The sequence below is a fragment of the Hypomesus nipponensis genome, chromosome 26 (genome assembly GCF_054491055.1).
Source record: "Hypomesus nipponensis isolate SF chromosome 26, ASM5449105v1, whole genome shotgun sequence".
Taxonomy (NCBI): Eukaryota; Metazoa; Chordata; class Actinopteri; order Osmeriformes; family Osmeridae; genus Hypomesus; species Hypomesus nipponensis.
Genome location: NC_140386.1, coordinates 11,405,743 through 11,472,500, shown reverse-complemented (window position 1 = coordinate 11,472,500; position 66,758 = coordinate 11,405,743). Strand labels below are relative to the sequence as shown.

The following is a 66,758-nucleotide window of genomic DNA, read 5'->3' as shown; positions in this document are numbered from 1 at the left end:
CGATGACGGTCCTATTAGAATGAGAGTTTGGGGGTAACCAAAGATGGGCGTTAGGATTTTCAAAATAAAAGTGCCAATGAAGTGAAAGTATGGTAGGATGATGACCACCGGGGGTGGGGGAAGGCCATGGGTGAGGATGACCAGTGGCAGATGAGCGTAAAGCCTTTCCAAATGAAGGTCCTTTAGAATTGCAGGCACAGGAGGAGGTGGACAGAGATGAGGGTTAGCCAAAATAAGTCACATTGGAGTGGAGGAGGTGCTGTAGGTAGCAAGAAGGTCAGAACCGGATCCTTTAGGATACGCCCTGTATTAGGGTTAGAGTCAGAGGGTCGGGTTCTGGTTACAACAGGGTCTAGTACAGGTCCGAAATTCCAACAAGGTTACATTTAGGTGTTGGTCCTGAGTTTAGGTTAAGGGTATAGGTCGAGGCTCAAGGATGTATAGACAGGAGAGATGACAAGGAGGAGTCAAGAAGTGAAAGGGAGAGAAATAACTACAGAGCAGACACCCACAGGGCAAAGGACGCTGTTGCCCACAGGGCTAAGTAAGTCTACCTCCCATCCCAAAGGGTGGTCCAAAAGGATGGGATGGGAGGGTATTTATTGTTTTAGGTTGAGAATCACAAGCTTCCTCCCAGAGGATTGATGGGTGGCTGTGGTGTTATCATGGCAAGGTGAAATTGGGGAACTGGACCGTACCCATTTCAATAAGGAGAGCCCTGGGATGATTAAAGTGATGCTTATTACAGAATTATAAATGTACTACAGTGTTGAGCTTAGACCCCATGGGGAATTAGTGATCAAAGGGTGCCTGCCCAACATCCAAAGAAGAATCCCCCACGGAATCCAGACACTGGTGGCGGTGGCTGCAGCCGACAACCCAGCCAAGGAGTTAAAGAACAGAGACAAGGGTTAAGGTGGGGAGGTGGAGGGTCGCGCACTTAATAGCATGGACAAACTAAACCGGGAGAGAATCGTGATCAAAGGCATGGGATCATTGTGATAGGCTGACTTGACAGCTTTGATAGACGGGAGCGCTGATCAAACTGAAACCAAGATGACAGCCCGACATAGGAAGAGGAAAAGTAGACCATTCTTAGTGGGGGGAGTAAGTCATGAAACATTAGAGTATGCCCAAAAGCAGGGGTCGGTCTTGCCTATCCGAACATGCGCCAAGCTTCATTTCCCGGAAGGACGCAGCTGCCATCAAGGGTCCCCAAGGCGAGGATAGGGTTTTTTTTTGGTAAAGGAAGACAGCAGAAGGAGGAAATTGTGAGACGGACAATCTTCAGTTCTTCTTTCTGATAAGAGAATCAAGGCAAATCTAAGGTTGGAATTAGAAGGAGCTGTAGGGGTGAGTAGACACCAAAGCCCAGGCAGGTTAGGTGTGGTAGCATCAATGAGGCAACACCCTGCGGGACCACGGTTAAGGTGAGACCCCACAAAAGCACTTTTAAATCTCTCAGCCCGTCTTCAACAATAAGTATAGAGAACTGGTAATCAGTCTAACAGTATCATAACCACCAGGGTTGATATTATCGGCGTCTGGAATCTCCGAGACTGAGGTTATATAAAAGGTTTTGGCCAGAATCGATCCAATTGAGCGATTAAAGGTCTAAGACCATTGGTCTTCATCTATAATAGATGTCAGTCTGAGTATCACCACCCTCCAGGGGTTGAGCGATAACTGGTGTCCAGAGACTAAGACTGAGAGGTCAGGGAGACTTGCTTGAAATTATAAAGTCCAAACTAGCGACCGAGGGTTAAAGGTTCCACGTCCCCTACTTGAAGATCTCAAGCCAACAACAAACACCATCCAGGTTGTAACAGCTGGTGTCCGGAGACTTTAAACCTGAGTCAATGGTCCATTGGGGGTCTCAGAATAACAAACCCCAGGGTAGGTATATTGTAGTCTGGAGATGTTTAGAGGAACAACCGCTTGCGTAGTAGTATACAATATCCCTCTGTCAATATATAGTTAAGTTTGAAGCAACACTACTAGGAGGAAAGTACACTGGTCCCTGGGTATCAATCAGTATTAACACCACCTGGGTTGAAATATTGTTGTCTGGAGACTTGAAGCTTACTAACTGCCAGGTCATAGTCATAAAGATACATGTTGGTCAGGTTGAAGTCCAGTCCAAGTAAAGGAGAATATCAAACATGTACTTAAAGGGTCCTGAATTGTGGAAACGCATCAGTAGTAAACCCAGGGTCATTGGGTGTTTTCAGCCTTATTGTAATTCACTAGACACCCCTCTCCTTAGGCAGGGCCACCAGGGTTGAATCAAGTCCCAGTGACGGTGTCAAGGGGACACGTTGCGAAAATGGGATACTGGGAAATGCGGAACTCAAGATACGGTCCAAAACTTCTTGATTGGGGGGTCAAAATGCAGGTGGTTTGCACAGGGAGGGGTAATGCCCATTCTGTGACCATGGGTATGCAAGTGGGTCATATGAAGGTCCCCCTAGGGTTAGGGTTAGACGGCAAATCTCCCAATTTGATGTGTTTATCCCCCAGGGGTCCAGCAATCGGGGAGGACAACCTTGATTGGTTGGGTGTACAAGATGACAGTTTCATGACCGCCTCCACAGATAAAGATAATGGGCGGGGTTGTTTGGTGAGATCCCAGGTGGTAGGGGGGATAGGGGCTGTTGGAGTAAAGGATGGGGTTTTCAAAATAAGTCCTGAAAAGGGTGAGAAGGCTGATGAGCGAGTAGGAGGGCCCGCCATGGGTTTTATTGAATGGGAGTACAAGGTCAAAGGTACTCGATGGCGGAAAGCCGAAATAAGTCCCTTTAGGAAGAGGACAATCAGGGTAAGGAAAGATCTTACAAGGGCCTTATTGTAGGAAGACCATGAATGACAGTGGAGGGTGAAAGGAAAGTCCTTCAAAATAAGAGTCCTTTCAAATTGTGCCCGAGAGGGAAAGTCATGATGGTAGCAGAGAGGTCCAATGAGGGTCCTATTAGAATGTGAGTGTGTGGGTAACCAGAGATAAATGGTATGATTTTCAAAATAAAAGTGCCAATGAAGTGAAATTATGGTAGGATGATGACCACTGGGGGTGGGAGGGCCCTACAAGGGTTCAACAAATGAAAGGCCATGGGTGAGGGTGGAGGGTGTTTCCCCTGGAACAGATTTCATGTTCCAACCAAGGGGGGCTGTCGCTGTCTTGGTGTGTTGGGCTGCATCAAATACCCTCTTAGCTTTGTTAAATTGCTGCACTAGTCCACACTTGACCGGTGGGGATCTCATTCTATTACGACTGAAACTGTTAGCTGCTCCTGGCATTATCTAATCCCTGTTCTCCTCTCTGTCCCCCCCACACATCCCCTGTGGTGTGGGGGGTCTGAGCTGTCAGGACCTGCCTGGTCGTCGGTCTACCAACAATGGACCAGGTCGTCAACCGGAAACCAGCCTCCATGACTCGCCAACAGCGAGTTTCCAGGTCCCATCCAACGTCTATAAAGCCGAACAATGAATTTTTGGTGTTTCAAAACCCATTGACACTGTATGACTATGTTTAGCTTGTGTTCTGCTCCTCTCTCTTGCCAACCGTCTCTGGAGGAGGGGATCCCTCTCTGAATTGCTCCTCCCAAGGTTTCTTCCATTTTTTCTCCCGTTGGGAGTTTTTCTGGGAGTTTTTCCTTGTCTTCCTTGAGGGTTTAGGTTGGTTGAGGGGCAGTTCTATGGGCGTATGTGAAGCCCTCTGTGACATGCTTGCGTGTAAAAAGGGCTATACAAATAAATTTGATTTGATTTGGAGCTGTAATTGTCGAATTTTTTAAAAAAAAAAAAAAAAAAAAAAAGTTTTGCGATCAGTGCTAAGCTTATAAGCTAACAAGGAAAATTGAGAAATTCTTACCTTTTGAGAGTCCAAGGTAAATGTAGAATTGTTTTGGAATGTAAAATTTAAAATCTTTTTTTTTCTCCCAATTTTTTTTTTAACAATCTGTGCTAAGCTAATAAGCTAAATTGTGCAATTCTTACCTTGGATCCTGCCCACTGCTCTCACCACACGGAAAATGTTGGGGTAGAATGGATACCCAGTAAGAGGCACAAACTGTGCAAGAGAAAATGTCCAAGAGAAGAAATTTCTCATGAGGAAGCCGACAAGCGCCAGGAACCAGGGAGGCAAAAGCGTATCCTGGGGTATGGGTTTGATCACACCCCTCAGGCTAAAGGGTGATGATCAGGATCAGTCAAAGGTGCAGTGGTGCATGAGTGGGGCTACCCCCCGTAGAAGACTGGGCTACGATCAAGGTCCTGAGCCCTGGACCACCACATCCTGCGTGCTGTCCCAAATGGGACCCAGGAGGGCCGCATACTTACCGCCCACCCAAACAGACTGCTTGTTAACACCGCAAGGTTACCACAGCCTGCCCGGAGAGGGCCTGAAGAACCACTTGCTCAGACAGACTGCTTGTGATCACAGCCTGCCCAAAGTGGATCAAAGTCTCCCACCCACCCAGACAAGCCGCCCCTGTCACAGCTTGTCCAGTGGGGGCTAAGGAGAGTTCTGGCGGAAGGGAGGTAAGGCTCCTATCGAGCCTTGGAACTCCCTACAAGCTTCTACCAGTGGCTAGGGCCTAGGTTTGTCGGCGGGTGAGTCCGGGGAATATGTCCCATTGTGCTAAACCACTGGACCCACCAATCTTCTACCGACGATAACTATACCTCATGAAAACATACTCACCAAAGCCATGGAAACCCCTACGTCAGGAGTCTGGGATCCGGATGAGGCCTTGACATGTTTCAGGGAGACCCCATCAACTGAGGTAGCAAACCTTTCAACGGTCAGAGCGGCAAGCGGCGGCGGGTATCAAAAACCCCATTGAGCCTCTGGATAAGAGCGTCTGCTAAATGACTAAATGTAAATGTCAATGTGAGCTTAATCAAACTGGAAAATTCTGGAAAATGTTCCAAGTCCATCAAACAGTCAGCCCCAAAGGATCATGGGAACTCAAAATGATTGAGAAACCAAAGGCAGGAATGGTAGCTCCGAAGAAGGGTATCGGCCTGAGTATTAGTGAAGATTCAATCAATCTGCTTGTCTGATAGACACAGCGATTGGTTGACTGGCACCAAAGTGTCAGGGCAGCTCCCCAGAAATGGGGAGGGGCCCCTGTTAAATAAAATGGGTCCCCCAACCTGTCAGTACAAGGGATGTGGCAGTGTAAGGAGGACCCAGGCACCTGAGGGTGTCAGGGCCACCCCCCCAGAAATGGGGAGGGGCCCCTGTGAAATAAAACAGTCCAGGGGACATGGCAGTGTAGGGCCGGACCAGGCACCTGAGGGTTAGTGTTAGAGACTGAAAGGGAAAGAGACTTTTTGACTTTACCATAGAGAAGAAAGGGGGGTTTAGAATTTACCATGGACAAGAGAGAAAGAGACTTATATCATTTTGAAGAAATGGTGGTTTGGACACCCGCTTGACTACCGCTTAATTGAGACAAACCAAAGGTAGGAATGGTAGCCACGAAGAGGGGCACCGACATGATTTTAAGTGAAGATCAAACCAATTTGTTTGTCTGATTACAACAGTAATTGGTTGACTGGCACCAAAGGTGTCAGGGCCACTCCCCAGAAATGAGGAGAGGTCCAGGCCCCCCCCCCCCCCCCCAGAGAGATGGGGAGGGGCCCCTGTGAAACTAAATGGGTCCACCGACCAGTCAGTCCAGGGGACTTGGCAGTGTAGGGCAGGACCAGGCAGCTGAGGGTTAGGGGATCTGTTATCTTGAGTTCTATGAAGACAGATGTACAGTTTACAGCAAGCAAAAAAAAGACAGAACACCCTGTTCTGTTCCTAAAAACTAACCCTGGCACAGTGAGGAAGAGCGATTAACATTTACTGTGCTCGCAAATCTATACAATCGGTGATTGCAACAGTGATGCAACACCCAACTAACATGTCCAGGAGGGGGGGACTTCACTGTAAGAAGGGCAACAGCACACTGGAGAGGAGAGGAGAGGAGAGAAGGGGAGGGCAACAGCATACTGGAGAGGAGAGGAGAGGAGAGAAGGGGAGGGCAACAGCACACTGGAGAGGAGAGGAGAGGAGAGAAGGGGAGGGCAACAGCATACTGGAGAGGAGAGGAGAGGAGAGAAGGGGAGGGCAACAGCACACTGGAGAGGAGAGGAGAGGAGAGAAGGGGAGGGCAACAGCATACTGGAGAGGAGAGGAGAGGAGAGAAGGGGAGGGCAACAGCATACTGGAGAGGAGAGGAGAGGAGAGAAGGGGAGGGCAACAGCATACTGGAGAGGAGAGGAGAGGAGAGAAGGGGAGGGCAACAGCATACTGGAGAGGAGAGGAGAGGAGAGGAGAGAAGGGGAGGGCAACAGCATACTGGAGAGGAGAGGAGAGGAGAGAAGGGGAGGGCAACAGCACACTGGAGAGGAGAGGAGAGGAGAGAAGGGGAGGGCAACAGCATACTGGAGAGGAGAGGAGAGGAGAGAAGGGGAGGGCAACAGCATACTGGAGAGGAGAGGAGAGGAGAGAAGGGGAGGGCAACAGCACACTGGAGAGGAGAGGAGAGGAGAGAAGGGGAGGGCAACAGCATACTGGAGAGGAGAGGAGAGGAGAGGAGAGAAGGGGAGGGCAACAGCATACTGGAGAGGAGAGGAGAGGAGAGAAGGGGAGGGCAACAGCATACTGGAGAGGAGAGGAGAGGAGAGAAGGGGAGGGCAACAGCATACTGGAGAGGAGAGGAGAGGAGAGGAGAGAAGGGGAGGGCAACAGCATACTGGAGAGGAGAGGAGAGGAGAGGAGAGAAGGGGAGGGCAACAGCATACTGGAGAGGAGAGGAGAGGAGAGAAGGGGAGGGCAACAGCATACTGGAGAGGAGAGGAGAGGAGAGAAGGGGAGGGCAACAGCATACTGGAGAGGAGAGGAGAGGAGAGGAGAGAAGGGGAGGGCAACAGCATACTGGAGAGGAGAGGAGAGGAGAGAAGGGGAGGGCAACAGCATACTGGAGAGGAGAGGAGAGGAGAGAAGGGGAGGGCAACAGCATACTGGAGAGGAGAGGAGAGGAGAGGAGAGAAGGGGAGGGCAACAGCATACTGGAGAGGAGAGGAGAGAAGGGGAGGGCAACAGCATACTGGAGAGGAGAGGAGAGGAGAGGAGAGAAGGGGAGTACTGGATGAGAGTAGAGAGGACAAGAGGGAGGAAAGGAGGGATGGAGGACTGAGGAATCAGCTGGGGTGTCAGACCCACTGTTTACATGTTGAAACATTGCAGAGATACAGCCAGCTTACAAAGAGTTTGACCTTTGGATCTGCAACAGAAAGAGACAGGATGATAAGATCCATCTATATGGACAGGATGAAGGACTGACATATTGGAGAGAGAGCTGGAGAGGGTTGAACAGACACAGTTTAGAGGTGGAGTTAATTATGTGATACATGGAATGTACATAGAATGTGGGTTTGTCATGTGATATTACATAAGGGAGGGTTAGAAGACTGAAGGGGAAGATAAGATGGGAGGTGAGGAGAGAGGAGGGATAGGTGAGGAAAGGGGAGAGAGGTATAAACAGGACAGGAGAGAATGTAGTACACAGTTGACCTCTGACTTCAGACCTGCTAGAGTAAAAATGGCCGACGTATCAGCTGGCTGTGTTAGACAGGAATTTTGGATTTTAATTGACTCAAGATTTCTAAATTAATAAATTTGTAAAAGTAAAAGCTCCAGCCTCCCCCAGGATCAGACCAGCCTCCCCCAGGATTAGACCAGAAGGAGAGAACAAAAAATTGTTGTGAATTACTGCGTGCATGGAAGACTCACCATTTGGGTCAGCTTGTTTGTGTTTGTCTTTTGTGTTTCTCTGTTTGTTTTGGTGTTAAATGTATGAAACAGTCATTTCTGCAATTCCTGGAACTCACCTGCTCAATAAATGTGACTCAAATGCAAACAAATCAATTGCAAACCACAGCACACAGACTCACTTGTGTTATCTATCTCTGTCAAAGGTGAATACATTCTTCACTTGTAAATAACTTATCAGATGCAGAGGAAAGTGTAACCTTTGACTCCCATCCATCTCAGAGGTCACCTCCCCCGTCTCCAGGCCAACCTGGGAGAGCTTTTAGCTGCTCCAGTTTCCTCAACCAATCACAAGCCACACTCATGCATGTTAGCCATTGAGAAGCCAGCCAGCCTGGGTGACGTCAGGAAGTGTTGTGTTGGCGTGTAAACTTTGGACCAGGGTGCCAGAGAAGGGAAACACAGATGAGATACAATCCTTGGACGAGGGCTTCACAACAAAGGGAACGTATGCTACTTGATTTCTGCATTCTACAGAGTCTTTTGTGTTTGCTACCCAGGAGTCAACACCATGGATCAGTTCCTGGAGCAGGTGAGAGAGAGGCTGGGGGAAAGGGAGGCTTTTATACAAGGCAAAATAGTGCATGTTGAAAGCACAGCAGAAAATCAAGGAGAAGAAGTGCAGAGTATTAACATGTCTCAGCTACCAATGAAATGATAATAATATCTACATTAGATTCTTCTTAGACTGATGGTATGAGACGTGAACATGGAAGGTGGTTCTCTGTGATCAGTGGTAGAGGGGTGGAGGTGAGTGTGAAGTTATAGAAAGAAGGGTGATAATATCCATAAGTGTGCTGTGTGGGGTTAACCCTAAATATATTATTTTCACTTTAGATAAATGTCAAATGAATATGTTAAATTATTAAATAAGATGATATTGTTGTTTGCATCATGTTAAATGAGGAGGAACAGGACGACGACAACAGCTGTAAACAAGAAGAGTGTAAAGCAGGGTCATCTAGGTCTGCGTGTGTGCAAAGTGTGTACATAGTGTGTGTATGCCCTGTGTGTATGTGTGTGTTGGTAGGAATGTGTGCATATGGGTTTGTGTGTTGGTAGGAGTGTGTTTATGTGTGTGTTGGTAGGAGTGTGTGCATATGGGTTTGTGTGTTGGTACATGATAGTGCGTAAATATGTATGTGTTGGTGTTTGTGTGTTGGTAAGAGTCTGTGTGTTTACACTTCTGTGGAATGTTACCACAGGTGTGTTGTGATGTCATCTGTGAGGGGGTGTAACCTTAGGTGTATTGTGATATCATCAGGGCTGCGACGGGGTGGAACTGCTGGACCTGTTATTCGACCAGAACGACGGCATCCTTCGCCATGAGGAGATGGGTCACCATGACAACCAGTGCTGGCCAGTCCCAGAGACAAATGTGAGTTAGGTCATCGTCTTTTTGTTCTGTCTTACGTCTTCATGTCACATCTCTCCACCACAGTCCCTCTCTCCTCTCCCTCCTCCCCTCTCTCCTTTCCTGTCTATTTACAGTAATATGCTGGTAATGTGTATGGTGTGTGTATCGTATTTCATCTAATAAATTAGAAGAAATTAGTAAGAGAGATTCAGAGAATTGCAGCTGCAGTGCGCCCATAGACCAACAAAGAATAGACAAGGAGGTCAAACACAAAGCCTAATATAACATTTAAGCCGTAGAAAATTGAGTAGAAATCTGAAGCAGCATGCCGAAACGTTTTTACACTTCAGCTTTCAAACAGAAAGCTGTGCAGAAAGCACTGCCCACCAACAACAAATCTGTAACACGCAAACTTGGGGTTGATGAAAGGCAAATTTGCCATTGGTGAAGTAAGCTACCTCGCTATATTTTAGGCTACATGTAATTGTCACAATTACTTTATTATAATGTATGATTTGTTTTCAACCAATGTCATAATTTAGAATGATATAATTGCATTCAGTATTATTAAGTAACTTTATTTGGTAAGAGTACAGGGCCTTTGTTTTGAAGGCCTTTTGGAACGCTAGTGAGTGAGAGCTGACAAGCTAACAGCAAGCGAAGCACAGACAGTTTAATGCTCCAATAAAAGTTTAAGGTTGTTATAAGATGTTAGCAATCTAAGGAAACCTCTATTCCCTTGTGCACAGTATGCAGCCAACGAGGTATGTTATTTTGTGTCTGTATTTTACTTTGATGAAGGTTATTTACATGCTGCGCATGTCATTGTATGTTCATATTAAGCTAATGTTGGTGCGGCGTTCATTCAAGGGCGGCGTTTATTCAAAGAAATACAGTATATGGTGTGTGTATATACAGTAACATGCTGGTATGTTGCTTCAGACCCTTGGCCATCATGGAGAGGACTTCCTGCATGTGATCCTGGGTGGCAATGACTCCGTGTCAGGGTCCCCCCTGTGGCCCCCCTCCCCCAGCGACAGTGGCATCAGTGAGGACCCTCCCTCGGACCAGATGGACAGTCCCCAGCGACCTGAGAGCCCCCTCACCAAGCCCCCAAACACAGGGCCACAGCCAGGAGGCAGAGACTTCTCCATCAGTCTCAGTAAGGGTTACCCCGGCAACGAGGCCAGGGCAAAATCCTCCATCCTTACCCCCACCCCGCCCGCTACCACAGAGGGGCCCGGTCGCAAGTTACCTAGCACACATTCACACACATACATACAGTCTCAGTAAGGGTTACCTAGCACATACACACACATACATACAGTCTCAGTAAGGGTTACCTAGCACACATACACACACATACATACAGTCTCAGTAAGGGTTACCTAGCACATACACACACATACATACAGTCTCAGTAAGGGTTACCTAGCACACATTCACACACATACATACAGTCTCAGTAAGGGTTACCTAGCACACATACACACACATACATACAGTCTCAGTAAGGGTTACCTAGCACACATTCACACACATACATACAGTCTCGGTAAGGGTTACCTAGCACACATTCACACACATACATACAGTCTCAGTAAGGGTTACCTAGCACACACACATACACACACAAACAGTCTCAGTAAGGGTTACCTAGCACATACACACACACAAACTCACTAATGCTGCTCGTTCTGTCTGGTCTGTGTGTGCTTATGTGTGTGTGTGTCTGCATGTGTGTGCGTGTCTGCATGTGTGTGTGCAGACGGCTGGGAGTCTGGATGCTTCCCAGGCAGAGTGGGGGAGGCCCAGTGCCCCTTTCAGCTGCCCCCAGACCTGCCCCCCCCGGATCTGCCCTTGACGGTCAAGGACCTGCTGCTGTCTGGCTGCACTGACCTGGTGAGACTCTGATGAGTTAGGGTTAGGACATGATGCATACTAACTACTACCCTGTGTGTGCATGCTGGTGTGTGCATGGTTGTGTGTGTGACTCATGGAGTGACTCATATCAACTTGTTTGTCTCCTTTTGAGGTAAGGAATTTGAACACGAAAAAAAGTTGTCAAAAAACAGGAACATTCTGGCAGCTGGGACGCCAAAAAACCCCCATTAAATTACAGTAGAAAAACTTTTTTTACGTAGCCGTAAAATAATTGTAATTTTCCAGTACCAAATTTCCAAGATATATCTGTAATATTGCATTACATGCTGTTCTTTACCGGTAAATACTACTTTTATTAATTAAAGTTCAATGTAAAAATACAACATTTTAAATAAATAAAAATATTCAAAAAAGCCGTGCACAACATACAGCATCCAGATGCTGTAATCAGAATCCACATATTTACAACATAGCGCCGGCTAGCTGTACAAATTGGAGAGGAATATTGCTCTCAGCAGGTTTGACTCATTAGACAGGTTTGATCGCCATGTAAATGGACAACATTCACACTCAGGGTGAACACTTAATGTATCCAAACTACAGACCATCACATTACACATATCAAAACAGAACAAACACAGCAACAAAACTCCAAGCAATGCTTATCTAACTAAGCCTAAACCTTTAACTTTGTAGCTTTTCAGCTTTCCATAGGGCATTCTGGGTAACAGGAGCGTTGCCGCTGCACAACTATCTAATCAACTTTCCTTCATTCTACTGTGGAGTCTTTAAATGTATTCATTTAGCAGACGCTTTTATCCAAAGCGACTTCCAAGAGAGAGCTTTACTAAAAGTGCATTGATCAATGATCATAAACAACGAGATAGCCCCAAAAAGGCTTTTGTAGTCTTTGATATTGACTGGTACATGCTGGGATTGCATGACGTCAACTACCCGAGCACAGTTCACCCTTCAAGGTCCCTGTGTCTAAACCAAAAATTATGTTATTAAGAAATGATTTGACCGTGGGATGAAAGTAAATATCTGCAAAACAACTGTTAAAATAGCTAGTTTTGATAAAGTGAAATTATGTGTTTTAACAGAACATTTTGGTGAAATGTGTATTGATATAATAATAAAAAAATACATTTTACTGTATATTTTTAAGTAACAATATTTTGCTGTAATTTCAATGTAAATATATACATTTACATTTTGCCATTGTCTTTCTATTTGTATTTCTTGTCATTCAGAAATACAGAAAAAAACACGTATAATTTACAGAAAAAGTACTGTAATTTAATAGTTTTTTTTACAGTGTAGCTTGGAGAGAAAATGAGAAATGGACAGAGAGAGAGAGGGAGGGAGGGAGAGAGATGAAAAGAGGATCAGCCTATATAATTAGTGAGAGGAGACCATGAAATGAACAAGACAAAGCAGACACCCTGGGTATGCTGCTCTGACCTCACATCCTGACCAGTGGGGGAGGGGGTTAGAGGGGAAATAAGGAGAGGGAGGAGGAAGGGGGAGAGAGGGATTGGGAGAAAGGAGAGAGAGTTTGATGTTGATGCAGTTTCTCCCTTACCCCAGCCCCCGCAGCAGTCCCAGAAGTTATTCCAGGAGCTGGTTCTGAACGATGATGAGAAGAAGCTTCTGGCCAAGGAGGGTGTAACTTTGCCCAGCCAGCTGCCCCTGACGAAGGTACGTTGAACCCTGACCCCTGTGATGTTGAACCTTGAGCTAGTCTGACCTCATATCTGTTCCTCCTGCAGTACGAGGAGAGAATTCTGAAGAAGATCCGCAGAAAGATCCGGAATAAACAGTCAGCTCAGGAGAGCAGGAAGAAGAAGAAGGAGTATATCGATGGGCTGGAGAGCAGGTAGGAGGAGGAGAGGAGGATGGGGAAGGAGGAGGAGAGGGGAGAAGGAGGAGGAGAGGAGGAGGATAGAAGAGGAGAAGGGGGAGAGGGGAGGAGGAAGAGGGGAGGAGGAAGGGGATAAGAAGAAGGACAGGGAAGGAGGAGGGGAAGAGAGAGATATACTCCAAAATACATCAAGACCAAGAGACTGGATATGCAACCACATACTAATAGTAATGTATTCTTAATACACAACCACATAATAATAACAATGTATTCATTTAGATCTGCTCCATTCCCCAATGATGTAAAAATGTATTTCTGTGAGTCCTCATGCTCTGTGTGTGTCGTCATGTAATCATGCTGTGTGTGTGTCGTCATGTATTCATGCTATGTGTTTGATTGTGTGTGTGTGTGTGTGAATGACCTGCAGGATGGCGGCTTGTAATGCTAACAACCAGGAGCTGCAGAGAAAGCTATTCCAGCTGGAAAGGAGCAACACGTAGGTTGTGTGTGTGTGGAAGTATGTGTGTGTGTGTGTGTGTGCATATGTGTGGTGAGTGTAGTGTGTTACTCTGCCGGCCTCCCCCTCCACCTCCCCCAAACCTTTCTCTCCCTTTCCGTCACCCCACACACACACACCTCCCCCCTCCAGGTCTCTCATGGAGCAACTCCGGAAGCTGCAGTCTCTGGTGATGAATGGCTCCAACAAGCCAGCACAGACTGGGACCTGTGTCCTGGTAGGACCTCATACACGCTGAGGACACACACACACACACAGCATGAGGACACACATTCAGAGACAGACCGTATGAGCAGTCAGCCTGCACATGAATGAGACCAACAGACACACAAACACTGGTGCTCCACACCCCTATACACACACATTTACACACACAGAGATATAGACACATACACACACACATACACACACACATACACCACACACACACTTCCACCCAACAATACTAATGCCACTTCTAGGGACTCTCCCAGACAGAACAACTTAGAGTCTTCAGAATGTCTTGATTTAAGCCTACCCCTCCTCCTCATCTCCCCTCCTCCTCCTCCTCATCTCCCCTCCTCCTCATCTCCCCTCCTCCTCCTCCTTATCTCCCCTCCTCCTCATCTCCCCTCCTCCTCCTCCTTATCTCCCCTCCTCCTTATCTCCCCTCCTCCTCCTCCTTATCTCCCCTCCTCCCTCTACCTCTCCTCTCCCTCCTCCACTTCTCTGTCCTCCCTCTCACTCTTCACCCCCTACTCCATATTTCTCTCTTCTCTCTCTCTCCTCCCTCTCTCTCTCCTCCCAGGTTCTCCTTCTCTCCTTCTCCCTTCTCCTCTTCCCCAGCCTCAAGCCCTTCTCAGACACCAAGGTGAGCCAGGGGGGAGACTTCAGCCCTATCAGAGGTGAGTGTATCTTTCACCACCCTCCCCCACCCTAACCCTACACACCAACCACCACCTTCCCCCACCCTAACCCTACACACCAAGTCAGGCAGTCGGCACTTTAACCGCAGTGTGGCATGTTTGTACATATCTCGCCATGCTTTTACGCGCAAATTGCAAAACAAATACGCCTGAAGTGGGCGCAAAAGTGTTAGTACATGAGGCCCTGTGTCTCTTATAAAAGGTTAGATGAGAACAATAATGGAACTGATGCTAAATATCTTTGTAAGGTGACACTCAATGACATACCTCTCCTCTCCTTCTCTCCTCCTCTCCCCCTCTATCTCCTCCCTCCTCCTGCATCATGTCCCTCTCGCCACCCCGCTCTTCCCCTCCTCCCCTCCCCCCCCCCCCCCAGTCCAGTCTCGTTCCCTCCACAACCTCGAGGCCTCCAGAGTGCTGCAGGTCTCAGACCCTCCCTACTCTGCCCCCGACGACAAGCCCAATGCCTCCCCTCGTTTCCCTCGTGACGGTGATCACATCGCCGCCCTGCTGGGGAAGATGAGTGTGGCAGGGGGGCGGGGCCACCTGCAGCCTCTCTCTCTTAACGAAAGCCAGGATGACCAGATGCATTACCATGGCGACCCCATCACCGGTCACATATCGATGGTTACTTTGGATCCCCGTCGTCGGCCAACCCTTCGCCCGCACGCTGATGACATGTGAAACCTAATCACAATTCATGTGGGGAGGAGAGGAAGGGAGGAGAGCAAGGGGAGAGGGTGATGAGTCGGTGGTAGAGCAGGGATGAGAGCAGGAGGAGAGGGGGAGGAGTGGGTGAGGGTGGGAGGTAGAGGAGGGAGGAGAGGGGGAGGAGTGGGTGAGGGTGGGAGGTAGAGCAGGGAGGAGAGCAGGAGGAGAGGGGGAGGGTGGGAGGTAGAGGAGGGAGGAGAGAGGGAGGAGAGGGGGAGGAGTGGGAGTGGGTGAGGGTGGGAGGTAGAGGAGGGAGGAGAGCAGGAGGAGAGGGGGAGGAGTGGGAGTGGGTGAGGGTGGGAGGTAGAGGAGGGAGGAGAGGGGGAGGAGAGGGGGAGGAGTGGGTGAGGGTGGGAGGTAGAGGAGGGAGGAGAGGGGGAGGAGTGGGTGAGGGTGGGAGGTAGAGGAGGGAGGAGAGGGGGAGGAGTGGGTGAGGGTGGGAGGTAGAGGAGGGAGGAGAGAGGGAGGAGTGGGTGAGGGTGGGAGGTAGAGGAGGAAGGAGAGCAGGAGGAGAGGGAACTATTATAGCTATTAGACCCCCCCAGCTCCTCCTCCAACACACACACATTTTTTTTAAGGGTATTACTTAAGAATAGCCAGGGGTGTTCAGGAAGTTTTACAAAACCTGTTTTTGCTATTGTTAAATTGTAAAAAAAAAAAATATCTAAACTTTGTCATTGATCCTGCATTCTTAATGTAAATTGTAAAATGACTGCAATTACAGAGTTGATCTTCAGCATTGGTTACTTTGGAATTAATGACCATCAGGCTTCAAAACTGAAACGAGTAGCGAGGAGAAAAGGGGTGCAGCTTGGGGAACAGCTGGGGTGCGGGTATGATTAGGGATAGGGGTACGAGTGTACACACCATCTCATTGTATAAGTACTGTACAAATGGTGGAATTACATATCTCCAATGTATCATATTGATGACCAATATAGAAATAGTGTGAACGGAACAATCTAGTTTCACTAAAAGTGCCTCACATAAACTGGATGCAAAATGTTGTCTCCAGTGTCTGTCTGTCTGTGTGTGTGTGCGTGTACACATGCAAATGTGTATTTTCATCCTATTAAAGTCACATTCCATTAATATTTTAAAGGTATTTCAAGAGAGAAATGGGGAGAGAGGGAGACAGAGGAGGGAGGGACAGAGAGAGGGGGGAGGGACAGAGAGGGAGAGCAGTATCTGAGTATTTCCCCAGGGAGAAACACCTGCCTTTGTCTCCTCGTTCATACTTTCCAAGGATCAAAGTGTCTCGTGACAATCTCAAATTAGATTTGGCCACACTATGACAGAAATCCCTATGTTCAGAACAACCTTCTCCAAGCCATGGAAGAAGCTTGTGGGGACATTGCTCTGGACTCTTGTAAGGGATAGCTCAGGCATTCAAGGGCATTTTCCTCTGCTGTTTGGCTAGAGAAAACATTGCCTGTGATGTTGATGAAAATCTCTGGCCTGCCCCTGGTCAGAGACAGGATATTGACCCAGAGTGAACAGTACTGTAGCGTACTCAAGCCCTGTTACCCAGGTGAAAATGCTTTGCTTATTTCCTTTTTTTCTAGTTTCACTAAAAGTGCCTCAAATAAACTGGATGCAAAATGCTGTCTCCAGTGTCTGTCTGAGTGTGTGTCTGTGTACACATGCGTGTGTGTGTTTTCATCCTATTAAAGTCACATTCCATTACTATTTAAAAAGGTATTTCAAGAGAGAAAGGGGGAGAGAGTGAGAGAGGGGGGAGGGACAGCGAGAGGGGGGAGGGACAGCGAGAGGGGGTAGGGACAGAGAGAGGGAGAGCAGTATCTGAGTATTTCCCCAGGGAGAAACAGCATCAGTGGTGTCTGATGCTGTCACCTGAGTGTGAAGCTTCTTCTCCATGCTGCTCTCACAGTAGATGAGAGGAGACACGAAGGGTTGTCCCAGGAGACAGGGCTAACTGGGTCAATCTAACCAGGAGACAGGGCTAACTGAGTGAGCTAATCCTAACTCTGGGCCAGGAGTTGAACAGGGTGGCTAGGAGGGCCCCTCTGTCACAGAGACAGTATTGGGGGCTAGGGTGACCCCTATTTCAGACCCCAGAGAGGGTGACAGGGAGACAGACAATGTGTTTACAAAGTGAGGTGATTGGTGGAGAGACCATGAGAGAACAGAGACACTAACAGAGTGAAGTAGCCGACTCCCTCCTTTTCTCTTTCCTCCCCTCCCCTTCTCTCTATTCATTTCACCTTCAATCTTCTCTGCTCCTTTCCTCTCCTGTCTCCTCTCCCTGCACCGCCCCCAGATTAATTCAGAGAGGTGCAAAGAATTTGTAGCCGCAGAGAACCCGTGTTGACATTCTGTGACAAGGTGCTGTGGAGGCTTATTGCCAGAACAAACGTACAGTTTTTCTCGATTGCCAACACACAAAAATGGTATGTGTAAGCACATCCTCACAAAAACATTTTGCTAATTCCCAGCAGAAAGACCATGTACCCAGTCTTTAAACACAATTTGCCCTTTTTGAAACTTTACTCAGGTTCATTCACACTTCTTTGCAAAAGTCTAAACAGACCTCTCACTTTAAGACACAATTGTCCCCATTATGTCATTTAGAAAACACTGCCATTTGATAAGTAAACTCAGGCCACCGCAATTCAAACACCCGTAACAACCAATTATCCATGTGTAAGCACTAACAAATAAAAATACTCAACAAGCAACCAGGGGTTTGGAATTAATAAAAAGGTAAGCTTATTTGTACTTTGAAATCATGGATGCAAATACCAGAGGAAAAGGCAGAATTGTCAGAATGAGAGGAGATGGAGAAGGCAGAGGCAGAGGAATCTCTGTCACAGATCCTCATCTTGCACCCCTCAGACGGTCTAGTCCCCCAGAATACTGAGGATGGCGGAGGAACACGGACCGACTCACATCTGCACATCATAACCAATTACACACAGTATGTAAACCCTGTTCAGACCAGGCACAGTTGTGGGTAATTGTCTTTGCGCTACGCTATCGCTATTCTAGGTATCCTAAACAACTATTGTATTGTTTAAATGTACTACAGATTATAAGTAAAGTCTACACTTCACCTGCCTTTGTCTCCTCATTTATACATTCCAAGGATCAAAGTGTCTCATGACAATCTCAAATTAGATATGGCCACACTATGACAGAAATCCCTATGTACAGAACAACCTTCTCCAAGCCATGGAAGAAGCTTGTGGGGACATTGCTCTGGACTCTTGTCAGGGATAGCTCAGGGATTCAATGGCATTTTCCTCTGCTGTTTGGCTAGAGAAAACATTGCCTGTGATGTTGATGAAAATCTCTGGCCTGCCCCTGGTCAGAGACAGGACGCTGACCCAGAGTGAACACTACTGTAGCGTACTCAAGCCCTGTTATCCAGGTGAAAATGCTTTGCTTATTTCCTTGTTTTTTTTGTTTTAGTTTTCAAAAATTACAATTTACAGAAATGAATTTATATTGTTGACTAACAGTACTACTATTTGTATATTGTGACCACTACTGTAACAAGAGCTCAAAATGCAATTGCTGAAAAATAAACCTGTAATATTTTTTGCAATTTTTTGATTTAAATCATGTCAAACTCATGAGGTGGAACATATCTAAAATTCAGGGACAAACAAAGTTTGGTTTCTAACACAGATAATATGGTTTTGACTAGTGTTTGATTTTGGGTCAAAAGTCAAGGGTTTGACCAAACAGTGTAAATATGAAGATGTGTGTTTAGAGTTTGGACACTACTACTCCAGACACACATTCAGCACACACACACCCATTATGTCAGTCTCATAACCACTGACACCCGTCAAGTAATACCTACACCCATTTACACACACACACCTGCGCTCTACTGGTACTGTCATTACTGAAGTAATCCAAACCGTAACACTAAATTAATGACAGAGAAACTGATGTGAAACATCAGCACTGAATTAAATACCTTGAAAATACTTTGATGGGTGCATTTTACATTTAGTCATTTAGCAGTACTTCTCATCCTGAGCAACTTACAGTTAGTACAGGGACATTCCCCCCGAGGCAAGGGTGAAGGGCATTGGCCAAGGACACAACGTCATGAGGCTTGGTGGAAATCGAACCGTCAACCTTCTGATTATTAGCCCGATTCCCTAACCGCTCAGCCGTCTGACCCCATACTTGATAGAACCCTAACCCTAACCCTTGACTCAGGTTAGTGGAATCCTTTGAAACATTCATCTGTGGGGTTTTAATCATGGAGAGAGTGCAGAGGCCCAAAAGTTGCTTTAATCAGCCTCCTCTGGCCCTGCTTTCACTGTCTCCAGGGCCTACCACCCTCCCCCCTTCATCCTCCCCCCTCCTCTCTTCATCACCTCCAACCCACCTCCTTCCAATCTTTCATCCGTTCCCCCCTCCCTTCATCCTCCCCCACTCTTTCCAGGGAGAGGGGGGGTCAAGGTGTTCTCCATCTAAGAAGCAATTCCTCCATTCCGTTTAATCTCCAAATGCAGTTCCTCTCTCCAGTGTTCACCCTGGAGTTCCTCTTCCCCACTTTAGGGGTGCTGTATTGACTCTATTTCAGTTGCACATATGTAGAATGTTCTAGATAAAATATAACTTTTTACGACATTGATGTGTTTATTTGTGTGACTCACAAAAGTCAGTGAAACAGAGGAGATTTACACCAACTCTTTACTGCCAGGGGCTCTGCCAAGGGTTATGTGTGCAAGTGTATGTATGTGTGTGCATGTGTGAGATAGATGGTGTTTGCTTGTGTATCTATGTGTGTGCGTGTATGTTTGTGTGAGAGAGATGGTGACATTGTGTGGGGAGAGGCATGGTCATTTCAATGTAAACACAAAGGAGTTGTTTGGGGTCAAGACCTTATGTAGTAGATGGATGGATGGAATAATTTATTGGCATGAGTAGAGAGGAAGGGGGATGCACCCTTCGCTCTAATTTTCTTTCCGACATTTGAATATAAATATAATCCGTTCGCACACAGTCACTCACTCAAGCTGGGACCCATACAAGTTTTCATTTCTTAATCCAGTTACTCATCCATCCAACCACTCCACAGGTCTCCCATCTGTCTGGTTCAAAATAACACCAAATGGGACTTGGCACGCGATGAACCAATAATGCTATTTCGAATCGCTTGAAAGTTTCGTGACCTCTTTCCTCACCGTTTTAAAGCACGAGCAGAGCGAGGGACGCGTATGGGGAGTAGTGTCACGTGGTGACTAACTTGACTGCTTGGTCCCTTTCACTCTAGTGTCCAGGGACAGGAAACCGGCTGGCCGGTAACATAATGTGATATGATATTCCTTTAGTTCTCGAACCGGCCATTGAAACTGAGTGATTGTACAAGGCATAGAAAACTCTATTAACATGCGCTGTCAATCGATCACATCCCCACGAGAGCCGTCCGCCTGCCTAAGTTTCAGTTTCACTCTCTGAAGGCGCCTCTCCTGTCTGCCTGGGTTTTCTAAGGGAAACTAGTTTGTATTCCCAGAGAGTTGCGAATTGGTCTTCATCGACTTTGATAATGAACCTGGTGCAATTCAACTCCTCTTTGAAATTACTCTCAAAGCTTAACCTGATGCACAATGATGCGGAAAGTTGTACCTCAAACGAATTTAACTAAGTCTATCTCAATCAAAGCCTGTTTGCTTTGCGCGTGGACTCTTTGGGAATTAAGAGTCACAATAGCGACACACCACAAACAAGATTAACGTGAACGTCAGAATTTATAATTCTCTACCCGATGAGGAACAAGCATAGGCGGTATTTACCGATGCTATTTCTGGGTTATTAGTCTGTTCTCCCGGTGGTAGAGCGACGCTGCGAGCCTCAGTTTTGCGCGCGCACGGGACTTGTATAAAAGAATGTGTTGCGGCTCCGTGCCCTGATAAGGCTGTGGAACCTGTGTGGATACGGCTGGTGACGGTCATGTCTAGCACCGGACGGAAAACTTCTGTTTTCTGATTGATCTTAGCTTTCGAATTCGACAGCAAATGTAACAGTTTCACCATTAGTCGCAAGGAATATTTTAACCTTCAGTTTCATCCACGTTTAAAATCTATTGACGACGCACCCTCATCACTAAGTTCCTGTGTCGACTGGAACACGACAGAGTGAGTGAGTCAGATAGGGTTAGGAGAGTGAGCTGAGAGAAGATAAAGATAACAAAATAAAAGGGAGCAAAACGAGAGAGAGAGGAGGGTGATTACCCTGGAAACTTTACAGATGCAGTCCTTCATGCTGAACGCCAGCCGAGGTTGCCTCCAGACTTCCGCCTGTGAGGAGGAGCAGCTGGAGGAGGTGCTGGCTAACTGCTCCTACGGCTCCTCCAGTCTCTCCCTGCGCTGCTGGTTGCAACTTCTCACCAGGGAGTCTGTCCTGGAGCTGCAGGGAGACACCTCCAGCCTGGCCTCGCGGGTCTCTATGGCACTGGTCTACAGCATGGTGTGTGCTCTGGGGCTGGTGGGCAACTCCCTCGCCCTCTACCTGCTCCATTCCCGCCACCGGCAAAAGCAGTCTTCCATCAACTGCTTCGTCATGAGCCTGGCCGTTACCGACCTGCAGTTCACGCTCACGCTCCCATTCTGGGCAGTGGACACAGCGCTGGATTTCCGTTGGCCGTTTGGCCGTATCATGTGCAAGATTGTGAGCTCAGTGACCATGATGAACATGTATGCCAGCGTGTTCTTCCTGACTGCCATGAGTGTGGCGAGGTACTACTCTGTCTCGTCTGCTCTCAAGATGCGCAGCCGGCGAGCCGCCAAAGCCAGCGCCAAGTGGGTGAGCCTGGGCGTGTGGGCAGTGTCTCTCCTGGCCACGCTCCCCCACGCTGTTTACTCCACCAGTGTGCACGTGTCAGACGAGGAGCTGTGTCTGGTCAAGTTCCCAGAGTCGGGCAGCTGGGACCCTCAGCTGCTCCTGGGCCTGTACCAGCTGCAGAAGGTGCTGCTGGGCTTTTTCCTCCCGCTGGTGGTCATCACCACCTGCTACCTGCTGCTGCTGCGCTTCGTCCTCAGCCGGAGGATCGCCGGCGGCACCGGCGGGGTGGACAGTGAGAAGGACCGCCTGAAGCGCCGCTCCAAGGTCACCAAATCAGTGGCCATCGTGGTTCTCTCATTCTTCCTGTGCTGGCTTCCCAACCAGGCCCTCACCCTCTGGGGGGTGCTGATCAAGTTCGACTTAGTGCCATTCAGCGTGGCCTTCTACAACGCCCAGGCCTACATCTTCCCAATCTCCGTGTGTCTGGCGCACACCAACTCCTGCCTCAACCCCGTCCTCTACTGCCTCATCCGCAGGGAGTTCCGAGCCGGCCTCAAGGAGATCCTGCTGAAGGCCACGCCCTCCTTCTCCAGACTGACTCACCTGCTGCCTTGCAGGAGTAAGGTGGCCGAGGCCCCGCCCATTCTTGTCCTGGTCCAGATGGATGCGTGAGCGGGGCTCGATTTATCTGGCCTGGCAGAGACAGTATCTGTGCTTGATTCATGGTGGTTGATTGGCCTAATGAAATGGAAACAGTTGTGCCAAACAGTGCTTCACCCAGCTTACCTGGAGCCCCCCCCCCCCCCGGTGAGGTGGACTAGAGGCCCCAGGGACACAGTCTGCCTGCAGAGCTGACAGGAGCTCAAACGCTACGCTTTTCACAGCAACCTCTGATTTTTGATTGATTCCAGCAATAGATTCATAAGAATTGTCTGTAGGGATGTGCTCTAGTTTTCCTCTCTCTTTCTCTTTCTCCCTCCCTCTCTGTCTCTGTCTTATTCTCTCAGTCTTTCTGTCTGTTGCTCCCCATCTCATTCCACCTCCTCCCTTGCTCTTAGAAATTCCCTTTGCATTCTTCAAATGTTGTTGCTGGTGTTTCAAAACCCATTGACACTGTATGACTATGTTTAGCTTGTGTTCTGCTCCTCTCTCTTGCCAACCGTCTCTGGAGGAGGGGATCCCTCTCTGAATTGCTCCTCCCAAGGTTTCTTCCATTTTTTCTCCCGTTGGGAGTTTTTCTGGGAGTTTTTCCTTGTCTTCCTTGAGGGTTTAGGTTGGTTGAGGGGCAGTTCTATGGGCGTATGTGAAGCCCTCTGTGACATGCTTGCGTGTAAAAAGGGCTATACAAATAAATTTGATTTGATTTGATTTGATTTGATTCAAATGAAGCCTTTACTGCAGCAATTATGTTTATGTCTTACTTGTTTAATACAGTAACCGTACATTCTATAAAGCTATTCTGAGATGGGTCATTCATTTTTTGTTCTGAATTTCTGCAGCAAAAGAAACAAAATGCATGCATTTACTAAACCTAACAAAATAAAAATGTAGAGAGGCTTCAAAAGAAACTGCATTGGAAAACACAATCTATGATCCATATACTGTGAGACCTGACTTTCCGTGGAAGTACACAAAGCAGCGCGCAGCTAAACTAAGATCTGAGATCTAAATTTTGGAGCGTGACAAAGGTACAGACCAGAGCCAAATAGAGTGGATTTTTTAAAACCAACCCTTTTACAGCTACATTTTTTTAATTGTGAGATTTTTATAGGAAAAAGGTGTCAATGGGACTTGAGGTTCACTGCATGTCCATTTTACATTTACACATTTAGCAGACGCTTTTATCCAAAGCGACTTCCAAGAGAGAGCTTTACAAAAGAGCATAGGTCACTGATCATAACAACGAGGTAGTCCCAAACACTGCAAGCAGCCAAAACATGAAGCATACATTGTGAAAAAACGAAACAAGTGCCAAAGGGAAGACCCATAAAAGCATGCAGTTATACAAGTTACAAATTAAAACAACATGAACCCCAAAAAGTGCAAGACTGTACCTGTAGAAGAATAATCAACAGTAAAATATTTCACAGCGAGTACAAGAGTAACTTCGTTATAACTAACCTACAAGAGCAAAAAGTCTCTCAATAAGAGTCATTGTGATCCTGGAGGAAACTAACATCAGGTCCAATCAAGCAAGCATTCCTAAGTGCCGTTGTACTCCCGGAACAAGTGCGTCTTGATTTTACCCACCGAACTGTCGTTATTCAACTATGACAAGGAAAACTCGGTTTTGCAGTCAATGACTCCTTTAACTAATGAGCATGATTTACAGATTAAGGTTATTTGCAATAAATACATTGTAAATGGATTTCATAATAAAATAAAATCCCTTCTGATTCTGATAACACTCGCACAACCTTCTGACCATGAAAGACAAGTGAAACCTTGAGAGGTCATATAAAGGGTATCGTCCACATGATATTTTCCCCTAATTAATTAAATTCCAGAGTTTGAACATGGAAACTCCCGGATTTGTGAAGAAGCAGATCAGAGAGTAGCAGCTTGGAGAAAGCGCACTGTATGGCACCAGAGCCTGTTTAAGGAGAGCCTTGCCACTCCCTATTAAACCCCATTGTACCGAATTTGGCTGCAGTTCAGAACCCGGAACTTTCCTGAGAGTGGCAGTTCTCTCTATATTAGACATTCTCTGATGGCACTGTGTTAGAGCACGTGACTATTCAGGATAGGTACGAATCCCGCTTGTAGCCTACCTCAGAAATCAGAAACAGCTTTATCTCATGAGTGTATCATGACACTGGGGTCGGGCAGGTGTGCAGCGCATGGGAGTTTCTAATTTGTCATCCTGTGGTTTTATTGTATACTATACTACTTTATACAAACCGCGCAGCAAATTTTGGGGCGTGACAAAGGTACAGACCGGAGCCAAGAAAGGTGACTGACGTCAGTTCAGTGGCTTTTTCAAAACCTACCGTTTTACAGCTACATTTTTAAATTGTGAGATTTGCATAGAAAAAAGGTGTCAATGGACTTTGGATTTCACTGTATGTCCATTTTACCCACTGAACTGTCATTATTCAGCTGTGACAAGCTAAATTCGGTTCTGCAATCAATGACCCCTTTAATACAATAACAAAAAACAATTTGCCACCGTTGCGCTACCTGACCATCGCCACTAAGTGTCACTAAAGAGCAGCAAATAACGCACTCGTCTGCTCGCTCCCGCCCCCTTTCCACCCCCTTTCCACCTTCCCCTGGAACTGTGCGAGTGTGTTGTGTATCGGAAAGAAAGTGAGCCTGGTTTCCAGCTGGGCAACACACACACTACCCTCAGTGTGTGTGTTGTCATCATCATCCAGCCTGCTCCACGCTCAGAATGGCCAGATTTGCCCAGTCGGAAAGCAGGCTCCAGCAGCACCTAACTCATCCCGCTCTCACCAGCTTGATTTACACCGGACCGGCGGCACAACAGACCCAACCGCCTCTGCTCCTCATCCCACACCAGCAGCAGTACTCGCATATCGTATTCCTGAAACCCATGAACGGTTCAGAATCGGTTTCCATTCATCCGGAGAGGGGTACCATGAAAGACCAAGATGCCATTAAACTATTTATTGGCCAAATACCGCGTACCCTCGAGGAGAAGGACCTGAGACCGCTGTTCGAACAGTTTGGGAAAATCCACGAGCTGACAGTTCTGAAGGACCGATACAGCGGCATGCACAAAGGTAACGCGCTTTCAGACGGCATTGCAAGGCCCTTTAACAAAAACCTGGTTATAATGAATCAACAGAGCACCGAGTAGCCTAAAATATCCACATATATATTCAGTAATTGACATTTAGGCTTCAGTACGTAAAATATCTGTCTTTGCTAAATATTACACATCCTGTCTACATTTAATGTTGTTTTTTTCCTGCACTTGGGTTAGGGTTAGTCGTTCTGTCAGTAGTGTGTGTGATCCGTGGTGCGTTCGTAGTGAAACCAGACTAACATGTTTCCCATCATGCTCGCACACAGACATTTAATGATGCCATTAGACCACCCTCAGCACATACAGCCCAACACATTGGCACAGTGTACACTGTAGCCCAGATTTACTCATGGAGGCCAGGAGTGACACGAATATCAAAATGTCTTCACTGCATGTCAACGTCTACTTTATTCTGTTTGATTGTCTCGCTGCTCTGCTCTGCCATAAGTGGGGCAGAAGCGGCGGAGAGGGATACATTTTTTATCAGCCTCCCCCTGCCTCCCCCTGCCTCCCTCCTACCCACCCCCCCCTCTCTGGCTGCGAAGCATCACTTGTTCATCCATATATCTGTATGCCTGTATGCCTTTATGCTTGCATGCCTGTATGCTTGTATGCCTGTATGCTTGTATGCCTGTATGCTTGTATGCCTGTATGCTTTTATGCTGGCACTACCAGCTCTCCATGTGCGGCCAGGAAGGCATTTGGACTCGATCCATTTCCCTACTTATACAAGCTCCATACAGAGAGACAGGCATTCCCCTACTAGGTTTATACATAACCTTATACAAACTGTGGCTGTAAGAACGGGGTTACTGGAGATGACGGACGCTCACAGGTTAGGGTTACTAAAACCGCCGCCACTGTCTAACCCTAAACCTCGCGTCCCACCAGCCCACAGTCTAAGAGAGAGTAAGGCAAGGATGTAAAAAGGCAAATCAGATGGTTCATGTTATTGTGTAGTTTAGCCATTGACGCCATTTCCACGTGAGCTATGACAGTAAGCGGTTAGGGTTAGGGTTAGAGGGTTAGGGTTAGGGTTAGAGGGTTAGGGTTAGGGTTAGAGGTCTCTGCCTTCCTCTTCCCTCCTCTCTGTCTGTTCCTTCACTCTTCCATACCTCTCTCTTCCTCTGCCCCCTCCCTCCCTGCTGTCCTCCCTGCTGTCTCCTGTTGGCTATTAGACCGTCGCCTTCATCATCATCATCCTCATTCATCCATCGTCACAACAAGTAGCCTCGGCCTACATAGGAACTGATCATGTTTTGAAATGACATTAATAATGCATTTTATTTATGGTGCCCTCTTCATTAGTTATTAATAGCTCTCTTATATCCTCAGACCATGTTTAAACAATCTGATTGACAGTGTGTAATTTAGAGTGAATGAATAAGAGGCCCTAGTTCTAGCCCTGGGCTATGTCTAGCCCCAGCTATAGCCCTGGACTCTATAGCTGTAGCCCTGGAATCTATAGCTGTAGCCCTGGGCTCTATAGCTGAAGCCCCAATTCTATACTATGTCTTGCCCTATTCATGGGCTATGGTAGCTTTCTTCATGATAGTCTCTTCTAGAGGGAATCTGATGCATGCACACACTCACCCACCCACTCACTCACTCACTCACACACACACACACACACACAAGCTCACACACATGCACAGTGACGCACACACACACACGCACACACAGACATGCACACACACTAACACACACACATACATACATACACTCATATACACACACTAGCAAAAACGTTTACACTGACACACAGACAAACACACCCAGACACACTCCCAGACACACACACACAGACACACACACAAACATGGACACACATAGACATAGCAGTGCGTAGTGAGGTAGACTTCTTGAATCAGAAGACAGCAGGTCCTCAGACTACTCTGTGTGTGTGTTTAGGGTTGTGTCAGAGATTGTGTGTGTGTGTGTCCAAGGCTGTGTCAGAGATTGTGTGTGTGTATGTTTTAATGATGGGTTGGTAAAGACTAGGTTCAGTCTGAAGCTGCCGTCTCCACGGTGATCAGCTTTCTCCACAATGATCAGCTGTCTCCACGGTGATCAGCTGCTTGACTCCCTAAGCTTTGGCTGCCTCAGCCAATTAAAATGGCCTCTCCACATGATTGGATGAGCCAGGTGGGGCTGTCTGCAGTCTGCCAATTATGGTGGTCACATGATGACCCTAAAGTTAGGGTCATGTGACTGGTATTAGCGGGTGAAGGATACACAAAACCTTCATTTAGTCATTTAGCGGACGCTCTTATCCAGATACACACACACACGCACACAGTATTGATTGTCTACATTTTAAACTCTATTACAGTTTTTTGTAATTGCTTAAGCACAATTTTGAAAACAGGGTTTACTTTGTCAAAACACAACACACAATTCACACAACTAGGCACACAAGTAGCAGAACACCTCCAATATTTTGCAAATGGGACACTTCGTTCAAAACTATACAATCATGTATAAAAACTAGTGCTGTTAAACTATTAAAATATTTAATCTTGATTAATCGCATTAAATTCATAGTTAACTCGCGATTATTCGCAATTGATCGCCCCTTTTTATTTATTCTCTATGTCCCTTGATTTCTTTTTGTCCCATAATTTTTTCTCCTGCTCTTATCAACATGGAAATGTGGATCGAATTGCTTGGTGCAAAGGTTTTTTTTATTGAAAACAACATTGCAATCGCCTGGCTTTGATGAGGGGGTGGAGAATTTGCATCAGCTGTGTGCTTGGCCATCAAGTGGTATTTTAGACTGGACGTGCTGCGATGATAAGCCAGTTTACAACGACAAAAAACAGAAAACTTTGGTCTTGTCAAAGGAACCATTTGGCAACTTTTTAAAAGTAACTTTCCATTCAAAATCTTATTGGCATCCATTTCGGCGTCTCGCGCTCGCCATCTACTGAAAACATAACGTTAGCCTACTACCAGAGCCTGTTTAGGGGGGCCTGTCCATTCCCTATTAAGCCCCAATGTACCGAATTTGGTTGCAGTTCCACCAGAGTTCCACTGGGGGTGATCGCAAGCGAGTGCATGTTGAATGGGAGTCTATGGAGCTAAATGGCTAAATTTGTCTGTTTTTCCTGGTTGTCGCTGAGAAATCTTAGATTTGATTGTAGTTTTTGCATGTTCAACATAGATGATAGGTCGAAAGGTGGATGAACGAGTACTTTTTCAATTGTATTTTTGATTTCTTACAGGATGAGTCGTTGTTGCCCATAACATGCTAGCATTCTGCTAATGAATGCTGATTGGTTAGTGAAGGACTGACTACAACCAGAGATCCCGCTTGATGGCATCCGAAGCAGAACCAGAATGTCAGAGCATTAGCAACATTAGCAACAACATTAACAAGCCAAAACTCTTTCTAGCATGTGTATTGACAGGGAGAGCCTAACCTGTCATCTGTGTTGTCGATGCCTCAAGAGAAAAAAGGAAGAGACCAGAGCTTACAGTAAAGCAGTATTTCTGGTCGTACAATGTGTATGATGTCATTTACATTTTAAAAGGCATTGTGACATTTTATTTTTCTTGCCTCCCCTTTTGAATTCAGAATTCAAATTACTAGACAAAAATTATATCCTGAGAAAAGTGGATTTTGAGGGTTATAGCTCCATGACCAAGCCAGGTGAGCGAGGAGATTAGTTAGTTTGGCTGATAGAGCTGTGCTGACAGGCTTGCCTCGGTTGCACTCAAACAGACGACTCTTCCCCTGCGCTACATCAGTGCTTGGCCCGGCATATTTACAATTAGTCATATACCGCATTAGCTAAGGGATGCTGGTTGTATTTGAGACTGGAAGAACTCCTACAGTAAACTAATTACGCATCGCACAAGGTGCAAACAACCTTAGTTTTGTCGAGGTTTCCATTGGGAAACTTAAAAATAAATATTCCCTGAAGCAAACCCGGTGGCTTCATAGCTGCATCCATGTTAGCACGTCACGTTTGATGTGGTAATTTCATACACAAGGCATACACACAGGTTCGAAGACTCGTTCTTGCCCCCTACAGTGCAATTTGGCTAGGTATACATCCGCGCTAAAATATCAAGGTGAAAGTCATCATAGCTTGCGTAGTACAGACCCAGCTCCCGACCCAACTTTGAGAATAGATTAACGGCGATATTTTTTTAAATTGCCCGATAAGACGCAGAACGTTAACGCCGATAACGGCCCACCACTTGTAATGATATAACCTGCTTGATTTTGTACATGAATATGTTGACCGAACACAACACACAAGACTAGTTCTGCACACTGATGAAAATATGTACTGTACTCTCCACATTGTCTACGTAAAGGTTGCATTTTGTGGAGAAGATCAGAACATATTTCAAATCAAATTCTGTAGTAGGCATCCAGGTCTACATCTCCCTACCACTCTTCCTCCACAGGCTCCCCCTCTCATACTCTCACTTGAATGCTTGTACACCTGACGCCCGTGAGGAAGGGATACAGGGTTAACCCTAACCCTGGTATAGCTTTAACTGACTTCTCGTCTGTCCCTTTCTCTCCCTGTTCTCCCTCTCTCTCCCTGTACCCCTCTCTCCCTGTCCCTTTCTCTCCCTGTCCCTCTCTCTCTCTCCCTGTCCCCCTCTCTCCCTGTCCCTTTCTCTCCCTGTCCCTCTCTCTCTCTCCCTGTCCCCCTCTCTCCCTGTCCCTCTCTCTCCCTGTTCTTCCTCTCTCTCCCTGTCCCTTTCTCTCCCTGTCCCTCTCTCTCTCTCCCTGTCCCCCTCTCTCCCTGTCCCTTTCTCTCCCTGTTCTCCCTCTCTCTCCCTGTACCCCTCTCTCCCTGTTCTCCCTCTCTCTCCCTGTACCCCTCTCTCCCTGTCCCTCTCTCTCTCTCCCTGTCCCCCTCTCTCCCTGTCCCTCTCTCTCCCTGTTCTCCCTCTCTCTCCCTGTACCCCTCTCTCCCTGTCCCTTTTCCTCCCTGTCCCTCTCTCTCTCTCCCTGTCCCCCTCTCTCCCTGTCCCCCTCTCCCTCTCCCTGTTCTCACTCTCTCTACCTGTCCCTCTCTCTCCCTGTCCCTCTCTCTCCCTGTCCCTCTCTCTCCCTGTTCTTCCTCTCTCTCCCTGTCCCTCTTTCTCCCTGTCCCTCTTTCTCCCTGTCCCCCTCTCTCCCTGTCCCTTTCTCTCCCTGTCCCTCTCTCCCTGTCCCTCTTTCTCCCTGTCCCTCTCTCTCCTGTTCTCACTCTCTCTCCCTGTACCCCTCTCTCCCTGTCCCTCTCTCTCCCTGTCCCTCTCTCTCCCTGTTCTTCCTCTCTCTCCCTGTCCCTCTTTCTCCCTGTCCCTCTTTCTCCCTGTCCCCCTCTCTCCCTGTCCCTTTCTCTCCCTGTCCCTCTCTCTCTCTCCCTGTCCCCCCTCTCCCTGTCCCTTTCTCTCCCTGTCCCTGTCCCTTTCTCTCCGTCCTTCTCTCTCTCTCCCTGTCCCTCTTTCTCCCTGTCCCTCTCTCTCCCTGTCCCTCTGTCTCCCTGTCCCTCTGTCTCCCTGTCCCTCTCTCTCCCTGTCCCTCTGTCTCCCTGTCCCTCTCTCTCCCTGTTCTCACTCTCTCTCCCTGTCCCTCTCTCTCCCTGTCCCTCTCTCTCTCTCCCTGTCCCTCTTTCTCCCTGTCCCTCTGTCTCCCTGTCCCTCTGTCTCCCTGTCCCTCTGTCTCCCTGTCCCTCTGTCTCGCTGTCCCCCTCTCTCCCCATCCCAGGCTGTGCATTCCTTACCTACTGTGCCAGAGAGTCGGCCATCAAAGCTCAGAACGCCCTGCATGAACAGAAGACCCTGCCAGGGGTAGGTCTCTCTCTCTCTGGGCCTGGCACACACACACACACACGTACACACAGACACACACCCACACACAGAGATCTGTGTATCTGGCTGACAGTCTGGTTGGCTGGTCGGCTGGCTGGTCAGCTGGCTGGCTGGTTGGCACTTCAACTGTGTGTGTATGTATTACAAAGATCATTACAAAGTGAGTGTAAGAGAATAAAAAATGTAGTGTAAGCACACACACATTCACACACACACACACACATACCTACATACACACATACATACCTACACACACACATACAGTACTAGTCAAAAGTTTGGATGTGGCCTTTCTGATTCTCTTACAATCACCTTGTAATAATCTCTCTCTATCTCTCTGACACATACATGCACATACACACACACCCCCCCCACACACACATACACCCCCCCCCACACACACACACACACAAACACACATCTTCACACTCACAACTGTGTGGTAGGAGAGACTGAATAATGGATGTCTGGTATTTATATTCTTTAACCTATTTGATGGCTGGAGGTGAGTTTTGCCTGTGAGGGTGTGTCATGTGATCTGGGTTATGGTTAGCTAGCTTGAGTTAGAGTGTATGTGTGTGTGTGTGAAGATGCATGTAGCTAGTGCATGGATTACTGTTGACCAACAGCAGAACCAACATGTGCTGTCTTGTTGAGTTGTAAATGCTTCGCTCCTTCTGCATGTCATCCAACATCTGAGTACTCTAAGGCTGATAGTAAGTGCTGTGTGTGGTGTGTGTGTGGGTGTATATGTGGCTGTGTGTGTGTGAGTGTATATGTGTGTGTGTGGGTGTGAGTGTATGTGTGTGAGTTTGTTTGTGTGCCCATGATACAGATGTCTCTCATGATGTCTGTTGCAAATAGGGGTTTGCGTGAACAGTCGCCATGGCAACGCAGCAAACCGGCAGGGGGCTCAAGCATATTCACACAGACCCACACGTACACACGTCCACATACACACAAACACATATACACACACACCACACACAGTCATACCATCACACAGTCATACATGGCATCACACACAGTCATACATAGCAGGGGTTTTCAACTGGTTTTGTTCCAGGGACCACCATTCTTACTAGAAAGTAATCCGCGGCCCACTGATGTGCCTGCGCGCGTGCGTGTGTGTGCATGCGTGCATGTGGATAGAAGGAAGTTTTAACATCTGGTTTTCCATGTTGCCTTCATTTAAAAACCTCGAACAAATTCAGATATATCTACTTAAAAACCTCAAACGATATACATAGAATCTGAAACATTTATATATGTGTATGTGAGGTTCTGAACAATAATAAAATATTAATAAATAAAAATCAATGGTGGACCGATCAATATACGTTCATGTCGCGGACCCCCTGCAATGCTGTCATGGACCACCAGGGGGGGGGGGTGTCAGTGTGTGTTCATGTCGCGGACCCCCTGCAATGCTGTCATGGACCACCAGGGGGGGGGGGTGTCAGTGTGTGATCTAGGAAGTCTCGGGGCTCGGCTGGACCTGCAGCCTGACTAGTTGTTGATGATGGGGGATGGAGAAGCCTGACTGCCTGGTTTATAGATCTGCCAGCCTGGTTTATAGATCTGCCAGCCTGGTTTATAGATCTGCCTGTGAGCTGTTGTTTGACAGACAGGACTCAGGTACTAGTCAGTTATAAACCTCAGATACTTAGACAGACCCTAACCCGGCCCCCCGGCCCCCCGGCCCCCCGGCCCCCCGGCCCCCCGGCCCCCCGGCCCCCCGGCGCTGGACCTGGAGTTATTGGAGACAGTGGCAATATTATTGAGAATGCAATAACCCCAATATACTGTGTTTTGATGCCAGACAATTTCTCACAGAAAGAAACATCTCAGAAAATAACTTTGCTACCAAACCCATTCTGAGGCCTAGCGGTCAGTGTTGTCCATTCACATTTAGTCATTCACCACCTTTGCAGTGATTGCTTTTCTGACATCCATGAACCATATCAACCATTTTAATAAAGGGATGAGTTATGCATACAGGGTTAGGGGATGTTTTCCTGGTCAGGGTATTTCATTCCCTACGCGGGGGTTGCCATGGTGAGTGTTTCTGTGGTGTTTATATTAAAACATCAGACTTGTTTGGCTGAGCTCCTGCATCATTCTCCCTCCCTCTAACCTTGTTACCCTAAGCAGGTCTGCTTATGCTGTACTACTGTAGGTCTAACAATCTGCATTTTTTTTTTACAACAGCCTAGTTTTCGATTTGAGAGACCGCATGCTTTCAACAATTATATTGGCTTTGGATATGCTGAGTTGTTAGACTCATGTTAATAGTCAAATAGTTAGTTCTGTAGGCCTGTATACGTGTATATAATCGAAGACATGAGGCAAGATTGCAGGTTTATTCCCTAAATTTAAGTTTACAATTTGAATAATCTAGGTTAGAGATATCTCATCCAAATGGAATTACACCGTTCCCCCTTCGTCTTCTACGTAAATTTGCATGCTGCACTTTCAAGCACGGATCAGCGCGCTTTGATGATTGGCATGTTAAACAAACAATATTTTTAGTATGTAGTACATTGTAAGAGATACTAAATAACCAATCAGGCATTTTTATTATTTCGGCATTCGCTAACAACAGGACTGGTGACACAAAGCTTATTATTAGTAGCCTAATAGCAAATTTGATAGCGGCTGAATCTGGAATGTCCAGCACCTACATTGAGTCAGATTGGGAAAATGTTTGTACATTTATGGGTTATTCTAACCCTATTTATGTCTAACCCTTCTTACGTATGCATTTCTTTCAGATTCTCTATTAAAACAGTGAGGTAAAACATTATACAAAATGGTTTGACATTTATAGAATAGAAAAAAACTTTTCAAATTTAGATTTTCAGAAGTGTTTAGTTGAGTCTCGGTTGACCAAAGAAAATCTTAGTCGGGCACAGCCCTAGCGTGTGCGCATTATTGTGTCCTGATGTGTGTGTGTGAGCGTGCATCTGTGTGTGTTCTGGCACTTGTAGGATTGCAAGATGATTGCATAGAGAGTTACTCCTAAATCAGCAGGAGATGGCCATTTTGTGTGATTGGATATTGTTGTGCTAATCCTCTTTCCCCTGTGTGGTGACCTGTCTCACCCTCTACTAATGCACCACCCAGCACTCATGTGGCCAGGCTGCCTCTTTGTCACAAAGCAAACGCTCCACAAAGGTGCATCTAGGTCAGCTATGAGCGGCTCATCCTGAAAAAAAAATTAATAAATAAATGAGCAACTGAACATGACAATATAGTTCTCAACCATCAGTTGCTATGGTAACTCTTTCGCTCTATTGATGTATCTTTTTCTCTCTCCCTCTCTCTCTCCCCACACTTACACACGCATACTTACACACGCCACATTTTGAAGCTTTACCAATATGTTCTTATTCTTCTTTCACTTTTCAATTGGATTTTTAGATAGAATATTCCAATTTAGATTTTATCTATGCAATGAGAAATGGACCGCTTACTGAGTTCACACACAGACATTTCACAAACACACACACATATTTACACCCACCCACACACACAGAGCAGATAAGGCAACAGCTGAAAGAGGATCTATGCCACCAGTATCCTTAGCAACCACAGTAACCTTAGCAACCAGAGACTTCTGCCCAACCCTGTTGAGGAGGTGTGGCCTGGGAGGTGTCCAGTGACTAACATGCTGTGTGACCCTAACCCTTTCTGTTCTCTAACCCTACAGACAGAACCTTGCTCACATCTTCACACGTTTTCCTGTTTCACAGACATGCCTGACGAGAGAGAGAGAGAGAGAGAGAGAGAGAGAGAGAGAGAGAGAGAGAGAGAGAGAGAGAGAGAGAGAGAGAGAGAGAGAGAGAGAGAGAGAGAGAGAGAGAGAGAGAGAGAGAGAGAGAGAGAGAGAGAGAGAGAGAGAGAGAGAGAGAGAGAGAGAGAGAGAGAGAGAGAGAGAGAGAGAGAGAGAGAGAGAGAGAGAGAGATTGTGAGTGTGTAATTGTAGTTATTATTACTATTATTTCTCTTATTTTGACAAATGTTATTGGATCATAATTTTGATAGGTTCAATCTTATATGGCTTTGGCAACAATGCTCTCATTCATGCCAATCAAGCATTATTGAATTGAATTGAGAGAGAGAACCTTCTCCTCCATGTCCCTCTCCTCTCTCTCCCCTCCCTTCTGCTAATTATGGTAATTGTCTGCCTTGGCAACAGGTGTCCTATTAATACTTTGCCAGCAGGACTAGCCCATTACACACACACACAGCTGCATGTAAATTATAGTTAGTACCGTTTGTTGGGAGGTTCTGGGTTTTAATTGTTGAAGAGCAAAGCTTCTCTCTCCCCTCCCTGTCTCTCTCTCTTCCCTCCCTATCTTTCTCTCTCCCCTCCCCATCTCCCTCACTCCCCTCTCTCTCTCCCTCCTCTCTCTCTCCATGTATCTCTCTCTCTGTCTTGGATTAGGAGAGGAGTAGATATAGAAACCAGAGCAGTAGCTACTAACCCTAGAAGTCTGCTATAAGTCTCTCCTGGATTTGTGTGTTATTCAAGGTTAGGGTTTTCTTCCGGTCTATACGAGAGGGGAAGAGCATACTTCCTCTGGTCCAGCCTCATCACGCCACTCCATACATCTCTGCGTCTCTCCCCAGTCTCGCTCATATCATTGTTCAGGGACCATAATTACATTTTTTCTACAATCATGCTGATGCCAGCAGGGAGGAGTTTTATACTTTTATACAGCAGAGGGGCAGAAGGAGAAGGAGAGAGAAGGAGAGGCAGAGGGAGAGAGAATGAGAGAGGAGCAGGAGAGAAATAAAGAGGGAGAGAGAGAAGAATAGAGAGGGAGCAGGGGAGAAATAGAGAGGGAGAGAGAGAAGAAGAGAGAGGGAGCAGGAGAAAGAGAGAGAGAGGGTTAGGGAGAGAGAGAAAGAGAGAGAGGGAGCAGTAGAAAAAGAGAGAGAGGGAGGGAGAGAAAGAAAGAGAGGGAGCAGGAGAAAGAGAGAGAGGCTGATTGTTATTATTATTATCATCTCTCCTGGACCAGTCTGACACCTGGGGCCCGTTCTTCGTAACTCGCAAACTCAGTTAGCTGGATTTGATTGTTGAAGATTTGTCATTATCTTGAATTGTTCGGTTCTTCAAAGCTTATTCTGGACTTGCTGTCATAGCAACAAGTCCTTTATCTTAAACCTGGGGGGTGTTCCATCAACGTCGCTAACGCAAGTCGCGCTAACACGAATAAGTCTCACTTGGTCAACTTAGACTGAAGCCTCAAACCGTTCCACTAACGTTCCGTTCCACTAACAGGCAACGCTAATTCAAGCTAGACCTCAATAAGCTTAGACTCTGCAGCCCAAATCAGGCGATCGTTGAAAAGAGGAGTTATGTCGCAAAAAGCAAAGCATAAAGCAGCAGATTGGTGTTGTTTCAGCAGCGTAAATTGATTTTTAGTTTTTTTGGAGTTGTCCCCAAAAAGGGCAATGTTGCCGCAATTAACATGGCAAGGGAGACTACTTGTCCAACCATTATGACCGTTAAAATGTGTAAATTGTAGACCTACCAAATATACTTAACATATATATTAGTGGTGGGCCGTTATCGGCGTCAACTAATGTTCATTGGTGAAATGGTTTGAGCAAATGAATAAATGAGTGTCAAACTTCACAGGGATCTTCTCATAGAAAAACATCAGCCATGCCCATCGAGTGTCTGGTTCCTTGGGAAGATTATGAAAAGTGTCAGCGTTCCCAGTAGCCTGGAACACTGCATTAACGATGGTCCATTTACAATATACTTTAAAAACTTTCAAACTTTCTCCTTTGTTGTTTGCGTGGAAGTACACAGAGCAGCGCGCAGATAAACTAGCGTTAGTGTCTGAGATCCTGGGACAGAACACCAGAGAGCTGGTCTGTATGTAAATGTTGGGGCGTGACAAAGGTGATCCTATATTTGTGACATCACAAATACAGCTTTTTCAAAACCGATCGTTTTACAGCTGCAGTTTCAAGTTGTGAGATTTAGATAGGAAAGAGGTGTCAATGGACTTTGAGGTTCACTGTATGCCCATTTTACCCACCGAACTGTCGCTATTTAACTATGACAAGGTAAAATCGGTTTTGCAATCAATGACCCCTTTAACCTTTAGAGGAGTGAGTTCTAAATATTACCGACGCTGCCACCAGAGTGAGTTATTTTTTCAAAACGAAAGCTAGCTAGCTTTAGTTAGCTTCCGTTATCTAGCAACCTAGCATAATAATCGTAGCAATACTACTATCTGCTAGTGTTACTTGTTAGCCTCCTAATTGTACATTTTGAAGCCATACTATAGCGTTTGTCATATAGTTTTTGTCTATCGGAAAATAGTCAGTTGGAATGTTCAGAATCACATATGTGTGACGGTACTCGGTGGGGCCCGCTTTCGAACGATCACATATACGTGACGCTACTAATTAACGGGTTAAATGTATGATTCTGCTTGTACACCACGACACGATACAATAGTTGCTGTGCAACTGTCTTACTTGCACATCTTTGCACGTCGTATCTATGCGTCGTTGCTAACGTGTGCTGACATTGTGACATAGCAATGAGTTCCCTTTGTGCACAAAAGGCCCTTTTTGCCACAAAAATTTTGAAAACTCCTAAACCGTGCAACAGAACAAAAATCCCAATAGACGCAACGTAATCGAGACCAAGACGAACCTTTTGACACCAACATTGTCTATGTAGTCCAAATATTGAGGGATCCTTAGGGGTGCAAAAATAATAAATATGTGAGAGAACAATGGTTGGGCTCGCCGAAGCTTGAGCACACCCAATTAGCAGAATTGAACATTAACCTGAATTAATCGCGCATTGCATGATAGACAGATCCTTTAGCACATCGAGACAGGCTACTATACAGTTTGAGATAAAGCCTATGAGTTTTCTCGTGAGGGTGTCATTTACATCATTAATTGGTTGGAAGCACATTAAATTATATTACATTAAAGATGATAAACAAACTCATTATGAAAGTAAGAAAAATACAAAAACAAATAGGCCTTGCCTACTGTAATAAACGATAAAACATCTAACGTGGTCACTACTATACATTTAATATGTCTGCTACTTTTTTGCCAGGCCTCTCTCCTATACTTTGCAGACTTTGAGGTCTGCCGTTCTTATGAAATCTTCAAATTCGGAGCAACCTTTGAGTAAGCACTTGCTGTTGGCTCTGTTGCGGAAAAAAACGGTCGCTCTTTTTGTCCACGGTGAGCAGCCATAGACTGTGAGCAGCCAATAGCAGCGTTGCTGATCAAGGTTTCTACTATCGATACATAACCCCTTTTAGACCAACGCATAACTCAATCCAGCTATACTAATTATAAACAACATGGGTGTTCAAAGAACCTAATTAGCCAGATCATGATTGATCATGATTATGTGTCATTTGATCTCGGATGTAATAAGTGACGTACGAAGAACGGACCCCTGGTCTCTCTCTCTCACACACACACACGCACACACACTCTCCCCCCCTCCCCTCCCCTCCCTTCCTCCTCTCTTTTCCTCTTCTGTTGTCTGTTCAGCATTGGAGCATCTTTCCCTTGAGGTAGTTGTCACACATGTTGACACACACAACCACAATATTGATATTTCAGCATGTTGTTTGTTTGTGTGTTTCCTGTTTAGTCTTGCAGTATGTCATGTGCTCTGTGTATTTGGTAGTGACTAAACAAAGGTCACTGTGTATCTACTTTCTCCATACCTCTCCCCCTTCCTCCCCCTCCCCATTACCTATTCCTCCCTCCTCCTCTCCCCCTGTCTGTTCAGACACCACTAAGTGCTCCCAATGGTGACATGTCAGTTATTAATAAGCCTGGTTAGTAGAGAGCCAGCCATCCCTCTCTCTCTCTCCCTCTCTCTCTCTCTCCCTCCCTTTCTCCCTCTCTTTCACCCACCCTCTCTCCCTATCTTCCTGTCTCTCTACCTCCATCCCTGCCTAACTGGTCTGTAAAGAACCTTTAATCACAGAAAAGATAAACAACCTAAAAAACATCTCTCCCTCCCTTCTCCCCCCCCAAACACCCATCCCTTCCTCACTCCTTTCCTTTCTCCACCGCTCTCTCTCTCTCTGTGATTGTGAGTGGTGGTCTGATTATAATGACCATATTTTCTCTGCATGGATTTCTCATTTTCTAAAACTACTATTAGCTCAATAGTCTCATAATGTCTTCTCTGCCCCCTTCCTCCCTCCCTCAGCATTGGAGCGGAGGAGAGAGATAGGAGAGAAGACAAGATGAGGGGGAAAGGAGAGGGAGGGGAAGAGGAGACGAGGGGGAGGGGAGGAGGCTCATGATGGCAGCATGAGAGCTGTGTAGTTATTCTGTAAGAAGAGGAGATTAAAGAGAGAGAGACCTAGGAGGAGTATGACCAGAGGAGGAAGATGGAGGGATGAAGGAAGAAGTCTGAAAATGTGTGAAAACAGAAATAGCAGACAGAGATTAGGGGAGGAGGAGAGGGAAACACTCTTGCTCTCTATTTTTATCTCACTCCCTCTCTCTCTTCCTAGTGACGTGATCATAACTCTCTCCTTCCATCACTGGTTTGGTTTATTTGAATAAGAAGTTGCATCATGTCCAGAGATTGGAAACGTTCATTTTCTAATTCACCTTCTTAATTTTAAAACAGAGAGGGAGGGTGAGACAGAGAGAGAGGGAGATAGGGAAAGAGGGAGGAAGAAAGGGAAGGAGAGAGGGAGAAAAGATGGAAGGGAGAGAGAAAGAAGGCTGTCGGGAAGGAGCAGTAGTCAGACTTTTATTTTGAAAACATAGCCTGTGCAAACTCTTAATTTGAAATTATTCAAAGTGCAAAGTACTCAATGTGTTTGTAATGGTGCTGAGATGCAGATGAATCTTAATGAACTGTGCTGGCTCAGTCTGAGGGCAGCTACTGGTGCTCAGATCCAGCTGGAATTGATGAACACTCTTATAGATGATTATACCTCAGCCCTGGGAGGGGGAGGGAGGGAAGAGGAGAGGGGGTTAGGGTTAGGATGGATCAAGGAGGGTTAGGGTTAGGATGGATCAAGGAGGGGATGGATCAGGGAGGGGTGAAGGAGGGGATGGAGAGCAGAAGAGAGCAACAGATAGGAGGAGAGGGGGAGGAGGAGAGGAACATGCAGGAAGAGAGGGGGAGGAGGAGAGGAACAGGCAGGAGGAAAGGGGGAGGAGGAGGGGAACAGGCAGGAGGAGAGGGGTTGAGGGTGTGGGCGGAGAGGTGTTGGTTAACTTATCAAGCAAATGAGAATTGTCAAATAGGAAAGAGGGTTGGGGAGGGGGAGGAACAGGAGAGAGGGTTAGGCAGGAGAATGGGATAGGGTGGTGAGGGGGGAGACCCCTACACCCTGAATTACCAAGGTGATTAAGTCAAGGTGATAAAGTCACATCCAGTCAGGGTTAGGGTCCTTCTGGTTTATCAGCTGGCCATCCAGCTCAGCACAGGCCACTGGAGCAGAATGTGTGTGTGTGTGGAGTTTGTGCGTGGAGTGCATGTGTATGGAATGTGTGTGTATGGGTTAGTGTGTGTGTGTGGTGGTTAGTGTTAGTCAATCTGACTGTGTGGAAGGTGAGAGAATGTCCAAATGGAGAGGAGGTGGGGGGAGGGGTTGAGCCAGGCACAGGGGGTTAGGGGTCATGAGGAATACCTATTCTGAGAGGGTTCAGGGCTGCTGGAGGTCGAAGGTGAGAGGTCAGGCTGCAGAGTCTATTGAAACCAGAGACCCTGAGATCTCTCTCTCACTAACCCTTTCTCTCTTAGTTATCATTCACTCTATCACTCTAACCCCATCTCTTTTTATCATTCATTTTCTCACTATATATCGCTGTATCGCTCACTCACCTCAAGTGACTAGAGGGATGGAGGATGGGAGAGAGGGATGGGTGTAAAGGGGGAGGAGAGACTTTTGGGATGGGAAGGAATAAGTGGGTTAGGGTTATAAGTGAGTCCTGTCTTGGTGTGTGTGTGTGTGTGTGTGTGTGTGTGAGTGAGTGAGTGAGTGAGTGAGTGTGAGTGAGAGAGAGAGAGAGAGAGAGAGAGAGAGAGAGAGAGAGAGAGAGAGAGAGAGAGAGAGAGAGAGAGTAGGAGGGTAGGATATTAGCTCAGTGCGGTATGGTCAAGTCTGATTTAATGTTGTAGCTGGCAGCATCTTCCTGGAAAAACCTGTACCTCCCTGGAAACACAATACAACAATGTGTGTGCGCGTGTATGTGTGTGAAAGAAATTGTGTGAGTGAGTGTGTGTGTGTGTATGTATGAGTGCCAGTGTGTGCGCGTGTGTTTGAGTAGGGGAGAGATTGTGTGTGTGTGTTTACGTAGGGTGTGTTTACGTAGAGTGTCTGCTGTGTGTATCTGCTGGAGCCAGATGGCAAAATTAGGATTTAGTGACACTAACCCAACACTAACACTAACCCAACACTAACACTAACCCAACACTAACACTAACCCAACACTAACACTAACCCAACACTAACACTAACCCAACACTAACCCTAACCCAACGGTTGTAAAAGGAATTAGATAATTAGCTGAAGAGAAAGACCTTGTGTTAGCCCCTTAACCCCCCCGCACACAAACACGCACACACACGTGCACACACACACCTTCCTCCACATACACACACACACACACGTGCACACACACACCTTCCTCCACATACACACACACACACGTGCACACACACACACCTTCCTCCACATACACACACACACAGCTTGTGATAGTAGTCAGTGATTGCATCATGAATCGTTCACAATAACAAATGTCCACTTCATTTAATGTCCATTTCCTTCTTAATTGGAAGAGTCATCATTACCCCACTATCTCCTCTGACCAGCTACCCTCTCCTCTTCCCCTCTGCCCTGCCCTTCCCTCTCCCCTTCACACACACACTCATACACTTGCACTGTAACGCAGGAGTATTGTTTTACTGACATCAATAATGAGACACACACACAGTCACAGACACAGGCGAGATCTTCCTAATTAGCAAATGTACAGCATCACTCTTCAGTCTGAAAGACAAGTGAGAGAGAAGAGTTTGTGTATGTGTGTGTGAGTGAGTGAGTGTGTATGTGTGTGTGTGTGTGTGTGACAGAGTGTGTGTGCACTTATCTGCTGGGAGGGCTTCTGTTGGGGTCATTTACATATAAATGAATGTTGCTGTTCGCACACGACTAGCCCATCTACACAGACAAACAGACCGAAAAACAGACAGATAGGCATGCAGGCAGTCAGACAGATAGTAGAGAAGGGGAGACAGATTTAAGAGAAGAAGGGAAGGGGGGGATGGGAAGACAAATAATTACTTGGGAGGAGCGAGGGACAGAGAGAGGAGCGAGGGACAGAGAGAGGAGCGAGGGACAGAGAGGAGCGAGGGACAGAGAGGAGCGAGGGACAGAGAGGAGCGAGGGACAGAGAGAGGAGCGAGGGACAGAGAGGAGCGAGGGACAGAGAGAGGAGCGAGGGACAGAGAGGAGCGAGGGACAGAGAGAGGAGCGAGGGACAGAGAGGAGCGAGGGACAGAGAGAGGAGCGAGGGACAGAGAGGAGCGAGGGACAGAGAGGAGCGAGGGACAGAGAGAGGAGCGAGGGACAGAGAGAGGAGCGAGGGACAGAGAGAGGAGCGAGGGACAGAGAGAGGAGCGAGGGACAGAGAGAGGAGCGAGGGGCAGAGAGAGGAGCGAGGGACAGAGAGAGGAGCGAGGGACAGAGAGAGGAGCGAGGGACAGAGAGAGGAGCGAAGGGCAGAATAGGGGTTTGAAGGTTTGCATCATCCCAGATTCTACTGACAGGCTTCTAATCCATCAATCCTTTCCTACCATACTTCCAGTCTACCACACTTCCTGTCCTGAAACACTTCCTATCCTGAAACACTTCCTGTCCACCATGTAAGGGAGGTGAGGGGAGAGAGAGAAGAGGAGTGGAGAAGAGAGGAGAGGAAAAGACAGGAGGAGGAGATTAATAAAGAGTCGGGAGGGGAAAGAGAGGAGACTAACAGGGACCCAGAGTATGTATGGGTCCTATCTACTTTATTAGCATGAATAAATCATTAGACCAAGTGTTGGGAGGGGGGGGGTCAGGGAAAGTGCAGTGGTGTGTGTGTGTGTGTGTGTATGAGCGCGCCCCAGTGCCGGCTGACTACCTTGCCATATATCAATGTTGACTGTGAAATGTAAAATACATCTTTAAATTTGATACTGCCTCATGAATAAATGCATGCTTACAAATGTCCTTAAATGGAGGCTTAGAAGAGGAGGAGAGGAGAGGAGGACTTCAAGTGACAGAACATGTGTGTGTTGTGTCTATATAAGAGTGTGTTATGTCTATATATATGTGTTTGTGTTGTGTCTATTTATATACAGTATGTGTGTGTGTGTGTGTTGTTTATATATGTGTGTGTGTGTGTGTGTTTTTGTTTGACATTGGGGGTTGCTGTGCTGGGAGAGCAGATGATCCCTAACCCTGACCAGGCTGGTGTCCCTCATATGCTGTACCTCTCTCTCATCCCACTGTCCTCTCCCCTCCCCTCTCCCCTGCCCCCCTCCCCCTCCCCCCTCTTCTTCTCCCCTCCCCCCTCCCCTCTCCCCTGCCCCCCCCCCCCTCTTCTCCTCACCTCCCCTCCTCCTCCTCTCCTCTCTCCCCTCTTCTCCTCTACTCTTCTCTCTCATCCCACTGTCCTCTCCCCTCTCCCCCTCTCCTCCTCTCCCCTTCCATCCTCTCCTCCTCTTATTTTCTCTCCAGCCCTCTATTCTCCTCCTTTTCTCTTCTCCCCTCCTCTCCTCATTCCTCAAGGCCAGCAATGTTCTTCCTTTTTCTGTTGTATTCTTTTTTATTATACCTATTTTTCTCTTTATCTAACCTGTCTGTCTCGCTCTGTGCGTCTAACCTGTCTGTCTCTCTTCCAGATGACTCGTCCAATCCAGGTGAAGCCTGCCGACAGTGAGAGTCGTGGAGGTAGAGATTTCCCCTTCATTTATTCATCTTTCTCTCCTCCCTTCTCCTTCTCTCCCCACTTCTCTCTCAAAAGTACACACATCCTTTACTCAAGTAGAAGTATAGATAGTCATGTTTAAAATACTTACTGACTACACTTTTTTTTCTTCACCCTTGTTAAAGTAAAAAGTAGCCATTACTACTACCTGTTGGACATCACATTATATTAATACAAAAATACACTATACACATGCAAGGCATTTGTGCAACGCCCATGGGTGATCAGGAATGTCTATTCTCAGTCATATTGACATTGCTAACTCCCTATGTTTTGTCATTCTATTCCTCCTCTTATTTCCAGTTAAACAAGACTAACAATGGGCTGGATAAGTAGTTGTCATAGTGACCATACCATCTCACTGACAAGGCCTTTCCCTGGAGTTCTATTCTGCACAGTTCTGCTCTATTCTATTCTGCTGCTTTTCTTCTATTCTGCCCAGTCAGATTCAGTTCTACTCTGTTAATTTCAACCAGTGTGTGTGTGTTTGGTTTCAGAAGACAGGAAGTTGTTTGTGGGCATGCTCAACAAGCAGCAGTCGGAGGAGGATGTGTATCACCTGTTTGAGCCGTACGGAGTCATCGAGGAGTGCACCGTCCTCAGGGGTCCTGATGGAAACAGCAAAGGTAGGAACCAAACATCCACACTTCCTGTTCTGATGGGTGGGGGAGTTAGGGGGGTGAGGATGAGGCGGTGAGTTAGCTCAACTCAGGAAGCTAGCTTAGCCCACACACAGTGCTGCTATACTGTCGTCCTTCCAGTGTACACATGCATGCATACACACACACTTACACGTCTGCATAAACACACACTTACACGTCTGCATACACACTCAAACACTTCATTTTACTGTATTTAATGAAAGATTCCCGTCTCTGTCTCTCTATGTGTGTGTGTCCAGGCTGTGCGTTTGTAAAGTTCTCTACACATGCAGAAGCCCAGTCTGCAATCATTGCTCTGCACGGCAGCCAGACCTCACCAGTAAGTTCCTCTATCACCCTCACACACACACTTATACACACACACACACATAAATACCCTACCCAGGCATCGCCAGTAACACTTATGCACCAGTACCTGGTGAACTGCTGGGCTAATGAAATAATGTTTAGGGCTATAACATACTCCCCCCTCTCGCCCTGCCTCTCTCCCTCCTCTCATCCCTGCTATCCTCCCTCCTTACCTCCCCTCTCCCCCTGCCTCCCAGGTCCCGGTATGCTTCCATCCTCTCTCCCTCCCCTTCCCTGCCTCCACTTCTCCCTGACCGCCTCCAGGGATATTAACCAATAGACTTGTTTACTTCACCTTTCACCAAACTGCCTCCTGCATTATTCATCTGCATGTTCAGCAGGAGGGAGCAGGGATGAGCGAGAGGAACAGAGGGAGGGGGGAGGGTTAGAGAGATAAAAGGCAAAGAGAGGGAGAAAGAGGGAAAGAGAAAAGTAGGGAGATAGAGTTCATCCCCTCTTGGTAGATTAATTGATTATAGAAATCGGATCAACATGTGACATTCTGAGTTGTGAGGGTTGTACCTGATGATGGTTCTATATATAAGGAAAGGAGTTTTTTACTACAATGATACTATTTAGTGTTGCAGCATACCCCCCCCTTCCACACACAACACACACTAACACTTTACTGACTCACACCAAACTTAAACCTCAGGACAACTCTTTTAACCTAACCCAATAACACAAAGCTGTTATTACCGGTTGTTCACGTTCCAGTTCTGTTTCCAAATGACTGGTGATGTTACACAACTTTACTATACTCAAACACAGTGTAACACACCACAACATACCACAACACATGGTAACACAATATTGTAACAAACTGTAATATACTTTATACCATGGTCTGGGTGAATACTCGATTCCGATTGGCTGCAGGGGTGTCCATTATCAGGCAATAATGTACACCTACTAAGTAGTTCCAGTAAAACGGTCTGTTCATGCTGTAACATGTACCATGTACCGTGTCAGAGAGGTGAAGTGTGCGTCCGTCTCTCCTCAGGGCTGTGAGTCTCTCTTCCCTCAGGGCTGTGAGTCTCTCCTCCCTCAGGGCTGTGAGTCTCTCTTCCCTCAGGGCTGTGAGTCTCTCTTCCCTCAGAGCTGTGAGTCTCTCTTCCCTCAGAGCTGTGAGTCTCTCCTCCCTCAGGGCTGTGAGTCTCTCTTCCCTCAGAGCTGTGAGTCTCTCCTCCCTCAGAGCTGTGAGTCTCTCTTCTCTCAGGGCTGTGAGTCTCTCTTCCCTCAGGGCTGTGAGTCTCTCTTCTCAGGGCTGTGAGTCTCTCTTCCCTCAGAGCTGTGAGTCTCTCCTCCCTCAGGGCTGTGAGTCTCTCTTCTCTCAGGGCTGTGAGTCTCTCTTCCCTCAGGGCTGTGAGTCTCTCTTCTCAGGGCTGTGAGTCTCTCTTCCCTCAGGGCTGTGAGTCTCTCTTCCCTCAGAGCTGTGAGTCTCTCTTCTCTCAGGGCTGTGAGTCTCTCTTCCCTCAGAGCTGTGAGTCTCTCCTCCCTCAGGGCTGTGAGTCTCTCTTCTCTCAGGGCTGTGAGTCTCTCCTCCCTCAGGGCTGTGAGTCTCTCTTCTCTCAGGGCTGTGAGTCTCTCCTCCCTCAGGGCTGTGAGTCTCTCTTCTCTCAGGGCTGTGAGTCTCTCCTCCCTCAGGGCTGTGAGTCTCTCTTCTCTCAGGGCTGTGAGTCTCTCTTCCCTCAGAGCTGTGAGTCTCTCCTCCCTCAGAGCTGTGAGTCTCTTCTCTCAGGGCTGTGAGTCTCTCTTCCCTCAGAGCTGTGAGTCTCTCCTCTCTCAGGGCTGTGAGTCTCTCTTCTCTCAGAGCTGTGAGTCTCTCTTCTCTCAGGGCTGTGAGTCTCTCCTCCCTCAGGGCTGTGAGTCTCTCTTCTCTCAGGGCTGTGAGTCTCTCTTCCCTCAGAGCTGTGAGTCTCTCCTCCCTCAGAGCTGTGAGTCTCTTCTCTCAGGGCTGTGAGTCTCTCTTCCCTCAGAGCTGTGAGTCTCTCCTCTCTCAGGGCTGTGAGTCTCTCCTCCCTCAGGGCTGTGAGTCTCTCTTCTCTCAGGGCTGTGAGTCTCTCTTCCCTCAGAGCTGTGAGTCTCTCCTCCCTCAGAGCTGTGAGTCTCTTCTCTCAGGGCTGTGAGTCTCTCTTCCCTCAGAGCTGTGAGTCTCTCCTCTCTCAGGGCTGTGAGTCTCTCCTCCCTCAGGGCTGTGAGTCTCTCTTCTCTCAGGGCTGTGAGTCTCTCTTCTCTCAGGGCTGTGAGTCTCTCTTCTCTCAGGGCTGTGAGTCTCTCCTCTCAGGGCTGTGAGTCTCTCCTCCCTCAGGGCTCCTCGTCCAGCCTGGTGGTGAAGTTTGCTGACACGGACAAGGAGCGCACCGTCCGGCGCATGCAGCACATCGTTGGACAGTTTGGGATCTTCAACCCTGCTGTCGCCCTGCCCTTCACCTCCTACAGCAGCTATGCACATGCGGTTGGTACACACACACTGGACACACACTATACATGTACATACAACCAAGTTCACAGACACACACACCTCCTCTCCTCTCACTCAGTCCAGGGCAGGATTAGACAGGCAGAAAATTGGGAATAGATGGAAAGGTGATGAGAGGAAAGAGGAGAAAAAACGAATCCAGTCAACTCTAATAATAAGAGCCATCATGCTGTCTATATACATGTTGTCTATCTGTGTACAATGAGATTAGATTTGTTTACGTTGATCTGGAGGGAGGAAGACAGAGAGAGGGGAGAATGAGATAAGAAGAGAGATGGAAGTTAAACATTATGTTATGAGTGAAGGTGCGTGGGTGGGAGAGGCGGGAGGGCAGGGGGGAGGGAAGAGAGGAGATGGAAGCCAGCACAGCAAACATCGCCCCCTGCAGGTGATATTACTAACAACCACAGCTGACAAAGGGCAACCAAAGAAACCAAAAGACACACACACCCACGCTCTCACACGCACACCCTCCCTCCCTGGGGACAGCCAGCTTACAGGCACAGAGAGATTATCGTCTTCAGGTGTCTTGAGAGTAATACTAGCAGACGCCACCTTTTAAACCCTCCTCCCTCCCTCCTCTCTCTCTTCCTTCCAGCTGATGCAGCAGCAGACATCCATCATGACAGGGGGGCAGGGAGGGCACCTGGCCCCCTGCATCTCCTACCCCACCACCCAGCTCCACCACATGGGGGCGCTCAGCCTCAGTGGCCTTCAGCACACGTCTCTGGGGGGGGCCGCAGACTTCCACCAGGCCCTGGGTGAGCACCGCATGACACACTTTGACGTGATGACACACTAATGACTTCAGGGTTCAGGGGTTGTTTGAAAGTAGTGCGGGTCCTAACCCTCCCCTCCCCTCCAGGCCTCAGCTCTCCTCCAGCCAGTCTCTCTAGCTCTGTTCCCAGCCTGATGAGTCCCCTGGTGAACGGCTTTGCCCCCCTGACCGGCCCGCCCACCGCCCCCCCTTCCCTGGAGCCTTTGTACACCAATGGCTTCCCGCCGTTCTCCACCCATAGCCCCGCCCCCGACAGCCTGCAGCCGGCTTACACTGGGGTGCAGCAGTACACAGGTACGCACATAGACACACACACAGACACACACACACACACACACACAAATACACACACACTTGATGCACACTTGTTATATTTCCCTCTCTCCGCTTCTCCCCTCCAGCAATCTACCCCTCCCCCAGCCTCCCCCCTCAGGCACTGCAGCACCAGCAGAGAGAAGGTGAGGGTGAGATTATTTTATATATACTATATACACACACATATATATGGCATCTATGAGCATATATATATTCATAATCATAAAAATCAACTTTTGGTAATTGAGCTTAATTTAGCAAAGTCAATTTATTCTGAAAAAACAATCATCAAGAATGTGTGTGTGTGTGTATCTGTGGCGTGTGTGTATCTGTGGCTTGTGTGTATCTGCGGTGTGTGTGTGTTTATCTGCGGTGTGTGTGTGTTTATCTGTGGTGTGTGTGTGTGTATCTGTGGTGTGTGTGTGTGTATCTGTGGCGTGTGTGTGTGTATCTGCGGTGTGTGTGTGTTTATCTGTGGTGTGTGTGTGTGTATCTGCGGCGTGTGTGTGTGTATCTGTGGCGTGTGTGTGTGTGTGTGCTGCAGGACCAGAGGGCTGTAACCTCTTCATCTACCACCTGCCCCAGGAGTTTGGGGACAGCGAGCTCCTGCAGATGTTTCTCCCTTTCGGCAGCATCATCTCCTCCAAGGTGTTCATGGACCGCGCCACCAATCAGAGCAAGTGCTTCGGTGAGCCCTACACACACACACACACAGAGGGGAGAGAGGGGAGCGAAAGGGTAGAGGCTTATATTAGCACTGTGAAAAGTTGTATTAGCAGCAGATAGGACCTGTGGTTATTATGGGATGTGCTGTGTTCCAGGGTTTGTTAGTTTCGACAACCCATCCAGCGCCCAGGCTGCCATCCAGGCCATGAACGGCTTCCAGATCGGTATGAAGAGACTGAAGGTGCAACTCAAGAGGCCCAAGGATGCCAGCAGACCATACTGACCCACACCAGGTGAGACCAGCTCTGTCTGACCAGGTGAGACCAGCTCTGTCTGACCAGGTGAGACCCACACCAGGTGAGACCAGCTCTGTCTGACCAGGTGAGACCCACACCAGATAGGTCTACCTGGTCCTGAGAAGGGTCTTGCACAGTAGCTAGAACAGACTGGTAAGTACAGAGATATAAACTAATTATGTACAACTGACTGACTGTAATTTACACTGGAAAGCAAGTTACTGGAGAGAGACAGAAGGGGGGAGAAAGAGAGAGAGAGATGTGAAACATGTGTTTCACTTCTCTTCAGGAGTAAGGTCTGTAATTGGCTGGTCTCTCTCTTCCAGGTCTGTAATTGGCTGGTTTCTCTCTTCCAGGTCTGTCATTGGCTGGTCTCTCTTCGGGGCAGGATATCTCGCAGGAGTTCAGCTTTTTATTTCTTTTGATAAAGAAATGATGTTTGAAGAAAACAAAAACATCAATACAAAAAGTATTTCCGAAGACATATCAGCATTTACTTATGAAGACGCGGGTTACCTTGGCGACAGATGGCGCAATGGGGTGGTTGCCACGACAACGTACACACAGAGGCAGGTCAAGATGAGAACAGAGTTAGGATCATTCCTGACAGAACAGAGTTAGGATCATTCCTGACAGAACAGAGTTAGGGTCATTCCTGACAGAACAGAGTTAGGATCATTCCTGACAGAACAGAGTTAGGATCATTCCTGACAGAACAGAGTTAGGATCATTCCTGACAGAACAGAGTTAGGATCATTCCTGACAGAACAGAGTTAGGGTCATTCCTGACAGAACAGAGTTAGGGTCAGCCCTGACAGAACTCAACTGTTAGTTAAGCAACAAACTGACTAAAAAAGCAGCAACAACATATATTTCTATATATGTATTATACACACACATATAAACAGACACAGAGTTAGCAGCTGTCACCACTGGACTAATTAGGGTTGACACTTGAAGATCAAACTGTGGATTTAACGCTCCTCTCTTCACACTGAGGGGTCTCTCTCTTCCTCTCCTCCTTCCCTCTCTTCATCTTTCTTCCTTCCCTCTCTTCTCTCCTCCTCTCTCCTCCTCCCCTGATCCCCTCTCTTTCTATCCAAATCCATCTTCTTTAGACCAGAGAGGTTACCATTAGCAACAGAATAAGGGGCCGAAGAACTAAACGTGTTTTGTTCTCATCAGTGATAGAAGCTGACCCCTGACCCCCGACCCAACCCTGACGTACTGATAATACTAATACCACTAAATACTATTAATGAGTTTAACAAGTTTAAACTTAAAAGGAAACAGTAACTTCAGGTTGAAAGAGGAAAACCCATCGGTTTTGTTCCTTATACATTTATAGCTACTGCCGGGTTTAAATACATTTAAACAAAAAGAGAAAAAAACAAACAAATATTTTTAAAAGCAATTCTATTTTAGTGGTGTAGAATGTGGGGTTTAGAGCTAGTTTGGGGCATGCTCAGATTATTCATAACATACCATCTGGAACATTCCATCCACAACATCACATGACATCTGCTCCGTTGCTAGGCGCCCACAGCAGCGAGGGGGCTCCCCCGGTTGGCTCCATAGATGTGTATATATATATATCTATGGTTGGCTCCACCACTAACATGTCCTCCTTTCTGGGCTGGAATCCTTACTGCCTTTCCTTGGACAACAACAGGAGAGAAGAGGAGGTAGGAGAGAGGAGGAGAGGAGGTTGTTGAGAAGGAGAAGTGGAGGGTGAGAGAGGAGTAGAACCCTCATTGGAACCCTCCACCCTCTTGTTCTAGAACCCTCCTTTTTTAGAACATTTCCCTCCACCCACTGAAGATCTACAGCAGGTATCTTCTAAATTATTCAAATCAAATTAAACGTGGCCTTTAAAACAGCGTAGGTCGAGTACCAATTAAACGTGGCAACTGTGTTTATGTAGACGTGTGTCAGGAATAAAATGAGCCAGAGATGAGGTGTTGTGACGAGAAGAAACCTAACCAGAACCAAATCCACAACAGAACCAGTCCCACGGTAGAACCAGGGCCACAGTAGAACCAGCAGAACCAGTCCCACAGCAGAACCAGCCCCACAGTAGAACCAGTCCCACGGTAGAACCAGGGCCACAGTAGAACCAGCAGAACCAGTCTGACAGCAGAACCAGCCCCACAGCAGAACCAGGGCCACGGTAGAACCAGTCCCACAGTACAACCAGGGCCACAGTAGAACCAGCAGAACCAGTCCCACGGTAGAACCAGTCCCACTATAGAACTAGGGCCACAGTAGGCTGGTGAGGAGGGGGGTGGGGGTGAGGAGGGTTTGGGTCCGTCTGCAGAGCAGGGTCAAGGCACCACTACCTATGATGTTATCACACTGCCATGATTTAACCAACTTCCCATTTGTCATCATTATTCAGCCATTGCCGCAATCATACTTTTCTGACCATGCCCAATAGAGAGCCCAGGGGTTCAAGGTTATAAAGACAATGGTAATACTCATATTATGTCTGTATGTAGAAGCACAGAAACCTTCTAGGGGGTTACTAGGGAGCGGGTTTGCATTTTAAAGATGTTAAACTTCTGGTTCATCAGCACAATGCAACAAAAATATGTGAGAAAAGATACTGAATCTGTTGACTTGACTGGCACTGAGGCAAAGCTGTCTTCAAAAACTGGAGGATAAACGCTGTTTACAGGTCCTTCTGAAAGGGGAGTGTGCCCTCTGCCTGTGTGGCAGTGTCATAACAGCATGGTACACAATGCCGAACAGAACTTTTTTTATATAAAAAATAAAAAATAAAAAGTGTTCTGTCATAGTCTGAGAAACCAAACATTGAGTCCTGTTGACGTTTCTTGAAAACTTGCTGCTTTGATCATTTCATACTCACTATTAAAAGGATTGTTTTATAATTATTTATTTGATCAAGTAATTACTCAATGTCAAGGGTATATATTTATGTAATAATCAATTTGCTTATTTAGCCAATTATTTATCTAATTTAATCCGTTGTATTTCATGGTTATGTTAAGGTATTTATCAAACAGAAATGCTTGTTGGGGCTTTTCTCTTTATCTCCTTTTTTTCAATTTTACAATAAAAATACAAACTGGTTGACTGGTCCTTATCAGACTGAATGACTGGATGGTCTGGAGAGGAGAGAAAACAGGAAGTGAGATGAAGAGGGGAGGGACAGAAAGTCGAACCAAGTGATGATGTGAGGTCAGAGTGCAGTGAGGCAGTTCATCTTTATTACCATCCGTTTTTGATGCCCTCACGAATACCCTGCTCTGAGATACAACACATGAACCTCATACCCTGCTCTGAGATACAACACATGAACCTCATACCCTGCTCTGAGATACAACACATGAACCTCATACCCTGCTCTGAGATACAACACATGAACCTCATACCCTGCTCTGAGATACAACACATGAACCTCATACCCTGCTCTGAGATACAACACATGAACCTCATACCCTGCTCTGAGATACAACACATGAACCTCATACCCTGCTCTGAGATACAACACATGAACCTCATACCCTGCTCTGAGATATAAAACATGAACAATATCTTGTCTGATGGGGGATACAGCTTTCTGAGCTCCAGGCTGGGTGATGGGGGATACAGCTTTCTGACCTCCAGGCAGGGTGATGGGGGGTACAGCTTTCTGAGCTCCAGGCTGGGTGATGGGGGGTACAGCTTTCTGAGCTCCAGGCTGGGTGATGGGGGTACAGCTTTCTGACCTCCAGGCTGGGTGATGGGGGGTACAGCTTTCTGAGCTCCAGGCTGGGTGATGGGGGGTACAGGTTGCTGAGATCCAGGCTGGGTGATGGGGGTACAGCTTTCTGAGCTCCAGGCTGGGTGATGGGGGGTACAGGTTGCTGAGATCCAGGCTGGGTGATGGGGGTACAGCTTTCTGAGCTCCAGGCTGGGTGATGGGGGGTACAGGTTGCTGAGATCCAGGCTGGGTGATGGGGGTACAGCTTTCTGACCTCCAGGCTGGGTGATGGGGGGTACAGGTTGCTGAGCTCCAGGCTGGGTGTTCCCCAGAAGAGGGCACCCTTCAGTAAAGGTTTGGGGGAGATTGTCTCATCAAGAGAGAAAGGACTCTACACTCCGGTCTGTCAGAGGTGCTCCGGACCTGCATCCATCCCTTCTTTAGCTCACCAAGAGCTGGATTTGATGCAAATAATTCCCATCACTGCTGGAGATTAATCCTGTTATTAGGACAGGCTTAGGTTAGGGTTAGTTTATCAGGGATGGAGGGACAAGAGGAGAGAAGAGTTCAGCAGTAAAACTAAGAAATCACAAAATAAACACCTAACATCCAACACTTTTTTTATTATGTAAAATTAATGATTATAATAAAATGCAAAACACATATTAGTTAACTTTCCATAAAAGTATTCAACAATATCTAACTAAATCACAACAAATGTGTAAAACATTACAGTTAAAACATGTACACCATATAAAACACTTATATACAATCTTTCAATATATTATAATATAGAGATTTTGTTTCTTTACCTTGAAAGATAGGAAGGCAAGCAGCTTGATAAGGGAGTGGTTTGTCTTTGGGAGGATTATGATCACACCTTAATCTGGGAATGACTGACAATCACCCTCCACACACACACCCTGGTGGGTACTGACCCTCCACACACACACACACACACACACACACACACAAGTACTGACCCTCCACATACACACCCTTGTGAGTACTGACCTTCCACACACACACACGCTGGTGAGTTCTGACCCTCACAACACACACACGCTGGCACAAAGGGGAAGTACGTACCCGACATGGTGAGGTATACTGTGTTATATACCTTTTATCAGGCCTCTAAACTGGCATCAGTGTAACCCTACAGGAGGGTATCTCTCCAGGAGCAGGGTTGGAGTGTAACCCTACAGGAGAGTATCTCTCCTGGAGCAGGGTTTGATGTAACCCTACAGGAGAGTATCTCTCCAGGAGCAGGGTTTGATGTAACCCTACAGGAGAGTATCTCTCCAGGAGCAGGGTTGGAGTGCAAACCTACAGAAGGGTATCTCTCCAGGAGCAGGGTTGGAGTGTAACCCTACAGAAGCAAGGTTTGACAGATATGAAGGTATATGACACAGTACTTCCAAGAAATGTTACTCGGGATGGTCCTGAGTACCATGTCCTGTACCTCAGATTGCATGGACAGGGGTACTATGTCCTGTACCTTGTAGGTAGTCTTTACATTCAGTTGTTGAATACTCTGAATAACAAAACACAGTTTTGTGTAAATATGATGAGAACAATGGAGTGGACCACAAATCTGTTCCAAAACCATGAGCCACCTGGGTGTCTGTGCCAGTACAGACCATAATAATCAGGCACCAGGACTTGTTATTTACAAAAATCGATTTTGATGAAGCCGCCTTCAATCAGAGCAGAGTTCAACAGTCATTTTGGGATTTTCACATTTCAGAGTCTGTGTTAGTGCTAATCCAATGTACAGGTGTGTTAGTGCTGATCCAATGTACAGGTGTGTAGACGAGTGGGTGCGTGTGTGTACGCTGGGTCCTTCAGACCGTTTAGGGAGTGAAAGACAGGAGTCTCTCCTCCTCCTCCTCCTCCTCCTCACACCAGCAGCAGCAGCAGCAGCAGCAGAGTGTGTGTGGTGGGGAGGGGCACCCCCCTGCTGTGCAGGTGAGGAGTCCTGGGGGGGCTAGGGGCAGAGCCCTGCCTGAGTCTGGAGGGGGGCAAGGCCTTCAGATCCTGCAGCGCCCCGAACGCGGCCAGACAGAAGGCCGGGTCCCCGGTGGTCAGCAGGTCAAACACACACGACTGGAAATACACATCCTCCACCTGCAGTGTCTCCCGGCAACGAGCCGTGGCCTGCTCCACCGAGTAGACCTGGGGGGGCGGGGCCTTGGGGGGCGGGGCCCTGGGGGGCGGGGCAGGCCCCAGCGTGTGCTGTGTGATCAGCTGGCTGCGAGGACAGCCATGGAGACAGAGCTGCAGGCCCACCTCCTCCGGCCCCAGCATGTCCTCGGGGACCCGGATGGCGAAGGTCAGGTAAAGCCCCACACGGCGCACAATGATGGAGGCGCCCAGGTAGCGTGCCTGAATGTGGACATGGCGCCCAGCCGGGCCGGGGCGGTCCAGGATGAGCAGGCTGGATGCCTCACCCCCCCCACTGCCCCCCCCACTGCTGCTGCTGCCGTCCTGGAAGGCCGAGGGCAGGTCCTCAGTAGTAGCCTGGTACACCTTCTGATCAGTGCAGCCCTGGAACGACTTGAAGATCACCGTTATCTGAGGGAGGGAGGGAGGGAGGGAGGGAGGGAGGGAGGGAGGGAGGGAGGGAGGGAGGGAGGGAGGGAGGGAGGGAGGGAGGGAGGGAGGGAGGGAGGGAGGGAGGGAGGGAGGGAGGGAGGGAGGGAGGGAGGGAGGGAGGGAGGGAGGGAGGGAGGGAGGGAGGGAGGGAGGGAGGGAGGGAGGGAGGGAGGGAGGGAGGGGAGACCACAGGATGAATCATGAGGAGAGAAAGACTAATGCCCAAAACCACCACAGGGTGTCACCCCAGCATCACCCTTCCAACACTGAGATCTTTCTGCAGCTTGGGTGGTTAAACAGAGCATAACTAATGACTCTCTTACTACATTTATTCTAGTATTCTTACTGTGATAAGAAGACAGCTAACAAACTGTATGTAAAGAGACCATACTTGGTTTAACTGATGTTGACACAACCATCTCACATCAGCATGCACCCAAGCTTATCTCCTGCAGAGCATCCAGACTAGCTAGTCTATTCATAGATTTCATGTGACGTCACACAGTGGTCGCGGCGCCATCTTTAGGACTAAATTGCAAGATGCCGTTTAGCTGTTGTGCTGTGGGCTGTGATAACGGCAAATCACAAATAAATGGATCAACCTTTTACAATGTCACAAAAAACCCTGAACGTCGTAAGAAATTGATTAAAACATGTCATTTATAATTTGAGCATGTATAATGTTATTCTGTACAGCTAGCATAAGCAATATTTAGGCCGAACCCCAACACTCTGTACCCCTTACCCTAGCCCTTAGTTTACCCCTAGCCCTTATGTCTCGAAACTTAAGGGTAAGGGCTACACAGCCCTATGAAATGAGACACCACTTGGTTACGGTTACGTATATCAATGTCTCCAAAGCAAGTAGTTTCATGCACTGACATCAAACAAAATTCATTTGAAATTCATGCATGGAGTCCATTCATGGCTGATCAGAGAAATGCTGGACTGTTGTGCGTCACATACAAGCATACTAGATTTTTTTAAATGTTTCAATCAAGAACGTGGTTGCAAATACATATGTACAGGACTATGTAGAAAACAAAACAACATTTAAATGAATTATTTAAGCCGAAAATATTACATTTATGGGACTCTTGATGATCTGTCCGCCATTGTTGCAGATAGCGCAGTATTCACATACCCCTAGCTTTCAAGTAAGCTCCGGAGCTCACTTGGTTTTAAGGGGTGTATACCCCTTCGTCTTAGCCCTACCCCTTGATCAAAAAGAGTATTGGGACACCACTTACTTTCACGGGAAAGCGCAAAACTAAGGGTTAGGGGTAAGGGCTAGGGGTAAGACAGAGTATTGGGATTCGGCCTTAGGCTACATTAGTAATGTTAGCGTTATATGGTTGAATTATGTTATGTTGCTACTTGTTGGAGTGGCGTTAGTATGCTAAACAACGTTTTATTTGGTGTCCTGATGGTGTCCTAATGGGATATTACAACAGAACCTGATGGCTATTCAGTTCAGTGATAAACGCTATTCGTGTTCTCCAGTGTATGGAGAGGGATTGTGGGCGAGGTAAATGTAGATGTCAGCAAAAGTCAAATTTGTCAAATCAGTTTTTACTACACTTTAGTGCAATAGGGGAATCAATCTCGCAACCTTCAGATTACTAGTCCGATTCCCTAACCACTCAGCCATCTGACTCCCAAGACCAGACCAGACCTAGGACCAGTACCAGACCTGGACTAGGACCAGTACCAAACCTAGGACCAGTACCCGACCAGGGGTGGTACCAGTACCAGACCGAGGACCAGTTCCAGACCAGACCTAGGACCAGTACCAAACCAGACCAGACCTAGGACCAGTACCAAACCAGAGCTAGGACCAGTACCAGACCAGGGCAAGGACCAGTACCAGACCTAGGACCAGTACCAGACCAAGGCTGGAACCAGTACCAGACCTAGAACTGGGACCAGACCAGGGCTAGCTGAGTATTCCTGGTTTCTCAGGAGAGTTTGAGAGCATCCATCAGAGGGGTGACGCCGCTTCAGACAGGGTGAGAGGGGAATGTGGAGCACCTTAATCACTACCATATGACCCGTTAACACAGAAGCACTCAACCATGGCCCCAGCCAACACTTCTCTCACACTCTGTCTCTCACACACTCTGTGTCTCTCTCTCACACTCTGTGTCTCTCTCTCACACTCTGTGTCTCTCTCTCACACTCTGTGTCTCTCTCTCACACTCTGTGTCTCTCTCACACACTCTGTGTCTCTCTCACACACTCTGTGTCTCTCTCACACACTCTGTCTCTCTCACACACTCTGTGTCTCTCTCACACTCTGTGTCTCTCTCACACTCTGTGTCTCTCTCACACTCTGTGTCTCTCTCACACTCTGTGTCTCTCTCACACTCTGTGTCTCTCTCACACTCTGTGTCTCTCTCACACTCTGTGTCTCTCTCACACTCTGTGTCTCTCTCACACTCTGTGTCTCTCTCACACTCTGTGTCTCTCTCACACTCTGTGTCTCTCTCACACTCTGTGTCTCTCTCACACTCTGTGTCTCTCTTAAGGCCAAATTATACTTCTCCGACTCCGTTATGGACAGACGCACGCACGGACTCGGACGGATTGGTTGAATTTATACTGCTCCGACGGCTCTGCGTGCTGAAAGCAATTCACCGCCAGTACAGTAGATGGCACTGCGATGCTAGCTAGGTTATCGAAAAGTCGGAGCAAATTTACAAATTAGCCGTTTCATCAATAAAATAAACAAATTTTCAGCAACTACACTGCCCATTTCTCGTCACATTTTAATTTAGATGCTGATTTACATGTACTGTTTAGCTGAAATATGAATTGTAAATTTAAAGCAATGGCGGTCAAAGGATTCTGTTCGTCTTGTTGGTCACGGCAACCCCGCCCCCGATGCAAGTGGTTCTTAATACGGACCAATCACAGCCAAGGGGTATCCGTAAAATGACGGACTGACGGACAGTCAGGAAAATCAGGAGGTGCACGTAGAGCTCTGCGAGGGGTTCGGAGAGGGAGTTCCTTGACGGAGAGGGCGTTCCCTGTGTGCGTGTCCGTAAAAACGCAGAAGTATAAATTGGCCTTTACACATTGTGTGTCACACACACACACACACACACACACACACACACACACACACACACACACACACACACACACACACACACACACACTAACCCTATGCAACAAAACATGAAAGGCGCTAATAAAAGTTATTATGATTATCATCATCAAGTTCAAAGCCCTTAGCTCCAGTTTCCCCGCCCGTCTCCAAGCCCCGCCTACCTTGCTGGTTGCCGTGGCGCTGGATCCCTGGACGACAGGTACGTTGGTGACCTGCACGGACAGGTAGCGGTTGTCTATAAGAGGCCACGCCCCCTCCACCTTGCAGGTCTGGAACTCCTCCCTGAATGTTCGCAGGTGGGGGTCCCCGAACAGGCTGCAGTGGGCATACCTGCCCAGGTGCCCAGCGGCCAGGGCGCGGCTCTCATAGTCACAGAGCCGGGGGAGGGGAGGCCGGGGGGTGCCGGGGGCCCTGGCGGGGGAGGTGGGCCCGTCGGAGGAGCAGTTGTGCTGTGAAAACAGCTCCTTGATGCGGAACACGGCCGAGTGGTACACCAGGTCTCCTCTGCAGCTGCGAGCGGTACGGCGGGTGCAGAGAGCATACGCCCGCAAGGAGATGCAGTAGTCCGGCTGCATCTCCTCCTGGAGCCCACTGGAGGGCGACGTCGAGGTCACGTACTCTGCGTTGCAGCGCTGGATACGACACTGCTGACAGTGAGCTGGAGCAGAACAAGAAACAGAACAGTCAGAACACAATGAACAGTCACTATGCCATCTCAGCCAGTCGTAACAGTCATTATGACATGTCAGCCAGTCAGAACCATAGACATAAAAGAGTAGACGCCACATTGGCTGCTGGGCGCAAGAATTGCGGCCACCATCTTGGAAAGGTCAAGTTCCTCGTTGCTTAGCATCAGAATTAACAAGATGCCAGCACTGTGCAGCATATTTCTGCTCAAATCAGCAGACAATCGCAAACAGGGATCAGGGGATTACTTTTCACAAGTAATATTTACCATTACCATACTATTGGTTGTATTTTGTGAAGATAATAACCATGTCCTGTATCATAGCTACATGCACGACCTTTACAGCGAAGCAAACCGCGTGACAATCAGTTTGGTATTCAGTTCGGTATGAGTAATTAAATGCGCCGACAGCTCATTGCCCCAACTAAACAGATTACACTGACTGAAGCGATCGTACCTTTCCAAGATGGCGGCCCCACGTCTAATCAGCGCCAGTAGGCAGTACATTAACATTTATGCATTTGAACAGTAGTGTTTGATGCAGCGTCTATTCTTTATTATGTCTCTGGTCAGAACAGTCACTATGACATATCAGACAATCAGAGCATTGCTCTCCCAATAGCAAACCGTCAAAAGTTACATGGTCTGGCCTAATGTGGTCCATAGTAATGTTCATGGTCTGGCCTAATGTGGTCCATAGTAATGTTCATGGTCTGGCCTAATGTGGTCCATAGTAATGTTCATAGTCTGGCCTTATGTGGTCCATAGTAATGTTCATGGTCTGGCCTAATGTGGTCCATAGTAATGTTCATGGTCTGGCCTAATGTGGTCCATAGTAATGTTCATAGTCTGGTTCACAGCTCATTGAGTTGGGACAACTCAACAGAACTGACATTATATTGAAGAAATTATCTTGAGACACTGTTCCTGTGAGCACTGGGGCCACAAAAATAGTAAAAGGGAACTATTTGTGCTTTTTCAAGCCATGGCAACAGGTTAACCAATCATGAAGCTGCTTTTTGGGGTGCCGCAGTGGAACCATTTTGGAGGAGGGGCGTGGTCCTGTCAATCAAACATGTAATGTTGTCCAACCACTGGGTTACACCTGGGTAATGGAAATCTTAACAGACTTTTACAAAAGCCAAAATGATTTCTGATGCACACCCCTACAAAAACAAGACTTATCCATCTTATTCAAGTTCAGGTCTGGATCTCCAGGTTCTGGTATGGTTATCCAGGGTCTGGTCTATGTTCAGGTCTGGTTCAGGTTCTCCAGGTTCTAGTATGGTTCTCCAGGGTCTGGTCTATGTTCAGGTCTGGTTCTCCAGATTCTGGTATGGTTCTCCAGGGTCTGGTCTATGTTCAGGTCTGGTTCAGGTTCTGGTATGGTTCTTCAGGGTCTGGTTTATGTTCTGGTCTGGTTCAGGTTCTGGTATGGTTCTTCAGGGTCTGGTTTAATTTCTGGTCTGGTTCAGGTTCTCCTGGTTCTGGTACGGTTCTCCAGGGTCTGGTCTATGTTCTGGTCTGGTTCAGGTTCTCCTGGTTCTGGTACGGTTCTCCAGGGTCTGGTCTATGTTCTGGTCTGGTTCAGGTTCTCCTGGTTCTGGTATGGTTCTCCAGGGTCTGGTCTATGTTCTGGTCTGGTTCAGGTTCTCCTGGTTCTGGTATGGTTCTCCAGGGTCTGGTCTATGTTCTGGTCTGGTTCAGGTTCTCCTGGTTCTGGTATGGTTCTCCAGGGTCTGGTCTATGTTCTGGTACTCCAGGGTCTGGTCTGGTACTCCAGGGTCTGGTCTGGTACTCCAGGGTCTGGTGTATGTTCTGGTCTGGTTCTGGTCCTGGCGTGCAGAGGCCTGCAGCACAGACGGCCTGGTTCGTTCCTGCTTCACGACCAGCTGGAACAAAACTAACCCGAACCTAGAGCAGGAAGTGAAAAACTGCAAGCCTAAATCTGAACGTAAATACACTTCTGATACGACAGGTGACTTCTTTGTTGGTTTTGAGCTTCTTGTTTTGGATGGAAGATCGAGAGTTTCCCAGCACCCAAGCACCCGTTTAGCAGTAAACACAACTGTTCTGTTTTAGCTCCAAGATAAGCCCCCTGCAAGGCAGTCAGAAACGAGCTGTTTCTGTAAAAAATATATTATAACATTAAAAATAATATGTTTGTTTAACAGATGCTTTTAGCCACAGCAACATTTGGTGAGGGATCCTACCAGCGATCTCTTTCTCTGCAGTCATAGGCTCTAACCACTGAGCTGTACCCAGCTAGGTCAGAATAACAGTACATTCAGCTCTAGTATTTAAGTTAAGGAGGAGAATCCTGTTGCCATCTTCCACCACCCCCTCCCCTCCTGGAAAGAGGGAGACCGAGTCTCCTGTGAGAGCAGGGTGTGGGAGGCTAGACCCTAGCCTTTCTACCTCCCTAACCCTAACCCAACCACAAGCACAGGGGTCACAGTGGAGCTGATCCCTGCTCCACACAATCACTGCCTGTTGAAACATCAACAACAAAACAGGTCTTTGTAGCTGACCACAGAGAGCACCCAACAGGAGGCGGCAGGAAAGTAGTGGGGGTGTGTGTTTAGTGTGAGTTGAGCGTTGTGTGTGTGAGAGTTGTGTGAGTTGAGAGGGGTGTGTGTTTGTGTTGTGAGTGTGTTTGTGTGTGTTTAGTGCGAGTTGAGTGTTGTGTATGTGTGTGTGAGAGTTGTGTGGGTTGAGAGGGGTGTGTGTTTGTGATGTGAGTGTGTTTGTGTGTGTTTGAGTGTTGTGCTGAATGTATCAAAGGCTAAAAAGGGGCTCTCAGCATTTAGTCTTCATTAGGTTCCAGTGACTTTTGACTAACATATTTAAAATTGGGTTGAATAATTACCAGTTGTATGGGGTTAAATGGGTTCTACTTGAGACATCAACATGTTAAAACGCTGAAAAGGTCCGGAAAACAACAAAACAGCAAGCTCAAGTCTGGAACAAGAACGGTAAAAATGCACATTTCGGAGTTATGGGGATTGGTCCATCCAAATGTACCAGGTATTCAGTTGAAATGTTTTACTAATAAATATGCAACATCGTTTTGCTCACTGGGGACATTTTACTAACAGAAACAACACAGACCATTTGTTCGTTTGGAACTGTGGCAACATTTACGTAAGGTAGATCTTGTAATGTAGTGTAAGAAGTTTAATTCGGCTATATTACAAGCGTCAGTAGAGGCAGAGAGACGGCGGCCATCGTCTCTACAGTGTTCATGTAACAGTAAGACAGGCTGTTCGGTCAGCTAGGCAGGCCACGGAGTCAAGCTCACAACATGGTAGCAAATCAAGCATGAATGAAACACTACACCGTCGAATAAAAAACCTGTAAGGTACCCAACAGTTTATGTCTTGGCTACAAAGTAATAGTTGGGACAACAAATTAAAAACATTCGTGGAACGTTCGCTCTCGTCCAAGCGAGCACACTGCCAAACTAGACCTTTAGTTAGTAGCCTGGAAGTTACAAAGTAACATTAGCTACGCTAAATTGAGAGGTAACGTTAGCTAGCTAGCTCAAGGTTGCAAAAAAAGGCTATGCTTGTTAGCCATTAAGTTTTAACTTCGGCTTTGTGATGACAACATTGGATTTCTCCAAACCAAATAATAAGTAAAGTTGTTTTATCCAGTTCGTCAGCTGGAGAAAACTTTGCCCAGAAATGAGGTCGTGCAGCAGCCAATAAACTACAGAAGCTCTTGAGCTACCGTGTCTCTATCAAGATGTCTCCCAGAAGAAAACAATTTGCCTAAAAAGAATTATAACTATTGTTTAAATGTATAAACGTTCACTCATCCCTACCAGCCTCATACTATACATAATAAGTGATGCGTAGCCCAAAACAATGCTTGAAACCAAGAATGTTTTCCCATCACCATTCCACGGTTCGGGGAAACTGTTCAACTGTACGTGCAGGAGTTGGAGGAGAAGAGCCCCATCGTACCTGGTCGCAGCAGCAGGCAGGATAAGACCATGGTCAGGGTTAAACAGTTCCAAAGCTGCAGCTTAGCCACGTTGTGAGGTCCGCTTCTCCCCATACCAATCCATCCAGTTAGAATGAAGAACTTCGACTGCTTCTCATGGACGCTGGAGCTGCGGAAAATTACACAAAATTTCGTCTCCTTTCCAAAATGCTGTCATTCAAAAGGCGCCCCTTCCGTCGGGGCGGCTCTACGTGGGAGGGGTGGAGCCGCGGCGATTGTCGGCCAATGAAATACAAATGATTCGTTAACTACTTGATATTTACGTGTGGTTTGCGGTAATCACGGGACACGGCCACTGGAACATGTTTTTACATAACAACAAAGGCTTTACGGTCAAGCTATTACGACCAAAACATTCGAATAAATAGAGGCCCTTTACAGTAGGCCTACTTAACGTTTACATATCTAATTACTCTTAAATAACAAAAAAGCATCGCATACTGCGACCTAGCTGCTAACCCTATGCGCTGTTGTGAAGCAAACTCCTGTAAAGCTCGTAACTGTCGAAGGAACAACTCATATTGACCAAGAATTGCAACGTCACTTAATGTATGCTTTCTTTGGCATTAGTTTGTTGAAATGCCACAGGACTGTATCCCCACAATGATGGACTTTTAAAATGTTTTTTATACATATAAATAGTATGAAAAGTAAATCGATATAAAAACTGTCTGTGGTTTGACAAGTCGTCCAATAAAGTATACATTCTCTCATCGAAACCTCTCAGCTATGATTTTGTTCCATTACATTCAGCAACTTGTATGTTTCTCCTTTGTGGCCAACTTTCCACCTCTTGAACCACACTGTCTTTCATTTTCCCAGCTGTGAAGCCGGGCTGGGCAGCGCTCACACACACATGCTCACCCACCCACGCTCACACACATAAATAATTACAATGGACCCAGCTAATTACAGTATATAATATTACTGTAAAGAAATCCATCACAATATCCTCCTGGATCCATGAAGGTTGTCAGATGTTAGACTCCTGTTGCTCAATGATGATCTCTTCTCTGGCTCGGTTAGAGTGAAGTGAACCCAGGCAGGTACGGGATCACTGGTTTCACTACAAATGCTAGCAGCTCTGAGACTCACACTAGTGTTATTCTCCCCCTGGCCCCCTGGCCCCCCGGCCCCCTGGCCCCCTGGCCCCCTGGCCCCCTGGCCCCCTGGCCCCCCACCTCCCCCTGGCCCCCTGGCCCCCTGGCCCCCTGGCCCCCCACCTCCCTGTGGCCCCCCGGCCCCCCCATTTTGTCTGATGTATCCACTGCAGGGGAACGAGGAGCTCCAACCAGGTGGAACATGGGGATTGTTCTGTCCTGCCAGAGGTTCTGCTCTGTCACAGAGAGGCCTGTGAGCTTACCTCCCTGGAGGCCCCCTCCCTGGAGGCCCCCTCCCTGGAGGCCCCCTGACTGGAGGCTCTGACTGACTACTCTGCCTGACTAAGTTAATTCTGGAAGCTGACTGTTGGGATCTTGCACACATGCAAAAACAGGTCTGCAAATAGGACAGGCTGTCCACAGGAGAAGATTGCAGCAAAGCGTTGTTGATGCTGTGAATGCAGGAGACACTGTAGCAAAGTGTTGTTGATGCTGCGAATGCAGGAGACACTGCAGCAAAGTGTTGTTGATGCTGTGAATGCAGGAGACACTGTAGCAAAGTGTTGTTGATGCTGTGAATGCAGGAGACACTGCAGCAAAGCGTTGTTGATGCTGTGAATGCAGGAGACACTGCAGCAAAGCATTGTTGATGCTGTGAATGCTGTGTTTGTCTCACCTGTCAGGTTGAGGAGTAGTAGCATGGATGGATAACATTTCCTAGGATGAAGAAAAACAAGGAAAACATTTAGTTTAATTATATGACTATCAATTATATTTGCATGTTCACTGACATCCAAAGACTTTATGTGCGGTCAGTGTCAACCGTAATAAAGATGCTGATCTATCATCCCAGCAGCACCGACGTTGCAGCAGTCTGGGGAGAGTATGTGGGGGAGTTCCAGGGGTGTGGGTGGAGGGAGTTCCAGAGGTGTGGGTGTAGGGGGTCCAGAGGTGTGGAGGGGGTCCAGAGGTGTGGAGGGGGGTCCAGAGGTGTGGAGGGGGTCCAGAGGTGTGGAGGGGGGTCCAGAGGTGTGGGTGGAGGGGGTCCAGAGGTGTGGAGGGGGGTCCAGAGGTGTGGGTGGAGGGGGTCCAGAGGTATGGAGGGGGTCCAGAGGTGTGGAGGGGGTCCAGAGGTGTGGAGGGGGTCCAGAGGTGTGGAGGGGGTCCAGAGGTGTGGGTGTGGAGGTACGAGGATCCATGTTGGCCAAGCTGAAGTGAAGATTGTCTCCGTGGATTCATTAAAGATCTTTTGTCCTTTGAGGAGGTGAAGCTCCCTGGTCAGTGAGCAGGTAAGGCTCCCTGGTCAGTGAAGCACAGCACTGCTCTACAGGTGGCTTCCTCCCTGCCCCACCCCCCTCCATACCCCCCCTTCCTCCCTGGCCCACCCCCCTCCAAACCCCCCCTTCCTCCCTGCCCCACCCCCCTCCATACCCACTCTACCTCCCTGCTCCCACCCCCCTCTATAGAGTATCTGTCCAGATTGACAATGAGAGAAAGACCTAGGGGATTTCTGAAACCCAGATGAGGAACAGAGATTTACGTCTGAATATATTTATAGA

At 47.4% G+C, this 66,758-nt stretch overlaps 4 protein-coding genes across 4 annotated transcripts; 3 read left to right on the top strand and 1 right to left on the bottom strand.

Annotated features, from left to right (window-relative positions):
• The first annotated feature begins 8,217 nt into the window (after positions 1 to 8,217).
• Positions 8,218 to 15,799, top strand: creb3l3a (cAMP responsive element binding protein 3-like 3a). Its single transcript, XM_084693137.1, has 10 exons — positions 8,218 to 8,357; positions 9,090 to 9,203; positions 10,125 to 10,344; positions 10,951 to 11,084; positions 12,657 to 12,767; positions 12,839 to 12,945; positions 13,358 to 13,426; positions 13,580 to 13,664; positions 14,235 to 14,331; positions 14,729 to 15,799. The coding sequence occupies exons 1-10, from the start codon at positions 8,337 to 8,339 to the stop codon at positions 15,034 to 15,036; spliced, it is 1,266 nt and encodes a 421-aa protein (XP_084549263.1). The 5' UTR covers positions 8,218 to 8,336; the 3' UTR covers positions 15,037 to 15,799.
• A 5,498-nt stretch (positions 15,800 to 21,297) lies between these two features.
• rxfp3.2b (relaxin family peptide receptor 3.2b) lies at positions 21,298 to 23,213 on the top strand. Its single transcript, XM_084692859.1, has one exon. The coding sequence runs from the start codon at positions 21,298 to 21,300 to the stop codon at positions 22,501 to 22,503; it is 1,206 nt and encodes a 401-aa protein (XP_084548985.1). The 3' UTR covers positions 22,504 to 23,213.
• A 2,012-nt stretch (positions 23,214 to 25,225) lies between these two features.
• Positions 25,226 to 50,399, top strand: celf5a (cugbp, Elav-like family member 5a). The gene is made up of 12 exons (XM_084692686.1): positions 25,226 to 25,577; positions 31,323 to 31,405; positions 44,358 to 44,406; positions 44,941 to 45,069; positions 45,345 to 45,424; positions 47,765 to 47,911; positions 48,534 to 48,696; positions 48,801 to 49,007; positions 49,115 to 49,177; positions 49,573 to 49,716; positions 49,850 to 49,987; positions 50,347 to 50,399. The coding sequence occupies exons 1-11, from the start codon at positions 25,226 to 25,228 to the stop codon at positions 49,975 to 49,977; spliced, it is 1,545 nt and encodes a 514-aa protein (XP_084548812.1). The 3' UTR covers positions 49,978 to 49,987; positions 50,347 to 50,399.
• Positions 50,400 to 53,198: 2,799 nt separating this feature from the next.
• Positions 53,199 to 65,955, bottom strand: rgmd (RGM domain family, member D). The gene is made up of 4 exons (XM_084693070.1): positions 65,876 to 65,955; positions 64,060 to 64,208; positions 59,565 to 60,061; positions 53,199 to 56,270 (listed from the first exon to the last, which is right to left on the bottom strand). Exons 1-4 carry the CDS (start codon positions 65,911 to 65,913, stop codon positions 55,596 to 55,598), a joined length of 1,359 nt encoding a protein of 452 aa, XP_084549196.1. The 5' UTR covers positions 65,914 to 65,955; the 3' UTR covers positions 53,199 to 55,595.
• Between the last annotated feature and the right edge of the window lie 803 nt (positions 65,956 to 66,758).

Coding starts and splice junctions, on each gene's coding strand:
- creb3l3a (XM_084693137.1), top strand. CDS start 8,337: ATGGATCAGTTCCTGGAGCAG. Junction 10,345..10,950: donor AGACTTCTCCATCAGTCTCA/GTAAGGGTTACC, acceptor GTGTGTGTGCAG/ACGGCTGGGAGTCTGGATGC. Junction 12,946..13,357: donor ATCGATGGGCTGGAGAGCAG/GTAGGAGGAGGA, acceptor AATGACCTGCAG/GATGGCGGCTTGTAATGCTA.
- rxfp3.2b (XM_084692859.1), top strand. CDS start 21,298: ATGCAGTCCTTCATGCTGAACGCCAGCCGAGGTTGCCTCCAGACTTCC.
- celf5a (XM_084692686.1), top strand. CDS start 25,226: ATGGCCAGATTTGCCCAGTCGGAAAGCAGGCTCCAGCAGCACCTAACT. Junction 47,912..48,533: donor ACAGCAGCTATGCACATGCG/GTTGGTACACAC, acceptor TCTTCCTTCCAG/CTGATGCAGCAGCAGACATC. Junction 49,717..49,849: donor CAATCAGAGCAAGTGCTTCG/GTGAGCCCTACA, acceptor GCTGTGTTCCAG/GGTTTGTTAGTTTCGACAAC.
- rgmd (XM_084693070.1), bottom strand. CDS start 65,913: ATGTTATCCATCCATGCTACTACTCCTCAACCTGACAG. Junction 60,062..64,059: donor CTGCCTGCTGCTGCGACCAG/GTACGATGGGGC, acceptor GTTCTGCTCCAG/CTCACTGTCAGCAGTGTCGT. Junction 56,271..59,564: donor GCGCCACGGCAACCAGCAAG/GTAGGCGGGGCT, acceptor TCCCTCCCTCAG/ATAACGGTGATCTTCAAGTC.